Raw genomic sequence first — 72,089 nt, forward strand, 5'->3', positions numbered from 1 at the left:
CCGTGATCTCACTAGAGAGCTCTTGTTAATTTCAAGGGATCTTAATTCGTAAATCAGAACTTGAAAAGACTAGTCAAAGTTATGAGTTTAAAAATAAGCATCTTGAGGATTTTTATGTTTTTTTTCTATGTCTGGACTTTAGGGTTCATGTTTTCACAGCTTTTTCCTCAAGTTGGAATTCTTATGTCCTTTTAAAGCTACACGAACCTGAGATTTGTACCCAGTAAGAACACTGGTCCTCAAGAGAAATACCAAAGCACATAATGAAATCACAAGTTTTTAACAAACTTGCTAGTTACACAGTTTAAATCAATCAAGGACCTCTGCACTCCATGCCCAGAAATGTTACTGATGACTGTAACAGTATCATGGTTCCAGTACCAACATCTTCCCACAAGTGAAACTCCAGTGGAGCTGAACCCTCCCACTGCGCTTCAGACTTTCCCCAGAAGTCCTGAACTCACTATCTCATGGCTAAGGTGAGTTCACTACCTAGGGTGACCATCTTTGACATACTATGACATAAAGCAGCTCTGCCAGCAGCCCTTCAGTCAGTGTAAAACCAGTCAGACCATTTAGCAACAACGGCTCTAATCACCAACACATTAAATGAAAGGCGGACACCACCAGTCCACATGTTAATAGAAAGCAGCTTCACTATTTGCTGAGAATACTGTTAATATATTTTTGGTAAACCCCAAGCATGTCTGCAAGATTCCTTGTGGAATTCTGGTTGAGGAACATCCCTCCAAGCTCCAGCAGGCTAAAAGCTAAACAAGATTGGCCAAGGAGCTTGCCTGGGAAATGCCTGCAGATGAAGCTGCTGAGTGGACATCCAAATGACTCAGAAGCAACAAAGCCACTGCAAAGAACAAGCAGAAGAAGCACACAGGCACCAGTAACGTAGCCAAGCCTGGATTTGTTTTGGCAGGGTGCTGGCTGGCTGCAGGCTCAGATTTCTGAAGAAGGGAACTGCCTTCTGTTGTCCCTGGGACTGTGCCCTCATTTTGTTTTTAAACAAATTGGATGGCATGCAGTAAATATTTGGCTCCTGCTAGCAAAATTGTCTCACAAGACCCTAAATACCAATTATGTCTTGAGCCAAAAAGAACATGATTTGTTTATTTATTACTTGTTTACCTTGCTGTGGTAACTGGAACATAGGGTCAAGATCCCATTGTGCCAGACAGTATTCAGATGCAGAATGTAACACGTTTTTCTCTTTGTGTGCTGATCTCCCCCACCCAACTCCACAGTAAATCATATCTGAGATGCACAATCTTAGGGATGTAGCCTAGCTAGGCAGCTTGGGGTTTTTTTTTCTTGTAAGGGACAGGAAAACTCAGCACCAAAATACACCTCTGCCTGGAAAACAACTTTTCAAAATCTTCCTATTTTGAACACTGACCATTTGCTAAAAACTCTATTTTTAAATGACAAAACAATTATGGAAATAACTTTTTCTTTCATTTGGCTTGGTGAAGGTATAACCGGTTTTGTATGACAAATGGCCTATTAGGCTGTGCACCTGAACCCCTATGGCACCTCCTGCCTCTGCTGTGGCAGCTTTGTACAGAACTCATTACAGGAACTTTTCAGAATAAATTGGGTCAAAATCACCTGAGTGTGAATGTGGAAATCACAGAATCACAGAATTTCTTAGATTGGAAAAGTCCTTCAAGATCATTGAGTCCAATCATTAGTTTCACATTGACAAGTCTTTGACTAAACCAAATCCCTCAGCACAACATCCAATCACTATGAATCGCTGTGGTTGGAAAGGACCACCAGGATCATCCAGTCCAACCTTCATCCCAGCATCCTTCATCACTAGACCATAGCCTCAAGAGCCACAGCCACTCTTTTTTTAAACATCTCCAAGGATGGCAACTCCACCACCTCCCTGGGCAGCCTGTTCCAGTGCCTGACCACCCACTCAGTAAAGAACTTCCTCCAAACATCCAGAAATAAGAATCATCACCAGGAATAAGATATACTTCTTTGCAATCATCAACGAAGCATCTGTGAACTAACTCACCTAGTAAAAAACCTCAATAATACCTACAAAATTGGTTTGGGGTTTTTTTTTTGACATGGAGAGCAAGAGCCTCAGTTCTCTATAAACAGTTAAAATAGAGTTTCTGGATATTAAGTATGTACACATGCTGAATATAAAATTTACTCTGCAACATACTGTTTTTAGCTAAAGTTAATTTTAAAGTGCAAAGCCATTTTAAATGAGAAAAATATCAGACTATTTGCAAGTAAATTGAAGTCTTCTGTTTTCTTCTGAATAGAGTCAGTGTGAAAGAACAGAGTCAGAACAGAGAGCACTGTGAGAGTCTGTCCTAAAGAACAAAACCTAGTCCCACTTAACATTTACTTTCTTTAGAAAACTTAAATCACATATTTACATTTTAATATTTATCTAGCATTTATGTCAAAGTTTAATTTTGTTATGCCCAGGAAAAATTCAAAAGAGAAGCAATTGCAACAGACTCTGTTTCTAAGGGTGTGGGAGGACATTTTATTGAAGCTGTGAAATGTAATAAATTCCTTTCGGAGATCTTTCATGTCAGCAGTGCAAGACTTGTAAAAAACCATAAGCATTAGACCTTAAACATATGCTGGTTTAACAAAATTTGCAAGCTATTTTCATATTGCCAATAATTTTCTACAGTTATTATCACACTGTTAATTCATTCAGGATAGTCCTTTCAGTTAGTAAGGCTAGGTTTTAAGCAGAGCCCATGGTTTTCATGGGTTACATGTGTTTGCTTCACAGGCTTCATAGGTTTGGCCCAGCGAAATAGTCATAACCCTTTCTAGTTCTTACTCCAGGCATGTTCCCTCTTTCTCCTCCTTTAAGGAGAAGGAAAAACTGGCAGCAGAGGGATCTCTGTCATCCTTCTAACAAGAGAAAACTCTGAAAACCAACAGAACGATCTCCTGCCCATTCCTTAGCACTTGATTCAGACCTATTACAGTTAGATTTTTTTTTCTGTGTTTTTCTATTGTTTCTAAAATATGTTACTGTTTTAATATAATTAACAGTCAATATAATTAATGTAGTTTACAACAGTCCAATAAAAGACTTTCCTCTAGTCCAAAAAAAAAAAAGTTATTGCAGTGGATTTGTTGTCACTAGAATTCAGCTCTTTCCATTTATGTTTGCTCAGAGCTGCTATTCTCTCACAAGTTTCTGTGTAGTTGTCTATTTTGTCTATACCCCAAACCCTGTAGTCCTCTCCAGACAGGGGAAGGGCTATCACTGCCCTTTGCTTGATTCTTAATGTAAAAGAAAGAATAAATCTGATGTCTTGACTGTTTCTCTTCAAACAAACACCCAAAACCAAACCGAAACCAATCAACCAACCCCAACCCAGAGCACTATTTTTACATGGTCTGATGCTTAGCCTGGAGAAAAGAAGGCTCAGGGGTGACTTCATTGATGTCTACAGCTACCTGAAAGGAGGCTGGAGCCAGGCAGGGAACTCCAGCGGTATGGACAGAGCCATTAAGTGCACCCTCAGAAAGTTTGCTGATGACACCAAGCTGTGTGGTGCAGCAGGCATGCTGGAGGGAAAGGATCCATCCAGAGAGACCTGGACAGGCTGGAGAGGTAGGCACAAGCCAACCTCATGAGGTTCAACAAGATCAAGTGCAAGGTCCTGCAGCTGGATCGAGGCAATCCTAAGCACAAATGCAGGCTGGGCAGTGACTGTCTTGAGAGCCACCCTGAGGAGAGGGACTTGGGAGTGCTGGTGGGCAAGAAGCTCAACAAGATCCAGCAGAGGGTATACCAGAGCCTGGGCTGCATCAGGAGAAGTGTGACCAACAGGGCCAGGGAGGTGATTCTCTCCCTCTACTCCGCTCTGCTGAGACCCCACCTGGAGTACTGCATCCAGTTCTGGAGCCCTCATTACAAGAAGGATGTGGAGATGCTGGAGTGTGTCCAGAGAAGGGCCACGAGGATGCTCAGAGGCTGCAGCAGCTCTGCTGTGAGGACAGACTGAAAGAGTTGGGGCTGTGCAGTCTGAAGAAGAGGAGGCTCCAGGTGACCTTCTTGTGGCTTTCCAGTATCTGAAAGGGGCTACAAAAAAGATGGGGAAGGACTTTTCAGGCTCTCAGGGAGTGACAGGACTAGGGGGAATGGAGCAAAGATGGAGGTGGGGAGATTCAGACTGGACGTGAGGATCAAGTTCTTTACCAGGAGAGTGGTGAGAGGCTGGAATGGGTTGCCCAGGGAGGTGGTTTAGGGTAGGGTGTCCCTGCCCATGGCAGAGGGGTTGGAACCAGATGATCCTTGTGGTCCCTTCCAACCCTGACTGATTCTATGAGACTCAGCTATTGGGCACTGGGAATAATGATTTGTTCACGATGGCACTGATTTGCTGAGAGTTTGCATTCTTCACCTGGACAGTTGAGGCTGTAGAAAACATTAGATACCTTTCAGCTCCTCCCACAGTGCAATTTTCTCATTTCTCCAACTATCAGATTCTTTTTTCCCTCTATTTACTGAACGTACACACTGCAACATGCTCCTAAATATATTCAAAAGACATCTGCATACATTTCAAAGGGACATCACAACACACTGGCAGCCTGTGTTTAACTGATGCCTTAAGACCCCCATGGCCTAAACACATGGAATGGGCTGCCCGGGGAGGTGGTGGAGTCGCCGTCCCTGGGGCACTTCAAGGCAAGGTTGGACGTGGCACTTGGTGCCATGGTCTAGCCTTGAGCTCTGTGGTAAAGGGTTGGACTTGATGATCTGTGAGGTCTCTTCCAATCCTAATAATACTGTGATACTGTGATCTACATAGGAAAATAGTAGTCAGGACAGTAATCTGGACAGAAACACAAGCACAGCACGCTCTTCATATTACACATACACACGCACTGATGTTTCATCTACTTAACCCACGGGTCCTTCTGAAGGCAATAATATGCTACCTCAAGAGGCTAAGGTTTCATTGCATTTTTAAGGGCTAACAGGTGTGCCCCTGTGGCTTGCCAAAAATACTTCATGATGAACTGCAAAGCTAATCTGTAAACTGGCTGCTCACCCCCCGGCTCGCACCGCACCTGGCCAGTGAAATGGCAATTGCAGGCTTCAGGTCCGGGCATCCTTATTCCACCATAAAGCACCAAGGCAAGGGGTGGACACAGCACTGAGGGGGGAAAAAAAAATGTCATATGCCCTTGAATATGTTACCTAAAAGCACACAATAAAACTCTTTATCCCCCGGAGCAGCTCAGCAGCAGCTATGAAGCGCAATAGAGCGGCTGTGCTCAGACACGGGTGAAGGTCAGACAAGCTTCCAAGCGGCCATTGGACCCCTCTTATATTGGCCCCTGCAGGCCCTTCACTGTCTGATATGCCTCGAAGGTGCCATCAGAGCCCCCTGCCACCTGCCTGCTCTCAGTTCTCTTGCCAGCCTTTAATCTTGAAACATGCACCTGGCGAGGCTGAAGCCTAATCCCCTTTACGAACACATATGACGACATGAAAGGGGTGGCCCAAGTCTTTCCTGCTCACCCCTGCTTTGCCTGCCATATGGCATTTCTAAACCTGGGGCCTGTAAATGCACTTTGCTAACGACCAACGGCGTTAGAAGCGACAGCTTTTCCGGCGCAGGGAACGGAAGGCTGCTCCTAAAGCGCAGCAGCTGCGACCCGGGGCGCTGGAAAGGAGCCCGCAGCGCTCTTCCGGCCCGGCGCTGCGGCCGAGGGGCTGCGTCTGCGCCGGCGCGGTAGCCGCTCAGCGGCAGAGCCGGCCCGGGCGGAGCAGGGTACGGCATGGCGGCGCCCGCAGCGCTGCAGAGGAGCGTGGTGTCCCCCGCGGGCAGGCACAGCGCCTCCCTCATCTTCCTGCACGGCTCAGGTGGCTGTTTCCTCCCCTCTTCCCCCCTCCATTCTCTCTCCTGCTGCCCCGCGGTGGGGTCTGTGCACGGGGCTCGGCGGGAGTTGCTTCCCGTTGCAGAAGGGTGTAATGGTGCCGAGGAGGCTGCGCTCGGAGCGCCGGGCCGGAGAGGTTGTCACCGCCTCTGTCGTGCGCGGCGGGGCTCTGCCCGGAGCAGGGGCAGCCCCCTGTTTCCGTGATGCCCCGCTGCTGTGTGAGGGAGTCGGCAGCACGGGTTCACTGTCACGGCAGCCGCCAGGCTCCGTGCGGCTGGGAAGAGAACGGAATCGGTGCAAGGTGCCCTTGCCTCTGCCGCTGTAGCCTTTCCTGGTGCGGTGCGGCGCCGGCCGGGAAGCGTCCGTGGTCAGAGCGGTGTGCCCTGTGCCTGGGCTGGCTTCAGCCTTCCGCCTTCCCCCGGCCGCCTCCCTGGGCTATGTTTTTGGGGCAGCAGTCTGGCTCTCTTAGCCATGAGAACAAACCTGTTCCAGAACATACTCGAAGGGCGCCACAGGAGGATTTTAATAATTAAAGTGGCTCTTGGAGTGGTTAGCATCAGACTGAGTATTGGGGGGCCCTTTCAGAAGCCAGTGTGACTTCTGTTTGTTCAGAAGGTCCCAGCCCTGTCCAGATGATCCTCATGACCACCATCTGCAGAGGATAGTTTGCTGCACGGATCAGTCTGAGGGCAGTATGTTCTTGGTGATGGTGATTTAGGGGTTGGTTGGTTGGTTTAAATTACTGGTTCTGGCGTTTGTTTGAATTTTTGATGTCTGTTTTCTTAAAGTTCATTTCTAATCTGCTAAATAACAACAGCAAAGTCCATTTCGCTCGTAAAAATCCCCAACCAAACAAAAACCCAGCAACCAAAACCCAGCCTCAAAACCTAGCAGTCATAGCTCTTGGAAACCAATTCTGTTGAGCTGTCCATGTGCCTGTGGCAATGTGCTCAGCTCTTTCAATGGCTTTGTCTTAGTTTTCCTTTTCCCTGATGCTTCTATTTGCTTTAACAAAGCTGCACATACAATTACATTGGTTTAATTTTTATGAACCACTTTGATTTGGCTTTTCTCAAATGCCATGATTGAAAGAATGAAAGAGAGTTCGTAAGATGTGTCCAGCTCTTCTGTTAGTACTAATGCTTTAATGCCTGGAGGAAATCATTTTCTGTCATGTTGGAGGAGTAAGGGAAGATTATGGTTAGAGGTTGATTCCACGTGTGGTTAAAGTACTCTACAATTTTTTCATTTTGGGTATGATTTCATTCATAATGTTTGCAGTGGGGAAATAGAAGGGTATTTTTATTTGATTCTCTGTGGCAGTGCAACAGAATAGGGTTTAAAACAGAAGTAGCTGCAGTGCTGCAGCTGTAGGCTGGCCTATAAACCTGAGTTGTGAACCTTCCATGCAATGCTTGTGATGGAGAAGTGGCACGGGAACGACTTGAATCCATTTGGGTTTGTGCCACAGACAAATTATAAGTGGAGAATGTAAATACATAATGGTATAGAAAAATAATAGAAAATTCCCAGTGCTGTCTTTCAGATACTGTGTTCAGTTCTGGGCCCCCCAGTTTAGGAAGGACATTGAGATGCTTGAGCGTGTCCAGAGAAGGGCGACGAGGCTGGTGAGAGGCCTTGAGCACAGCCCTACGAGGAGAGGCTGAGGGAGCTGGGATTGGTTAGCCTGGAGAAGAGGAGGCTCAGGGGAGACCTTATTGCTGTCTACAACTACCTGAGGGGAGGTTGTGGCCAGGAGGAGGTTGCTCTCTTCTCTCAGGTGGCCAGCACCAGAACAAGAGGACACAGCCTCAAGCTGTGCCAGGGGAAATTTAGGCTTGAGGTGAGGAGAAAGTTCTTCCCTGAGAGAGTCATTGGACACTGGAATGGGCTGCCCGGGGAGGTGGTGGAGTTGCCGTCCCTGGAGCTGTTCAAGGCAGGATTGGACGTGGCACTTGGTGCCATGGTCTGGCCTTGAGCTCTGTGGTAAAGGGTTGGACTTGATGATCTGTGAGGTCTCTTCCAACCTTGGTGATACTGTGATACTGTGATACAGGCAGAGGGTCAAAATTTGGTAGCCAAGCAGCAAAAGCAGATGAACATAACAAATGTACAGTAATTATTTAGACCTAGGTTTATGACTTCACATGTAGGAACGTGCATAGAATTGTTTAAGTGAGAAGAGACCTTTAAGATTGTAGAGTCCAATCATTAACCTAACACTGCCCCAATTCCACTCACTGGACAATGGCCTTGAGCAGCACAGTTATTCATCTACTACATCTTTTAAGTACCTCCAGAGACAATGACTCAGCCACTTCCCTGGCAGGCCTGCTCCAGTGCTTGACAGCTCTTTTCAGTGAAGGGATTTTTTTCCTGATATCCAGTCTACAGGTGACCTCTCGTGAAGTTCATAAACTTTGCACAGAAAGATAATTTGTAAATTCAAACTGTATTTGAAAGGAAAACATTTTGATTGAGGGAGGGGGGAAATATTACACTTCAGGTTTTTGAACAGGCTGAAAGCAGAATTGTCTGTGCACTATTTATCTTTTTGGGTTTTTGGTAGTGTTCATATATGTAGCATACCACTGTCAAGGTCCAGAGAACAGAGATTAACAATAGCTCTGTCCAGAGCAGCAAGATCTGTTCTTATGGATTTCTGTGTTGTGAAATTAAGGTGCAACGAGACCAGATGGCACCACGAAACTATTTATTAAGGAATAAAGTTGGACAAAACAGAAGGAGAGAGTTAAAGAGAACAACGGAGAAGATGCGAAGTGGGGAAGGAAAAGAGCTGGGATCATATTACCCTCAGTCGCAGATGAGGGGGGGAGAGAAAGATGGGTGGGTGGCCCAGGGATGATCTTCTGTGGAGTTTGTCAGGGGTTCTTCTGGTGGAGGACAGCTCTGGTAGTCTGCTGGAGGTGCACCCTTGGTAGTCTGCTGGAGGTGCACCCCTTGGTGGTCTGCTGGAGGTGCACCCCTTGGTGGTCTGCTGGAGGTGCACCCTTGGTGGTCTGCTGGAGGTGCACCCTTGGTGGTCTGCTGGAGGTACAACCCTTGGTGGTCTGCTGGAGGTGCACCCTTGGTGGTCTGCTGGAGGTGCACCCTTGGTGGTCTGCTGGAGGTGCACCCTTGGTGGTCTGCTGGAGGTGCACCCTTGGTGGTCTGCTGGAGGTGCACACATTTGGCTGGCATTGCTCCTGTGTTTTAGACAGTTTGTTAGTTCGGTGCCCAGGTGCAGTAACCCAGGGGATCTCCCTGTGTATCCTCATGCATTCGCAGGGGTCTGGCGCCGCCGGGGGGGGAGGGCCTCCACCCTCTCCCTGGCTGTACCTGTCCATACCCTAAATACACAGAAGCCTTTTCTCTTCGAGGTAGCTGGCATAAGATGCATGCATCCTGGGCATTCCAGCCAAGCTGAGGTCCGGGAATTTCCAAGGCGTTGTCCATTGATTTGTATCCCTGAGCTTCCGGCCAAGCACCGAGTCTGAGTCTGAAGGTTAACAAAGGCAATCTTTATCTTTGTTGATGAACAAGAGAGAGGATTTAGGCTCTCACAATAATGCAAATATCTAAAAACAGCCTGAAAGACAAACCTTTCACAAGGTTGTTGGGGGCTTCTTTAGTGTCACAATCTCCTCTCTTCCTTCCTTCCCTACAAATTTTATTCTTAACCAGATCAAAATGCGTTACCTCTGCATGCAGGTGCTCACAGTGGTTGCAGAGCATTTACCTCTGCGTGCAGATGCTCACAGCGGTTGCAGAGCATTTACCCCTGCAAAGCATTTACCTCTGCGTGCAGGTGCTCACAGCGGTTGCAGAGCATTTACCCCTGCAGAGCATTTACCTCTGCGTGCAGGTGCTCACAGCGGTTGCAGAGCATTTACCCCTGCAGAGCATTTACCTCTGCGTGCAGGTGCTCACAGTGGTTGCAGAGCATTTACCCCTGCAGAGCATTTACCTCTGCGTGCAGGTGCTCACAGCGGTTGCAGAGCATTTACCTCTGCGTGCAGGTGCTCACAGCAGTTGCAGAGCATTTACCTCTGCGTGCAGGTGCTCACAGCCCTTGCAGAGCATCTGTACCATGGGGACTCTCGACATGTAGAAGATCACAGTTAATTTTTTTCTTAATGAATTTTCTATGAACTTCTCATGGGCAAACTAATTCCACTAACAGTAAATATTTCTCCTGATCTTGGCAAAGCGTAAGACAAAAAAATAAGTAATAAAAGATAGGTCCTGCACCATTAAGGAGTCCATAAAGATGTAAGTCCCAATTCTGTGAACTTTTCATGTAGTTGATTAGGTTGACCTACCTGATAGTTTTCCTATGCAAGTATTTGCAAAGCTTAGAGTTTTGCTTTCTAGCTGGAAAAATAATAAAGAAAAAAAGAGGACTGTATAGGAAAAAAAAAAAGTTTATTCATGAGTCTTTAAGATGCATTGTTCAGAAATTGTCAGCAACCATGAGGAAACCGTTGCATGTCAGGAGTGCCTATGTGCTAGTTTGAAGCTAGCTATAATGTTTTGGTGAGAAGAACTAGATTACAGGCTGTGAAAAGGAAACAATGGTGATGTCTGCTTCCCTCATAGGCTTGCTGAGATGTGTAAGAATAAGAATCAAAACACAGATATGGCACTTGTGCTGGGGAACTGGCTGAGCTGCATTTGGCTCTAGCCTCTCTCTGCCATTTTCTCTGATTAATCCACTTTGCTTCCTAACCCTCTGGCTGAACCTCCATTCTTCCTTGGGACTGGGGTAAGGTTGAGAGATGGGGGGAGAGAAGGTGGAGAGGTGGTTGAGAGCCTCTCCTGGGGACTCAGGTTTCCGGGAGGGCTGTTGTGTTTCTGTATTACCTTTTACCTTGTATATTTCTGTCTATGACTGTATATACTGTAAGTATTTGCTTGTATATTGAGCTAAGCTGCAAATAATAAGCTTCATTCAAATTTCCAGAGCTGGCTGAGTCTAGTCTGGGTGATTTCCAAAGTGTGGGGGGGCAGGGAACACCCAAACCATCACAGCCTAGTAATAAACAGAAGTGTGTTTGGACTTCAGACCATGCAACTCACAAAGGCAAAATGGTTGTTGGAGATACGACTATGATTATGCTGCTTAAAGTAGCACAGAATAAGATTTTTGTCAACTTTGCGTCCCTGTGGCTTGTCACTGGGATTACTTAGGGCAGAGAACTTAATGGTTGTACTCAATAGAAAAAAAATTAAGCTGGGTTTGGATCATTCATGCTTTCTGTTTTAATTTTGAAGGTGCATTAGAATAGAATCATAGAATCAACCAGGTTGGAAGAGACCTCCAAGATCATCCAGTCCAGCCTAGCACCCAGCCCTATCCAATCAACTGGACCATGGCACTAAGTGCCTCATCCAGGCTTTTCTTGAACACCTCTGGGGATGGTGACTCCACCACCTCCCTGGACAGCCCATTCCAATGCCAGTCACTCTATCTGGGAAGAACTTCCTCCTAACACACAGCCTAGACCTCTCCTGGCACAACTTGAGACTGTGTCCCCTTGTTCTGTTGCTGGCTGCCTGGGAGAAGAAACCAACCCCCACCTGGCTACAGCCTCCCTTCAGGTAGTTGTAGACAGCAACTACAATGTTAGTTGTATGTGTAAACTAAGATTTTGTTTGATAGAGCAAGAACAAATCTGCATGGAGAATTATAATCATTTAAAAAATAAATTGGCATATTTGTGTGATGTTCAGATGCTGCCACATTACATGGGTTTAAGCCTGGCTTAGGGCAGTAATATTTTTTTTTCTTGTGGCTCAAACATTTTACATTAAAAAAGAAAAAAAAAAAAAATCTGAAGTCTTTTCCAAGGGGGGCAGAGGGCTGTGGGCATGATTTGGGGACTGGAGCAGTACCTTGAGAGGAGAGGTTGAGGGACCTGGGGCTTTTTAGTCTGGAGACTGAGTGGGAGGTGTCCCTGCCTATGTTGGGGGCTTGGAACTGGATGATATTTGAGGTCCCTTCTGGCCTAAACCATTCTATAATTTAATGCATGTTTGTAAATATCTGAGGGCTGGAGGTCAGGAGGAGGGGGTAAGTCTCTGCTCACTGCTCCCTGGGATAGGAAAAGGAGCAGTGGATGTAAGCTGAAGCACAGGAGGTTCCACCTCAACACAAGGGAGAACTTCTTTACTGTAAGGGTCACAGAGCACTAGGGCAGGCTCCCCAGAGAGGTTGTGGAGTCTCCTTCTCTGGAGCCTTTCAAGGCCCGTCTGAGTGTGTTCCTCTGTGACCTGAGCTAGATAGTATTGTCCTGCTCTGGCAGGGTGTTTGATCTCCTTTGGTCCCTTCCAAACCCTGACATCCTGTAAACCTATAAGCCTGTATTTTTTTCTTACTTCTTGAGATGGTGATCAGTATTTTATTTATTACTGTTACCAGCAAGGTAAATTGCAAGTAAAAGGTAACTGATTAGAAGATACTTATGGTATTGAATGTAATGAAGGATTTATTGAACTTGAGTGTTGTGGAACCTTTTAAATAGTCTATTTCTAAGAAGTTTTGTGTCTGTCTTTGCTGCAACAGGAATTAAGGTTATTCTACAGATATCTATTTTTAATAGTTTGGAGGATTAACTTTGTGATTTAGAAATTTACATCAGTCTGAGATACATATTTAGCAAAAAAACCAAGATAGGAATATAAGGTTGGCTGGATGCTAGGTTGGACTGTATGATCTTGGAGGTCTCTTCCAAGCTGGTTGATTCTGTGATTCTTTGATTCTATGACATTTTGTAGTTTTTCTTTCTAAATACATGAAATAATCCTTCTTGTGCTCTCTGTGATACAGGTGATACTGGCCAAGGAGCAAGAACATGGATAAAACAAATTTTGAATCAAGACATGGCTTTCCAACATATAAAAGTAATTTACCCAACAGCTCCTGCCAGGTATTGTTTAATATATTTTAACTGTAGGATTAAATGACTCTATTTCAGTACTGTAAAATGTGCTTGTGAATATTGGTGCAGACTGGCATAACACTTCCTCCTTCTTTCTTATCTATATGCTTTTTGGCGTAATTGGAGCTCAACAGTGCATCAGTGTGGAAGAACTATAATTAGAATTGGTTAAGACTCTGAATGTTTAAGACTTTGCAGAAATTTCAGTCTCTGATTCAAATCCATCTTCTTGATATAAATAGAGGATTCTCAAATGAGTGTTGTAATGGTATTACAGAGCCATGTGCAGAAGCATAGTCCTACTTGTATTAGCTTCCATAAATTAGCCACTAAAATACTCTATTATATTTAATGCCAAGTGTCAGTTATGAAGGTGGTCAGTCTTCCTGGCAAGTAGGGTGTGAAAGGTCTTCATCTGCTAGAGAAAGGACTGGACTTTAAAATTACACATTTCTCCTGTGAACCCTCAGCCAGCTGTTCCAAAGAGAAATGAGTTTGACATTCACTGAGGCAAAAATCTCCTTATTAAGTCACACTGTGTGACCAGTTCTGGGGCTCCCAGCATAAGAAGGGTGTTGAACTGTTGAAGGCAGGTCCACGAGAGGGCCATGAAGATGATCAGAAGGCTGGAGCACCTCCCATATGGGGATAGGCTGCAAGATTTGGGGCCCTTCAGCTTGGAGAAGTGCCCCAGACAGACCTTATAAGCATCCTTTCTGTACCTCAAGGTGCATATAAGAAAGCGAGGGAGGGACTTTTTACAAGGGCTTGTAGAGATTAGGGGGGAATGTAGAGAGGGGGAATGAATTTAAGCTTGAAGAAGGTAGATTTAGACTGGATATTGTGAAGAAATTCTTTACAGTGAGGGTGGTGAGACACTGGAACAGATTCTATGATTACTCAAGGGAATTGTGAGTGTCCTCTCCCTGGAAGTGTTCAAGGCTAGACTGAGTAGGGCCAAGGTGTCCTTGCCTGTGGCAGAAGGGTTGGAACTATATGATCTTTAGGGTCCCTTCCAATTCAAGCCATTCTGTTTCTAAACTGGAAATAGAGATAAAAGTATTTACTTCTGAGAATTTGAAAGTTAATGAGGTCAAAGCTAAAGGCTAAAAGTTGGACACCTACCTCCACAGAAAGATGTAGCCTTTTATTTCAGAGATGTTTCATTTTTCATATTTATTTTTGAGATGTCTGTGCTTCTTGAGTTAGAGAAAAGCTTCCTTTCTTTCTGAATTTGCATGCAAGTGTGGATGAATGCTGAAAGGGAATTGTGACATTGTACACAGACTTTTGAGGCACAGAGGTTTGCAAGTCAGAAAAAAGATCTCATGGAGGGTATAAACAAGTATTATAGCACATTTTGTCTGGCAGTCACTAGTATGTGAAAAAAACCCCAACCTTTCCTCAACCATCTATTTTTATGATCTACTTAGGCAGGAAAAGCAATTGAGAGATTGTGGTGTGAATGTGCTCACTGTATTACAGAAAAACCAGGCTCTAAGTGGAAGTCTTTTGAAGCAGTGTGTTTTGGGTTAGTATGCAGTGAATATGATTTTTGGTAAATAATGTGTTCATTACTTCACTGATGACAGGCTAAAGTGGTGTTGGAGCTATCAGTGGCACGCTGCACACACTGACTGCCTCTATTCCTTCTCTGTCAACACAGGAGGTTTTGCTGCCCTGTGAAACGACCTTTCTTTGCATGTTACATGCAACCAGAGCACCTCAGCCCATATCTGTTAGGCCAGTGCTTCACTTTTCTGTCCCATTGCACTTCTGGAGTCCAAGCCCTTTTTTCATTCATTTTGGTGCCCTTGGATAATTAGAGATGTAGAAGCTATTAACCAGCTAGCTCTGACTCAAATGTGTGGCACTGATGGGGAATTTATTTTTATCTTGAGTCTTTGGATTTCAGTGTTTGGTAAACAGATATGAAGAAAGATACTGTTCCTAATTAAAAGATACAAATAAACAGCTAATCCCACTCTCTTTTAAGTTGAGGTGACACTTGTTCACTAGAGCAGAGAGGTCATGCATGAGTTGATTCAGAAATATTTCTTAGCAAAACCGTAGAAAGATGTATATTCCAAAGTATAAAAAGTGTCTACCTTCTTTATCTTTGGCAATATGAAGTACACTTGGGAATATCAGTGTGCAGCAATCTGTTGCTGATAAGCATCATTAGCTGACATAGTGAAATAAACCAGATGCCCCTAACTATGAAAATGTTTGCCACTGTTTGCAGCAAAATTTGTGAAGATAGATGTTGGTTGAAACTGAAATAACATTAGCCTTTACAGACCCATTTCACATTGTTTTGATATTCATGGCCAAAACATACCATGCTTTTGAAACATTTGTAGTAGTTGCTCTCCATTCTTCCACAGAAAAGAAAAACAAAGCCTAAAACTTCCAGACGTGGATGGCAGACATTGAAGTAATTAATCTGCATTAGGAACCTCAGTATGTGGTTTGATTTTATGTATGTGTGTGTATGTATGTTTTGATTTCCCAAGTAACCAGTGATAGGACAAGAGGAAATGAGCTTGTGCCAGGGGAGGTTTAGACTGGGAAAAAGAATTCTTTCCTGCAAGAGTGGTCAGGCATTGGAACAGGCTGCCCAGGAAGGCAGTGAAGTCACCATCCCTGGAGGTATTCACGAAACTTGTAGCTATGGCTCTTTGGGGTATAGTTCAGTGGGTCATGGTAGTTGGCTTATGGCTGGACTCAAATCTTAAAAGTCTTTTCCAACCTTAATGATCCTATGATTCTGTAAGAATTCCAGATGCTTCTGGCACAAATAGTAGAATTTGCCATCCTCGATAATGAGGCTTAGAAGTTGTGTGTGTGCAGATGCTGGGAACAGAACCTACTTCACTCTATTTGGTCATACAGAGACAGGGCAACATGCAGGTGGAAAGCTACGTTGATGTGAGAATCTCTGTGAGTGACTCAATTCGCCGCTGCCTTGTCAGTTCCAGGAGCAAAGTGCTAAGCCTACCAGTAGGATTTTACACTGATGATGAAATCAAAGAGAAGCCTGAAGCTAGGCAAGACCATACTAGAATTGCTTGGTTAATAGGCTCTTCTGGCAAAATACTGTTAACCTGGATGTAGTTCATACTCCTGTCTATTCCAACATTGTTTACCACATAGACATTGAACCCTCTTCATCAAAGCAGTCATGCCAGTAAAAGCAGGTTTGATGATATAACTGCAGTGCCAAAGGTTTTAGCAGGATAAATTGCAGGTCAGGAATACCTGTTCAAGTTTTTGCTGGCTGTAATTTCCACAGACAGATCTTTAGACTTGGTGTGAGACATTCTTCACCTTTATTAAATAAGAGTTCTAAAAAAAAAAAAAGCAGCAGAATTCACATTTTTCAACAAAGCCTTGAAAATTCCATGTTTTCTTTGTGGAGGATGGATGGACTTTATGTTTAGTTAAGATTTTTTATCCCAGGCACTCAAACACTTTGCATTTACTAGAACATGAGACATGTTTTGATTCAAGAGTCAGTACACTTGAAAATTTTGGGGAAATAACATGTCTTATACTCTAGAAGAGCTGTAAAATGTGTTCTCTGGCTTCATCAGCATTGATTTCAGCAAACACGAGAGGGGATACTTCCATTCTGTGAGTAAAAACAATAGAACATTGCTGAACTACATCTTACAAAATTGTGGTTTACTGTTCACTCTAGGCCTCTGTAAAAACTTACACTTTTTATAAAGAGATTTACTTTCCTTGAAGTATTTTTTATGATGTGAAGGATCTGTATGGAGAATGATTACTGGGTAAAGCGCTGGCAGTATGTTGTCTCGCTCATCCCCCCATCACTTTGGGAAGTCCCATGGGTTTGTTTCCTGAGTGAGAAGCTAGGAGCAGGTGTTGATCTATTGGAAGGTAGGAGAGCCCTGCAGAGGGATGTAGACAGGCTGGGTGGGCAGAGGCCAATGGGATGAGATTTAACAAGGCCAAGTGCAGGATTCTGTACTTTGGACACAACAACCCCAAGCAGCACTACAGGCTGGAGACAGAGTGGCTGAGAGCAGCCAGGAAGAAAGGGACCTGAGGGTGTTGGTAGATAGTAAGCTGAAGATGAGCCAGCAGTGTGCCCAGGTGGGCAGGAGAGCCAATGGCATCCTGGCCTGGATCAGGAACAGTGTGGCCAGCAGGACAAGGGAGGTTATTCTTTCCCCGTACTCAACACTGGTCAGGCCACACCTTGAGTCTGAGCTCCTCAATTCAAGAGAGATGTTGAGGTGCTGGAACATGTCCAGAGAAGGGCAACAAAGCTGGTGAGGGGCCTGGAACACAAACCCTATGAGGAGAGGCTGAGGGAGCTGGGGGTGTGCAGCCTGGAGAAGAGGAGGCTCAGGGCTGACCTCATTGCTGTCTACAACTACCTGAAGGGAGGCTGTAGCCAGGTGGGGTTGGTCTCTTCTGCCAGGCAACCAGCAACAGAACAAGGGGACACAGTCTCAAGTTGTGCTGGGGGAGGTCTAGGCTGGATGTTAGGAGGAAGTTGTTGGCAGAAAGAGTGATTGGCATTGGAATGGGCTGCCCAGGGAGGTGGTGGAGTCACCATCCCTGGAGATGTTCAAGGAAAGCCTGGATGAGGCACTTAGTGCCATGGTCTAGTTCGCTGGCTAGGGCTGGGTGCTAGGTTGGACTGGATGACCTTGGAATTCTCTTCCAACCTGGTTGATTCTGTGATTCTATGAATATTAAAAAATCAGTCCTTGCAACTTTTGTATTCAAATGATGATGTTAAAAAGCAAGATTAAATAAAAAAGGGAGAAATAATGTGGATTTGAAGCCTGGCTGCTTAATATGATGTAGCGAGAGGAAGAGGCACCTGAATTTGGTGTGTTTCGAAATTAGGTGCATTCATCTGGTGCATGAGAATTTTACTTCACAAGTAAACATTTTTAGCCATGGCTTAGAGAGATTTTGGAGGTCTGTGTGTAACGAAGGCAACTTAGAAATGGATGGAGTGCTTGGTTTACTAAGTTGCTCATTTAACTTCATTTAGCTTTCTTTTAGGATCAGTGCTGCCGTGCACGGATTAAACTTGTTACATGCTACAGAATTCCATTTCCCGTGCCTTGTAATTCTAATGTAGCTTGTTAATTAAAAGAAAGGCAGCTCAAATCATAGTTGAAGCAGCTGATGCAATCCCTACAGCCACGTCTACAGTAATAAAGGAAAGGATTTCCTTTTTTTTTTCCCCCTTTTCATTTGGGTCAGGATGGCTACAGTTTAAATACTGTTTCAGCTGCTACAACTGTGACTTAAACATTCGGTTTCTATTGAGTTTCTAAATCAGAACTGAATACTACCCAATTTAACCTTCTTTTTTTTTTTTTTTAATAGAAAGTGATAGTTTAAATTGGCATTGCAGGAGCTAACGTGGTAAAGTTAAAACCATTTAGGCTTTACTTGTTTTAATAAGTATACCTTACCTTCTATAATTCCCTTTAAAAATCTAGGTCAAAGATTCTTTGCGTTGTCTAGCATTCCATTCTGACAGTCCTTCTGTTTTGCAAGTTAGAAAGTAAACTATAAATACTTCTTGTGCTGTTTTGTAGATCTTTTTGACATTCATTCAACATACCTTTCTGTGGCCAATAAGTCTTAATGCAATCTGGTTGTTTTTTTTCCTCTGAATTTATTCTAATTTCCCTTGTCTCTGAGTATGTGTAAGAACTCTTCAGCAATATATGGCCTGGTACTCCATCCTTTCACCTAAGTTCACATCTTTGCTCAGCTCATGGGTGGAAATGAGTTTCATCTCATCGTAGTCCCTGTTTGGCTATATCACAAAACCACCAGACAGTTTGGCACCATTCAGCTACACTGGCAGTCTCTACTTGTGAGAGGCCTCAGACTGGAAAAGCAGCAGGGGTACTGCAGGTCAGACTTGAGATAGATTGGCAGAACTGTGTAGGGGAGCATGCACAGTGCCTATCATACTATTTTTGGCTCAAGTAAATGTTATTAATCCTTCATTTTTGTAAGTCCTAACCTCATTCATAAATTTAACACAAAGAAGTCTTTTTAGAAGTGGAAGTTTGAGGGACAAATGAGAAGGGTTTTCACTGATATCATGGGGTGGTTCTTTCATCTCCTATAAGTAGATATGTAACATTCTGCATAATAATAATGGAAGCATGCTTGAATAAACTTCCTGTTTCCTTCTTTTTCCTCCTCTTCCATTGGATGAAGCAAACACGTGTATGCATACATGTGATGCTTACATCATATGCTAACTACCACGTGGAATGCAAGAAATGCTTGTCAGAGATGCTTTAGACATGCTTGGGGAAAACAAAGTAGAACATGACAATAATAATTTTGGATTTCTATTCCCTTTAACTACATTGCTCTCTTAAGACATCCTTCCTCTTGCTTTGCTTTTCTCAACCATGTTCCGATGTAGAAGAATTTGAGACAATGGATTTTATATGCCCCCCTCCCAGCAAGCAGTTGTGGGGTTCTAAGCTATGTGTCATTCTGTGCTTAGCTAGTGTTATTCATCTGTCTTCAATGTTACTTGCCACCAGCTTGTGAAAGATACCCCTCTGAATCCCAGAGCATCTTTCGAACTACATAATGGAGAACTGATTAAATTTGGACCCTGGTTTGTCTCTTGCCTCTTCTTTTAGTGGATTCCTAAAGCAGCCACTATTATCTGGTTGCTAAGTGTGTATAAAAGGTCATACATGGTTTTGTCAACTGTAATTTTATGACTTTTTTCTCTGATTAAAGAATCACAGGGTGTTAGGGGTTGGAAGGCACCTCTGGAGATCTTCAAGTCCTTGCCAGAGCAGGACTATATAATCTAGTGCAGGCTGCACAGGAATGCATTCCATCACAGAGCTGGAAAGTCTCCAGAGGAGCCTGCACAATCTCCCAGGGGAGCCTATTCCAGTGCACTATGACCCTTACAGTAAAGAAGTTCTTCTCTTCCTCATGTTGAGGTAGAACTTCCTGTGCTGTGGTTTACATCCATTACCCCTTGTTCTGTCATAGGGCACAAGTGAGAAGAAGCTGTCCCTTCCTTCTTGACACCCATCCCTCAGATATTTATATCCATTTATTAGATCCCCTCTTAATCTTCTCTCCAGACTAAAAAGCCCCAGGTTTCACAGCCTTTTCTCATAAAGCAGTGCTCCAGTCCCTTAATCATCCTTGTAGCCCTCTGTTGGACTCTCTCAAGTAGATGCCTGCCCCTCTTGAACTGAGGAGCCCAGAACTGGGTGAGGTATTCTATGTGGGGCCTCACTAGGGCAGAGTAGATGGGGAGGAGTATCTCCCTCAATTACTCTTCTAAATGCATCCCAGGATACCATTTGCCTTCCTGGCTGCAAGGGCACATTGCTGTCCCATAGACAACTTGTTGTTCACAAGGACTCTCAGGTCCTTTTCCACAGGGCTGCTACCTAGCAGGTTGCCTCTTAGCCTGTGCTGGTGCAGGACTCTGCACTTACCTTTGTTGAACTTCATTAGGTTCCTCTTTGCCCAGCTTTCCAGTCTGTCCAAGCCTCACTGAATGGCTACACAGCCTTCAGGTGTATCAGCCAAGCCTTCCAGCTTCATATTGTCAGCAAATTTGCTGATGTTGGACAGAACTGGACTCAGCACTGATCCCTGGGGGATTCCAGTAGTTACAGGTTTCCAGCTGGACTTGGCAGCATCGATCACCACTCTTTACACTCTATTGTGCAACCAGTTCCTAATCCATCTCACTGTCTGTTCTTCTCTCCCAGACTTCCTGAGCTTGCTCACTAGAGTGTTATGGCAGTTCAAATCTCTGCAATTTACACACACACCCCCCCCCCCAAAAAAAAAAAAATATCAATCCAACCAAGCATTAACAAAGAAATAGAAACAAACTCAGAATTTATTCTGCTGAGTTTTCTGTCAGTTTCTCTTGTGGCTTCCTTTATTTAGGACAAATCTTTTTAATTCAAGATCTAAAAAAAAAAGCTGTCATCATCTTCAGGTAACCATTCCATACTGGCTCAGTTAGCTCCCCAGCAATATGCATCCAGAACAACCTCACCAAAAGCATTTGCATGTGGTTGAGTGAACAGGCACAACCTTGTCGGAGGAACAGATGAAATTATTCCTCATGGAGATAATCTTGCCATTCTTTTCTTAAAGTTTTCTTTAGACTCTAAACTTATTGAATTCCTGACACATCTTCTGCTCTTAGTGCTGCAAAGCTTCCTTGTTAAGATATATTGAACCTCAGTTTTGATGTAAGACATACCTTGGACTAGAGCTTTGAATTACACTTCTCATGTGGGTAGGTGGATTCGCTACCTTCCCTCCTTGCTTCAAGCAGACAGTGGGAATTAAAAAGCAGAATTCTGAACTAGGTTTTCTGTTGCAGTGTGCTAATACCAGCAGTGAGGTCATGCTAGGAGAGAATTAGGGACTGGCAAGTAACTTGGATTTCATTGGAAAGACCTTCCATCAGCTTTAAGACAGTCAAGACTTGCTTCTAGAATCATAGCATAGTTTGGTTTGGAAGGAAACTTTAAGGGTCATGTAGTCCAGCTGCCCTGCAGTGAGCAGGAACATCTTTAACAGGATCAGGTTGCTCAGAGCTGTGTTGAACGTGACCTTTAATGGTTTCTGGGGATGGGGTATCTACCACTTCTGTGTTTCACCACTCATGGTTCAAAATGTCATCCTTGTATCTAATCTAAATCTCCCACTCTTTTAGTCTGAAACCATTACCCTGGTCATGTTGCAAATAGGCCATGCTAAAAAAGACTGTCCCCATCTTTCTTACAGATGCACCTTAAGGCCACAGTAAGGTCTGCCATGAGCCTTCTGGCCCCAGCTCTCTCAACATCTCTTCATATGAGAGATGTTGCAGCTCCTATGGTCATTTTTGTGACACTCCTCTGGACCTGATCCAACAGGTCCATGTCTTTCTTGTGCTGAGGGCTCCAGAGCTGGATGTACTACTCTTGGTGGGATCTCACTAGATCAGAGTAAAGTAGAACTTAAGCAGTCTAGCAGCATGCTCTCTAGATTTTTCTCCAAGTGTTGCACAGTCTTCCAAAAGACATTTTGATGTCTTGTGTGACTCCAGGCCTCCTAACCAGGGGGAGGTGGGTTTGGCAATGAAGTGAAAATGAGGATTCAAGTGTTGATCTTTCTCTTTCTTCATTTAAATCATAAGTCTGTGTTGACTATAAATTCACAATTCTGTCTGACATCTGAGGAAGTTCTGTCTGGAACTGAAAAAAGAAAGCTGTAAGCTGGCGCTAGTGTTCTGGGGCTTATGTCACTGTTAGCAGGGTGATCATAGCACACAGTGTGAGGACAGTGATAAAATCACATCAGAAGAAACATTTGAGGGAAGGAGGTTTACTGTGCATCAGTGTGGTGTTGGCTGCTCTTACTTAAAGCAGCTTGCTTTGCTCACTTGTCTTTTAAAGTCTTGCACAGGAACAGGGATTTATTGGATAACAAATGATAACACCTGTGGTTTTATGCAGGTGTGCCAGCAGCATTGTTGTGGAGACAGAATTTGACAGGTTTGCAGGTGACACCAAGCTGTGTGGCACAGTCAACTTGCTAGAGGGCAGGGATGCCATCCAGAGGGACCTGGACAGGGTGGAGAGTTGGGCCCAGGCCAACCTCTTGACATACAACAAGGCCAAGTGTAAGGTCCTGCAGCTGGGTCAGTGCAATCCCAAGCACAAATCCAGGCTGAGTGGTGAATGGCTGAGAGCAGCCCTGAGGGAAAGGACCTGGGGGTCTGGAGTGATGGAAAGCTCAACATGAGCCTGCAGTGTGAGTGCAGCCCAGACAGCAACTGTGTGCTGGCCTGCAGCAAGAGCAGTGTGGGCAGCAGGGCAAGGGAGGGGATTCTGCCCCTTTGCTCTGCTCTTCTGAGACCACACCTGGAGTCCTGTGTGCAGTTCTGGAGCCCCCAGCACAAGGACGTGGAACTGTTGGAGACAGTCCAGAGGAGGGCCATGAAAATGCTCAGAGGGCTGCAGCAGCTCTGCTATGAGGACAGGCTACAAGATTTGGGAATCTTCAGCCTGCAGAAGAGAAGGCTTCAAGGAGACCTTATAGTGGCCTTCCAGCATCTGAAGGGGATCTACAGAAAGTCTGGGGAGGGACTATTGACAAGGTCTTGTAATGACAGGATGAGGAGTAATGGGTTTAAACTGGCAGAGGGGAGACTGAAACTAGATTTTAGGAAAGGGTTCTTTGCAGTGAGGGTGGTGAGACACTGGCACAGGTTGCCCAGGGACGTTGTGGATGTTCCGTCTCTTGAGGCGTTCAAGACCAGGTTGGGTGAGGCCTGTTCTAGTGGGAGGTGTCCCTCTCTATGGCAGGGGGTTAGACCTGGATGATCCTTGAGGTCCCTTCCAACCTGAACCATTCTATGATCTGAATTTGACCCTTCTGTAGCATCTTTTGTTAAGGTAATACCAAACTACTTAACACAATTCTAAATGGGATTAAGAAGCTTTAGTGTCTATAATCCATGCTCCATCGAGGTGGAAAAAAATCTGTTATTGCTTCCTGCTTTCATTATGTTTTCCTCATTAGGATATAACTCAAATTAGGAGAAGCTAACCTATCTGGAGTTTGTGAAAATTTGAATGATCTACATTGCTTTGAAACTTTGCAGTGAAATCAATGCAAATGACTTCTCTCTGAAGACATTTAAAAGATTAAATAGGAGATAAATAAATAATACAGTAATTATTTTTCCTTTTAAGACATGCAAATATTAGGTGTGTAGAGAGTGTTCTTGAAACTGCTGTCTCATGCAAGGAGTGTATGCATGAGAAAATTGTAGACTAATGCACACTATTACAAGAGTAATTAATCAGAAAATATGTTATAGCATGATCTGAGGATGTTGGGAAGCACTTCAAGGATTCTGTTTCTCAGGGTACCTTCAATTTCATAAATGCTTTAGGCTCAAGGTGAGGAGAAAGTTCTTCACAGAGAGAGTGATTGGATACTGGAATGGGCTGCCCAGGGAGGTGGTGGAGTCGCTGTCCCTGGGTCTGTTCAAGGCAAAATTGGACGTGGCACTTGGTGCCATGGTCTAGCCTTGAGCTCTGTGGTAAAGGGTTGGACTTGATGATCTGTGAGGTCTCTTCCAACCTTGGTGATACTGTGATACTGTGATCTCAGAATCAGAGATTACATTGAGTTGGAAGAGGCCATCAAAAGGTCGTCTTGCCCACACCCCCTGCAGTGAGCAGGCACATCTCCAATTAGATCTGTTTGCTCAAGGCTGCATCAAATTTGACCTTGAATGTTTCCCGGTGTGGGGCCTCCAGCACATCTCTAGGCAACCTATTTCAGCATTTTACCACTCTTATTGTGAAGAACTTCCTTCTTGTGTCCAACCCAAATCCATTACATCCCTTTTTTTTCTTCATTTTTAAAAGTTAGTTGAATTGGTAGGAAATTCTCTTTCAAATGTGCCTTAACAATTGGTAAAAATGTGGAATTTGGCTGTAGCCAGAGAGAGGGACTACCTTTAAGTTTTAATTAAACTTGTGAAAGCAAAAAATCCAGACTTGGTGTTAATCATTTAGTCTACACTGTCCTTAAATGACCATGCCAATCTTAATGGATGGAGTTTTCACTCCATATGTCTTTGCTTTTGTGTATTTCAGACTAGCCTCTCATGTCACTGTAACACAGGATTTTTTTTAATTCTTCTTCTTTTGTGGTTTAATTGTATGAAAAAATTTTGTGCTGTATTCTTGGACCTGTACAGATGGTTCCGTGCCAAACATATTTGTTTACCGTGGTAATGTCTGAGCTGTAGTGTGCCAGCTAATAAAGGGATTTATTTAAGGAACAAGGTGAATGACTAAAACAGATGTGCCAGTTGGGTGAACCATTAAAGAATCTTACTTCTGAGCTTTATGTAAAGGTTATTTTTAATGCATTTCTGAGAAATCAAGAGCTGTTGCAAGAACGTTTTTGAGACAGCTGAAAGTATCTTCTCCATTTCCTTGGGAGTCTTTTCCTGTGAGCATAGGGTAGTCTTTCATTTATCTTATTGAGGAATTGGCAAAGGCAGCACATAAAAGTTCTGAGTTTTGACACCTAATCAAGTCACAAAATCTCATCGTGGAGTTTGTCCTGTTCAGAAATTGTATGAGTCAGTTGTGGGGAAACCTGTTTTAATATTTCTATAATGTAAGTGTACATTTCTGCAATGTAATACAAACATATATCTTTGTTCCATGCAATTCCTGGGTCAATCTGCTGTAATAACACTGAAACCTTACCTATCTGTTGTCACACAAGTATAAGATACTCTGATTTTACTTAAAAATTAAGCACTCTGGCTGCTAAGTGTTTTCATAGAATCATAGAGTGGTCTGGGTTGGAAGGGACCTCCAAAGGTCATCTAGTCACAGTATCACACAGTATCATCAGGGTTGGAAGAGACCTCACAGATCATCAAGTCCAACCCTTTACCACAGAGCTCAAGGCTAGACCATGGCACCAAGTGCCACGTCCAATCCTTGCCTTGAATAGCTCCAGGGACGGCGACTCCACCACCTCCCCGGGCAGCCCATTCCAGTGTCCAATGACTCTCTCAGTGAAGAACTTTCTCCTCACCTCGAGTGAGGAGTCCAACCCCTCCTGTAATCAGCAAGAGAATCCTCAAATAGATCAGGGTGCCCAGAGCCCTGTTGAGCTTCACCTTGAATATCTCCAAGAATGGGACCCCAGCCACCTACCTAGTCAATCTGTTCCAGTGTTACTGGCAGGTTGCTCTTGGGTCTCCCCGGAGCCACCTCTTCTCCAAACAGAACACCTCCAGCTCCCTCAGTCTCTCATCATAGCAGAGATGTTCCAACTCCCTGTGGTCATTTTTATGGCCCTCCTCTGGACCCACTGCATCAGGTTCATGTCCTTTCCATACTGATGTCTCCAGACCTGGACATGGTACTCCAGGTGCAGTCTCACTACAGCAGAGCAGTGGCAGAATCACCTCTCTTGATCTGCTGGCAGCACATCTTTTGATTCAGCCCAGGATGTGATTTGCCTTCTGGGCTGCAAGCTCACACTGTCTGCTTGAGTCTCCAACTTCTTTTGTCCATCATCACCCAAGTCTTTTTCCACAGGGCTACTTTCTATCATCTCCTCCCCAAGTCTGCATTGATAGTGAGGATTGTTCCTGCCCAGATGCAGAACCTTGTTGAGCCTCATGAGGTTCACCTGGGCTCATCTCTTCAGCTTGTCCAGGTCCCTCTGGATGACATTCCATCCCTCTGGCATATCGATAGCACCATTCAGGTTGGTGTCATCTGCAAGCTTATTGATAGTGCACTCAATCCTGCTGTCTGTATTGCTGATAAAAACATTAAACAGCAAAGGTCCCAGTATGGACCCCAGGGGACACCACTCGTCACTGTTCTCCTTATGGACTTCAAGCTATTGAATCATAGAATCATAGAATCAGCCAGGTTGGAAGAGACTTCCAAGATCATCCAGTCCAACCTAGCACCCAGCACACGCTGTGCTAAACTGTATGCTTATATACCATTTTTAATAGCAGAAGATTTTGGGTGCTTGTTCCTGAATCTGTGGCTCAGAAAAACTACACCATTTCATCTGTCGTTACACATCTGTTGCCTTTTGCTACCTATTTCTTCATATTTGGCTCCCTAGCTTTTAAGTCTTGGACTTTTATTTCATGTTCATGGCACTGGGCAAAAGAAAAATCTGTGTTCTTTCACTTTTTTGCTTCTGAGTAATGGAAATATTACACTACCTCTTATATGCCTATACTAGTGGTAGTATTTCTGGATTAGAAATAGATATTTACATCTCTGAAACTTCTCTGGTATTAATAAAGGCAGAATTTGTTAATTCATTAAGAATAATTGAACCAGTGGAATTTTTAGGTTAGTTGTGGTTTTATTTAATCGTAGTACTGAAAAAAAAAAAAGCCCAGAAAGAGCACAGAAGTCAGTTTTAGTATTTTCAGTGGGTTCACATCCAGCCAAATTTATCAAAGGCTGTCTGTATGCAATGATTGTAAGCTGATCTGAGCTTAAGTAAAAATGAAAAATGGGCTCCCTGATTAAATACTGCAATTAAGGATTTTAGGGAGACTTGAGTTTGAGATGAAGCATTGATCTCGTAACAGTACCTTTGGTATTAAATGGTAGAGCCATTGCAAGGTAATTAGATCACCTTTCTTGGGATTTCAGACTTCTATTCATCTTTTTTCTTTAAAAGCAAAGAAAAGGCTGCTTTGAATTGGAACTTCCTTGGTTATCTGAGGTTTGGGCAGCATGTTAAAGCACTTGAAGTAAAAACCTGACAACACAGTATTATGGTAGAGAGGGAGTATCATGTCTTGCAATCTGGCAAGTGCATGGCATTTTTTTCATTTATTTTGATGAGATACCTGCTCCATTAAGGTGAGGATGGCTGTGTTTATTAAAAACTGTCAGAAGGAAGAAGTTTTTCTGAATACCTAGAGGTTTTTTAGTTATCTTCTCTCAATTTTGATAGAAATAAGACAACTGACTCCCATAAAATTAGCTCTCATACAATAAGCTTTCTTGTTTAACAGTTACTTCTGTTTGTACTATTCCAAGGTGGATTTCAGACTTTGTTTAGGATTAAGAACCTCTTGACAGAGTTGATTTAAAATGTTTAGGTAACTTAATCAACTTTGACATTAAGCTGACTGAAACTTGCATTTTAACCTAGCTTCCAAGTGCTGTCCTTAGTCTCAAATTTCCCCAATCAGTGCTACATGCTGGGGACAGAGTGGCTGGAGAGCAGCCAGGAAGAAAGGAATCTGAGGGTGCTGGTAGATGGTAGCTGAACATGAGCCAGCAGTGTGCCCAGGTGGCCAAGAGAGCCAATGGCATCCTGGCCTGGATCAGGAACAGTGTGGCCAGTAGGACGAGGGAGGTTATTCTTCCCCCGTACTCAACACTGGTCAGGCCACACCTTGAGTGCTGTGTCCAGTTCTGGGCTCCTCAATTCAAGAGAGATGTTGAGGTGCTGGAATGTGTCCAGAGAAGGGCAACGAAGCTGGTGAGGGGCCTGGAACACAAACCCTATGAGGAGAGGCTGAGGGAGCTGGGGGTGTTTATCTTGGAGAAGAGGAGGCTCAGGGCTGACCTCATTGCTGTCTACAACTACCTGAAGGGAGGCTGTAGCCAGCTGGGGTTGGTCTCTTCTGCCAGGCAACCAGCAACAGAACAAGGGGACACAGTCTCAAGTTGTGCCAGGGGAGGTTGAGGCTGGATGTTAGGAGGAAGTTGTTGGCAGAGAGAGTGATTGGCATTGGAATGGGCTGCTCAGGGAGGTGGTGGAGTCACCATCCCTGAAGGTGTTTAGGAAAAGCCTGGCTGGGGCACTTAGTGCCATGGTCTGGTTGACTGGCTAGGGCTGGGTGCTAGGTTGGACTGGATGATCTTGGAGGTCTCTTCCAACCTTGCTGATTCTATGAATGAAGGAAAATGTAGTGTTTTTGGAATGCAGTGTGTTTGGAATGCAGGGAAATGCAGTGTGACTGGAGTTAGAGCCTAAAGAGGTTCCTATTCTCCTTTGCTGGGGAGATGCTGAATCGGTTTTATTCATCGTGTATGCTGAAGACTTTGACACTTCTGCTTGGGTCATCACTCATTTTCTTTCCTTCCACCACTCCAGGCCATATACACCTATGAGAGGAGCCCTTTCCACTGTATGGTTTGACAGATACAAGATCTCCAATGATGTTCCAGAACACATTGAAAGTATTGATTCCATGTGCCAGGGACTTACAGCCTTGATCAATGATGAGATTAAAAGCGGCATTGCGAAGAATCGGATACTAATAGGTAAGAGAGACTTATTTTTTGCTTTTATGGGGTTTAATTTGTAAGAGATCATCCTGGAAAGCTCATGAGCTCAGCTGCATGCCTTGAAACTGCTGAGCCACCTCTTTAGCAAGCAGTTTTCAAGAACTTTCAAGATCTTTCCATTACTGTTTTAATAATTTGTTAATTCATGGGGAACAAGTAGTGTTACACATTACTAAGGACTAACATTTGATAACGAGTGAAGTTGTCATAATTCATGTCTGTCAATCTTCTTGTCCTTCTTAATTCCCATGAACTTTCACAGTGCTACTGTAAATCAGTGGGATATTGGGTCACAGGAATTGAGGGCAATGGGGTAGCCTGTGTTAGAAGGGGAATGAGAATTCACGAGTCCTTCGCTCCCTGTCCCATCCCTAGACCAAAAACTATTTCAGGTTGGGGAAAAATCTCTTCATGTGGGAACTTATAATTTATGGCCACCAGAGTCATGCCATCAAAATCCTGCATGGTGGAACCACTGCCATTCAGCCTCCATGTTTTCTTGATCCATCTCCATGCTGCTCTTTGAAGGCCTCTGTTTGCTTTCCCTTTCTGGCTCATTGCCCAGGCTGCAGAATGAATTTTTGGGTGGTTGTAAGCACAGTCTTTTTGTTCTGTATTTCCTGTATTATACCTGTTGGCTTGGAAACAGCTGAAGAAGTGCAGGTGCTTTTCTGTAGAGTGAGCTGGGAGATGTTCTGTGTACAGATCCAACTTGTTACTATGCTGTTTGCCTTTCTCTGTAGCCTTCAAAGTTAGAACTAGTGAAATTGTGTGTTATGGAAGTTGTTTAACACGTCATGTTCAGAGTTAGGAAGTTGGTACGTGCTGATTGTTTCAGCCTATAGATTTTTTGGAAGTCCCCACCTCAGTGTGTTTGTATTCCTCATCTGTGCCTCAGAGCAGTTACATTTACTTTGTCTTGAAAGCATTGATTTCAGGCTCCTTGAGTAAGGCATGATTTTCTTGCCTCTCTGACAGAGACTACATGCATGCATCTTCACACTTGAATGTTCACGGAACAAGCAAAGTGAGGCAACCCTGCATTAGCATAGAATCATAGACTGGTTTAGGTTGGAAGGGACCTCAGAGATCATCCATAGGCAGGGACACCTCCCACTAGAACAAGTTGCTCAAGGCCTCATCCAACCTGGCCTTGAACACCTCTAGGGAGGGAGCAGCCACAACCTCCCTGGGCAACCTGTGCCAGTGTCTCACCACCCTCACTCCAAAGAACCCTTTCCTAACATCTACTTTGAATCTCCCCTCTGCCAGTTTGAACCCATTACCTCTTGTCCTGTCATTACCAGACCTTGCCAATAGTCCCTCCCCAGCCTTCCTGTAGGTCCCCTTCAGATACTGGAAGGCCACTACAAGGTCTCCTTGTATCCCTAGTGAAAAAGGAAACTCATGTGGATGTGTAAGAAATTTTCAAATGGAAAATGAATGGTGGCTGTACAAGATTAAATGTTTTTCCATGAGAACTGTGTGCCTTCTCTGTGCTGGTTTTGATGATTAACCAGTATGTGATGGCAGTGGAGAATGAGGCTTAAAGGTCCTGTAAGGTTTCTGTGCATAAAGGCTGGGTTTATTGTTAGTTTCAGTCATCTTAATGTGACATTCTTAGTTGGTTTAGATGGGACTTTGTGGAAATAATTGCCCAGCTTCTGGAATAGGTTATTACAGGAAGTTAGGAATTCTATAAAGGCACCTGGCAGCTTTATAACATTTTTGGTCAAAAAAGAATATGAGGCCAAGGTTTGGTAATGAAGATATAGTCAGTATGTCTGCAGTAAGCTGTAACATTCACTGGAAAAGCTGAAATGAGTGGCCTGAAGTTTTTCCTGAGTTTGGGAAAGATTGATGTACAGGAGTTAATGGTCACTTAGAATGTCAGACACCTGAGTCCTGTGAGATCTCTTCTGATTTCTCTTTGAAAAGGTCAGGAATATCCATCCGGTACAAGAAGGGGAGGCTTGAGGTAATGATGAGCAGACAGTGGATTTGTGATTGTTAGTGCTATGGAGTTGGAGCAGCAACCTTCTTGAGGTGAAGAATAAAACAACTGTAGCAGAGGAAATGAGGGGAAATTTTGCTCTATTTTCTCAGTACCTTTGATGATGTCGAATTGTGCTGGAGATCCATAATGGGAATACTGGTACATATTTTATTATGTAAAGTAGAGACAGAATAGTTGAGAGAGGATGCTGGAGGACTAGGGCATCTGAAGCCTTTTCAGATAGGTCACAGAAGCCAAGAGAGCAGAACAGATGCATGAAGAGGTAGTTACAGGGAATGAGATGGATGATAAAGAGTTAAAGAGAACTGGGTTGTAGGACTGTCTGTTTTGTAGTGAGTGGGAGTTTTAATGAGTGGAAAGAAAACAAAATGAGTATGAGGAGGGTAACAAGATTGAAGGTTATAGTTTTATATGGAATAACAGACTAGAAATTAGAGACTGAGGATGAGTGTCAGATATTGTTAGATGAGGGTGAGTGAGGTGTTAGGCAAGCAGGAAGGTGGGTAGCTGCTGACAGCTCAGAGGTGTGGGCTTAAGGCAAGATCTGAGGGAGCACTGTGCAAAGGAGAGTGAGTGGGAGGAGGGGAGAAGCAGGAGCTGACTCTCAAGCAGTGGAAAATAAGAAGCCCAACACCTGGTGTTCTGGGGGATGATTCTCCTCCTAGAACCATTCAAACTTTCCACAAGGCTCGAGATGGTGGGTACAGTAAGATCATTTGTTCTGAAAGAAATTATAACCTGTGCTGTTTGTTTTGGTGGCAGAGTTAGCACTAAAATCACAAGATGAGGATGGAGTTCAGGTTTTCTGATGCCACTCTTTTTCCATATCTCCCTGACCTTGGAGGAGGAGGGAAGAGAGACTGACTAATATATAATTACTTTTGGAAAATTCTGTCCTCTCTAGAATTTGATAATGAAAGTCACTTTTTAGCAAACTGTCTTGTTGAATTGCTAGTTTGCCTGGCTAAAGCACTTCTTGCAAGTAATCCTGTAAGAAGGTTTATAATGCCTTTGGAGATAAAAGAGGATGATAAAATCAGTTAAACTCTTCAGACTTAGAGCTTTGGTAGTATCCTTTCTTCATAAATGCCTGGGTTCATGGCTAAATTGCTTAAACAAGTAACCACCTTTTGAAATGTGGAAGAATCATTTCTATTTTGATTGAAAACTGAGCTATTTTTTTCAAGTATTGATTGTTTTGCTTTGTTTTGTTTGCTTGTTTTGTAGGAGTGTTTGTAGTGCATAGTTTATAGAGTATGGAAGCAGGTAAAATAACTCTACTTAGGTGGAAATAGTCAAAAATTTCAACAGTCTTGTCCAAGAATATGTTAGAGACTCTTGAAAGAAAGTGCAGCCTGAGATTTAGAGTGTTCTGATAATGCTCACTTCAGTCATTTCACTTCAGTGAAATGCAATCTGTTAGTTCTCTTCTTTTTGTTCTTAATTTAGTGTTATTTGCCTCCTTTTACAGGTCACTTTTCGTGTAGTGTAGAAATGCTGATCCAAGCATGTTTGTCTCTGCCACCTGTAGTCATTTGTGTATGCAGCCAGTGAAAATAAGCTTTCCATAGCAGTCCTGTAGATTTGACTGCCTGCCAGAGAACACATGCATGATTCCTGACCCCTTGTACTGTAACAATAACACAAGACACACAACCACTTTTTTGTTTATTGCTAGGCTTTTTACATGCTGAACTTCTTACATAGCTACTGAACCATGGTGGAAGTCACATAAAAGCTCCATGCTTCTTGTAAATATTAACATTTTCATCTCTCTCAGTGTGTGTGAGGATGAGATGGGGAGGAAATATTTTGGCTCCAATATCGCAGAAGGATGGATGCAGAGGGAAACATAATGACTGAGGATGAGGAGAAGGTTGAGGTGCTTAATGTCTACTTTCCCTCAGCCTTTCACACTGAATCCAGCAGTTCTCTGGACACCCAGCCTCATGGAGTCAGGGGGGAGAACCAGAATGAGGTCATCACAATAAATGAGGCATCAATCAGTGATCTGCTAAGCTAATTAGACCTGCACAAGTCTGCAGGGCCAGATGGACTACACCCAAGGGTGCTGCAGCAGCTGCAGATGTGCTCACCAAGCCATTCTCCATTAAGTACCTGCAGTCCTGGTAACTGGGGAGGTGCCAGTGGACTGGAGGGTAGCAAATGTGACACCTACCTACAAGAAAGGAAAAAAGGAGGATCTGGGAAACTATAGACCTGTCAGTCTGACCTCAATACCAGGGAATGTGATGGAGCAGGGCATCTCAAGGGCTATTACATGCCATGCAGAGAACAACCGGGGATCAGACCCGGTCAGCATGGGTTCAGGAAGGGCAGGTCCTGCCTGTCAAACCTGATCTCTTTCTAAAACAAGATGACCTGGCTACCGAATGAGAGAAAGACTCTGGGTATTGCCTACTTGGACTTCTAAAAAGCCTTTGACACTGTTCCCCTCAGGATTCTCAGGGCCAAGCTGACTGCTCATGGCTTGGACGAGCACAACTCTGCTTGATAAAGCCCTGGCTGGGCGAAAGGACCCAAGGAGTGGTGGTCAATGAAGTTCAATCCACTTGGCAGCTGGTCACAAGTAGTGCCCCCAGTGCTCAGTGTTGGGACCACTTCTCTTTGACATTTTTATTGATTACCTTGATGAAGACATAGAGAAGGATCTGGGGGTTGTAGTAGACAACTCAGTAAGAGCAAGCAGTGTGCCCAAGTGGCAAAGATAGCCAATGGCATCCTGGCTTGTATCAGAAATGCTGTGTCCAGCAGGAGCAGGGAGGTGATTGTCCTCTTGTACTCGGTTCTGGTGAGGCCTCACCTTGAGTATTCTGTTCAGTTTTGGGCACCTCATTACAAGAGGGATGTGGAGGTGCTGGAGTGAGTGCAGAGAAGGTCAACAAAGCTGGGGAAGGGCCTGTTTATTTACATCTAAACTGGCTATTTGGTTTTATTTTAGATCTCTATTATTCCTTTTACTTCTTAATTCCTAAGCAAGACATACGTAGAATAGTTTGGATTGAAAGGGACCTCCCAAGGTCATCTAGTCTTCCAAAGGTCATGTAGTCTCCTGCTTACCCCTCTGCAGTAAGCAGGACATCCTCAGCTAGATCAGGTTTCCCAGAACCTTGAGTAGCCTCCTCAACCACCTCCCTGGGAAACCCATTCCAGTGTTCCACCACCCTCATGGTAAGGAACATTAACAAATGTTTCTGTTGCCTTCATCAGTCATTTAGGAGGAGGATACATCACTTGTTACTTTATTTTCCAGCTGTTCACAGAATCAGAGAATGTTAGGGGTTGGCAGCAACCTTAAAAGATCATCTAGTCCACCTGTTGAGCCTTGTGCTGTCATTGGAGCTTGTTTAGAAGAGCCTGGCTCCATCGTCCTGACACTTATCCTTTATGTATTTGTAAACACCACTGAGATCAGTCTCCTCTTCTCTGAGCTAAAGAGACCCAGCTCCCTCAGCCTTTCTTCATAAGAGAGATGTTCCACTCCCTGAATCATATTGGTGGCTCTGTGATGGACTCTTTCACACAATTCCCTTGCTTCTTGAACCGAGGGGCCCTGAATTAGACACAATATTCTAGATTCTCTAATGTGCTAACCACACTTCTAATTACACCCCAGAATGGCATTGACCTTCTTGGCCACAAGGACACATTGCTGGCTCATGGTCATCCTTTTGTTCACCAGGACCTCTGGTCCCTTTCCCCTACATTGCTATCCAGCAGATCAGTCCTCAACATATACATGGGTTTGTTGTGCTTTCCCAGATGCAAGACTCTGGGATTCCAGCATTCCAGACTGTCCAGGTTTTACTGAATGGCAGCACAGCTTGACGGGATGTCAGCCACTTCTCCCAGGTCTGTGTTGTTAACAAACTTGCTGACAGTACACCCTGTTCCCTCATCCAAGCCATGGTGTCTTGATGGTGTCCTTATTAATATATCTAGAGTCTTTGAAAAGAGGCACATTGTCAGTTTCCATTTGTGTGGTAAATGACAGGCTTAGCAAAATGACAGTGTATGAGAAATAGATAAGGCTCACAGCACTTAAACCAAAAAGCAATTCAACCATAATCTTATCAGCACATGATCATCAGATGGGAAGAAAAGAATTGCAAAGTAAATCAACTTCAGGTCTTTTCAGCCTCAGTAGAAATATTGCAAACATATGCTTACTCATCTTTAATCAATGCCTGTGTTCAGTGCAAAATTAAGCGGATGGATGGGCTTCCAGAATGCTTGAGGATTGTGTGTAGGCATGCCACAGGGTGCACATTAACCTGTACTTTCTTCACACTCTTGCCTAAAGGAATGATTCATAGAAGAGTGAGGCTTAAAAATATTTTCTAATCCTTCTTCATGTGTCAGCTCTATTTAGGCAAATCCTTCCTATTGCCTTTCTGTTGCCTTCTGAAAGACCTCTGTTAATGGAAGGTTCACAGCTTTCCAAGGAGGTCTGTCCCCAGTGGCATCCTGGCCTGCATCAGGAATGGTGTGGTCAGCAGGAGCAGGGAGGTCATTCTGCCCCTGGACTCTGCACTGGTTAGACCACCCCTTGAGTACTGTGTTCAGTCCTGGGCCCACCAGTTTAGGAAGGACATTGAGATGCTTGAGCATGTCCAGAGAAGGGTGACGAGGCTGGGGAGAGGCCTTGAGCACAGCCCTACGAGGAGAGGCTGAGGCAGCTGGGATTGGTTAGCCTGGAGAAGAGGAGGCTCAGGGGAGACCTTATTGCTGTCTACAACTACCTGAGGGGTGGCTGTGGCCAGGAGGTGGTTGCTCTCTTCTCTCAGGTGGCCAGCACCAGAACAAGAGGACACAGCCTCAAGCTGTGCCAGGGGAAATTTAGGCTGGAGGTGAGGAGAAAGTTCTTCCCTGAGAGAGTCATTGGACACTGGAATGGGCTGCCCGGGGAGGTGGTGGAGTCGCTGTCCCTGGAGCTGTTCAAGGCAGGATTAGACGTGGCACTTGGTGCCATGGTCTGGCCTTGAGCTCTGTGGTAAAGGGTTGGACTTGATGATCTGTGAGGTCTCTTCCAACCTTGGTGATACTGTGATATGCTTCACCATTCTCCATCTTAGATCCTAGAGGTCTTTTGCAGCCTGATTCATTCTGTGATTCTGTGATTTCTGGTTTCTTTTTGTGATTCAGTTTAAAAGAATGAATACCCTGAACATAAACAACAGGTTGTTCTCTTTCTTCTTCTGTGCTGTGCAGTTATACAGACAGGTAGGCATTGCAGCAGGGCTGTGCTGTCATCCTCCAAAACAACCAAGAAAACACACTAGGTAAATAAAACAACCCATAGATTTGATAGAGTAACATCTCAGTTAGAATTGGCTTAAGTCTATTCATTAATTCTATTTTCCTTCTTGTGTTCAAAATTATGATTCCTTAGGTACACCTGTTGGGTTCCCTGCTATTACCCACATCAGTGAAGAAAAAAACCCAAATCAACCCAAAACTCAGGCAAAAAAACCATAACCAGTTCTGGTTTTACTGCAGGTTGATACATTAGAAACTATTGTATACTTATTTTTACAAGGAAGTGGTAAAACTTGTACCACTTAAATACACATTTCAGAAAGTGTTCTGGAGGGTGAGAAGGTTGGATAGCAAACTGATTCATGTTCCTAACAAGAGGAGGTTGCTGAGCCAGGGAAGGAAAGTTGCCTGTGTTCTTGTAGAGATACTTCATTACTGAGTAATGGAATAAAAAGCCCATCAGAGGTGGAAACCAGTCATTGCAGTTCTGCTAGTGCCTGGGGAGAGTGTAAGTGAAGTTTCATGAGTAGGTTAAAAGAGGACAACCACTGCTGAGAGGAAACCTACTTGAAACAAAATCCATGTTTGAGCACTTGACACAGGAGCAGTGTTCAGGGAGTTCTGTAGTGAAGGGAATTCACTGTTCTGCTGGCATTTGTGCTCTTTGCTGATACTCATGTGAATGCTGTTGAATATATACAATATTTCCATTCATGGATGTAAAAGGAAGGTAAAAACTAAGTTAGCTTCTTTGCAGATGATGTGTAGAACAATGGTTTGCTGTTACCATTAATAGAAGGTAAATCACAGAAAGTCCCTAAGAAGAGTGGAAAGTAAATGAAATAGAGCCTTAGGGGAAAATTCCTGATAACAAACTGATTAAAGTAACTCTTAGCTTGAAATGTTTAAATAAAGGAGAAATTGAGAATGCAACATGCTTGGAGGATGGGAAGAAAGTGAGGTAAGAGTATGTAGTGTGTTTTGATGATGTCAGAAGGGACAAAGACAATTTATCACTGTGCTGGTGTAGCCTTGTGCAGCAGAAGAGCATTGGTGTTTCCTTGCTCTGCTGGCACAGGTGCTGTATGCAGTAGCATTCATTTCTTGCTACTTTGTACTGACAAATTCGAAGAAATATTGTTAAGATGAAGAGCAACTGCTAGAGAGAAACTAGTGAAGAAGTATTGCTTAAAATAAACACCCCAGAACCCCAGTCTGAGTCCTTATCTCATCAAAGTCTGGTGCACAGCTTCTCTTCTTCTGGTTCTGTGCTGTAATGGAGCAGTTTCTACTCTCTGACACTCGAATCCGTGAAAGAGTAGTTCAAGATCTGTTTCTGCAAGGAGCAGAGGATCTATACTCAAAGCAGAATTACTGCACTAAATGTGATTAATAACAAAATAAATCATTTCCTACAGCTGTGATTCCTAGCGTGGAAAACAATTTTGATCATGTTTTAAAGTTATACAGTAATGACTAAAAAAGTGACCTGGTTTGTTGTTTTCTAAGCCCATAATCATTGTAACAAGCTAAGGTATTTTACAGTTAGATCTGTATGACTCAGGAAGCAATTGGCAATGTGAAATCTCTGCTTGTTAGGATTGGTTTGTTTGTTTTGTTCTCTGTAATGAAGAATGAAAAAGAGCTTTCTGAACTCAGGGTCATTGCAGGCACTGAAGGAGGGCATTGGAGCGAAGGCAGAGTTACTAGCATTGTCATGTATCACACAGTATCACAGTGTCACCAAGGTTGGAAGAGACCTCATAGATCATCAAGTCCAACCCTTTACCACAGAGCTCAAGGCCAGACCATGGCACCAAGTGCCACGTCCAGTCCTGCCTTGAACAGCTCCAGGGACAGCGACTGCACCACCTCCCCGGGCAGCCCATTCCAGTGTCCAATGACTCTCTCAGGGAAGAACTTTCTCCTCACCTCCAGCCTAAATTTCCCCTGGCACAGCTTGAGGCTGTGTCCTCTTGTTCTGGTGCTGGCCACCTGAGAGAAGAGAGCAACCTCCTCCTGGCCACAACCTCCCCTCAGGTAGTTGTAGACAGCAATAAGGTCTCCCCTGAGCCTCCTCTTCTCCAGGCTAACCAATCCCAGCTGCCTCAGCCTCTCCTCGTAGGGCTATGCTCAAGGCCTCTCCCCAGCCTCATCGCCCTTCTCTGGACACGCTCAAGCATCTCAATGTCCTTCCTAAACTGGGGGGCCCAGGACTGAACACAGGACTCAAGGTGTGGTCTAACCAGTGCAGAGTCCAGGGGCAGAATGACCTCCCTGCTCCTGCTGACCACACCATTCCTGATGCAGGCCAGGATGCCACTGGCTCTCTTGGCCACCTGGGCACACTGCTGGCTCATGTTCAGGCAGGTATCAATCAGCACCCCCAGATCCCTCTCTGTCTGGCTGCTCTCCAGCCACTCCAACCCCAGCCTGTATCTCTGCATGGGGTTGCTGTGGCCAAAGTGCAGCACCCTGCACTTGGAGCTATTGAACCCCATCCCATTGGACTCTGCCCATCTGTCCAGGCAGTCAAGGTCCCGCTGCAGAGCCCTTCTGCCCTCCAACCCAGCCACATCTGCCCCCAGCTTGGTGTCATCTGCAAGCTTGCTGATGACTGACTCCATGCCCTCATCCAGATCATCTATGAAGACGTTAAAGAGGATGGGGCCCAGCACTGATCCCTGAGGGACACCACTAGTGACAGCTGCCAGCTGGATGTGACACCATTCACCACCACTCTCTGGGCTCGGCCCTCCAGCCAGTTCCTAACCCAGCACAGAATGTTGCCATCCAAGCCATGGGTTGACAGCTTAGCCAGCAGTTTGCTGTGGGGGACAGTGTATGTGGAACATGAGAGAGAGACTAAGAAACCATTGTGGTAGTAAAATTAGTCACTTTTGGAGATACAAATGCAAATATTGTTAGACCAAATACAAAGAAATTAATGAAACTGAAGTTTGACAGTAGGTAAATATTTGGTTTGCGTAGCTTACCATAGTGTTGAAGTGTCATCATGGACCAGATTATCATTCTGGACAGATACAAATGAGGAGTGAGTTAATATAAATCAAGATCTTTAGCAGAAGTGAGCTCAAGGTTTTATACAAACACTTGGATGTTTAAAAGGCTCTTAAGGCCAGTTACAGGCTCTGGACAGAAGGTTTTATCACCAAAAAATGGCAGTTGTGATGAAACTTTCTGTTTTATTCAAGCTGGAATAAATTACATAGGAGAAATCCAGTCCCTATTTACTCTCGTTACATCATTATATGGCTGGGGTTACCTTAACATACTTAGTGATGATATTCCAGAAACTATATTTTGGCTTTAGTAAAGTATTGAATGTGAGTTTCCTTCCAATTCAGATTCCTTAATTTGAATATATGGTGATCCTGTGTCTTAAGTAGGTCTTTCTCAAGTAGCAAAGCAAGTTACAAGCAACTTTCTTCTCACTGCATAGGGGTGTTGCCTAAAAATCAGAACTACACAGAAGCAGATTCAAGGTCATAAATGGGTACTTAAGTGAAGTTTCTTTCAACTTAAAGAAAAGTTCTTTACTTCACTGAGTCTGTTTTGTATGTGCTGACCTTTTAGCCTACACTTAAACCTTCTTTGTAAGGCAGGAAAGTTAATGCAAATAGTTAGAGCTTTCCTGAACTGGTAACTACTGAGCATTTTAGAACCATAGGTTTTTAACTCTTTTGAAGCAGTAACTAGAAATAGATATAAGAGGAAAAATGGAAAACAAATATACTTTTTTATGTGAAACCTTCTGGCAGATTCTGAATGTCTGTGCATGCTCTTTGTACTTCTTGGAAGTAGATTGCTTTCGAATGAAGAGTTTGCTATGTTCTGCCTATTTGAGGTTGAAATGTTGCCATGCTGGTTTTGATCTTGATTAACACTTAATGAAGCAATCTGCTTAGCAGTGCTGTGAGGTTTGCATATCCTTTATGCTGAGATGTATGTGTACTTCTGTGTTTTGCTTACATTGTGGCTGTAACTCCAAACACAGAATCATAGAACAGCTTAGGTTGGAAGGGACCTTAGACATGATGTACTCCAACCTCCCTGCCTCTCAACTAGACTTGATTGCCCCAGGCCTCATCCAGCACACCTCTAGACTGGGGGCATCCACAGCCACTCTGGGCAACCTATTCCAGTGTCTCACCACCCTTGCACTGAAGAACTGTAATATTTGTACCTGCCTCTAAATTTCCTTTCATGCAAAATTCAAATTCTTATAGAAGTTCTGGACTTGAAGATGTCTTCTATGTTATGTCAAATTTGGCTTGCACTGAATACTTCTTGCAATGAGAAAAACCAAAGCTGTCTCCAGCTCCAAATGCTTATTCCCATTGTTGTTTCTGAAGCATTTACTGTATCTCATTTACTCAGAGATTGTATCAAGTGATAACCTTCAGGTTTTCCCCTGGAAAACCCGATTCATAGAGCTAGTCCTTTGTATTACATTTTCTAATAGTAGTATGAGCCACATAAAAGAACCATTACCTAATATTCTTCTAAACAGAAGGTGACTGCATTGTCAAAGACTGCTGGTGAGTAATTGCAGATACTGTTGCCAGAATGTGACTAACTGGGTACAAAATTCTAGATTAAATCATTTACAAACTAGTAATGAGTTTTCAATGCAGCTTATTCCCCCCCCCCCCCCCACCTCTGCATTCTGTAATACTTACAATGGACTTAATTTTATATGTAGACAGAGTCTATCTGTATTTATTTGTAAGCAAATGCAAAATGATGTCTTGCAATACAAATGCTACTTTTTGGGGTTTGGGGATGACAGCATCATTGAGAATGATCAAAGGGAAATGAGGAAACAAATTATCAGACTTCACAGAAGAGAGTAAAAGAAACTTCAGCACGAGATGATGTTATTTACATAGGAACTTTAGGTAGCTGTTCTATTTTATATATTCTCTCAGAAGGCTGTGTTTTTCTCCCTGTGAATGTGTGGGGTGGGTGGTGTTTTGGAGATTACTATGGCACTTGTGCAATATGTGTTATTTTCTTTGTAGAATTCTTTCACAAGTGGTAAGAGGACATGCCTGGTAGGGAGTAGTGGTGCAGATGAAAGGTTTGCAGTAACATTTTCAACAGTTTTATTTTTGTGATGAGTTTGTTTGAAATTTCAGGTGATGTGAATTGTGTGAACCTTCAAGGAATGCTCTAAACTTGTTCACCCACCTTTATTCCTACTTGTCCTCAGCTACCTTTGTTTCTGGAGTGCCATTGGGCAATTAAACATACTACACTTGTCTTTGGACTGGCTAAAGATTGATTTGGGAAGTTAATAGCAGGTCCTGGCTCTATTTACCAAAGATAAATTGGGGTATTATCAACCCCTTGGGTGCATAGCATGGGAATCCCAGGTATATCTCCTAATTTGAGGATACAGCTCTCTTAATTCAATTAATGACTGTGTTTGAAGAAGCAAAGCAAGACTTCAGTCTTGCACACTGTGTGGTCTTGCTTCTTCACTGTAAGATCTAAGTCAGGAACTTGCAGTTACCACTTTTGGCCATAGTTGTGTCTTAAGACTACGTGGAAAAAAAATTTCACATAAAAGTAGTCAGACATTGGAATAGGCTGCCCAGGGTGGTGGTTGAGTCATTGTCCCTGGATGTGTTTAAAGGTCGCTTAGATGTGGTGCTTAGGGATATGGTTCAGGGGTGAACTTTGTAGAATAGGGTCAATGGTTGGACTTGATCCCATGGGTCTTTTCCAGTCTGAATGGTTCTATGAATTTCTATGAATAAGGTAGCAATAAGTAGAAAGAATAATGAACTCATTAGAAATTCTGATCAGAAAGTTAACAGAAATCAAAAGATAATGTTGTGTGGGAAGAAAAAAAGAGGCTATTTCATGTCTGGATTAGTCTTAGTGTTTTCAGGAAAATTTTCTGTGCAAATCCAGCCAAATCTTCTAGTCATAACATTGGGATGGCCTGTGAGATAGAAGGGCTTCACACGTGCTGGGGCTTGTAGATAGACATGCTGGAAGAGGATTCCCCATTAGGAATAGTCCCTATGGCCCAACTCCTATTTCTGACGTACAGTGTTTTCTGCCTCTGAGCTCCTGTGCACCATACATTTCCTCTGCCAAGTACCAAAGGTGAAGAGTACCACTGGGCTTAGTTTAGACAACCACCGACAGAACAAGGGGACATAGTCTCAAGTTGTGCCAGGGGAGGTATAGGCTGGATATTAGGATGAAGTTCTTGACAGAGAGAGTGATTTGCCATTGGAATGGGCTGCCCAGGGAGGTGGTGGAGATGCTGTCCCTGGAAGTGTTCAGAAAAAGCCTGGCTGAGGCACTTAGTGCCATGGTCTAGTTGATTGTCTAGGGCTGGATGTTAGGTTGGACTGGATGATCTTGGAGGTCTCTTCCAACCTGGCTGATTCTGTGCTGCAGTGGCACTGCTTCCTGGCAGGGATTTGTTTAGCATCCGCATCAACCTTCTGCACAGCATGGGGTCAAACCCAGAGGGCTTACATAGCCCTTGCAACTGAGCTCTCCCCATTCTAGAGCCTCATTTTAATCACTTTCAAAAGATAACAAGCTGAAATGGTTTGTCTACTGTTTGTGCATTTCTTGTTAAATTCCTAATTTCATGCCTCTTCTGTAAAAAATCAGGGCACAGAATTTTGCAAGTAATTAACACCAGTTAGGTACTGGGCACAAACCAGTTGTGTCACCAGTACTCTGGATGCTAATACCTGATTAAACAGAGCTGTCAGTCCTAACCTTTCTGTTGGTTACCATCTCTGTGCTAGAAGAGATTTCAGCAGCCGTTCTTCACTCTAGGCATTATGCTTTGGAGAGACCTCATCACCTGGAGTACTGTGTCCAGCTCTGGGGCCTCCAACATAAGAGAGACATGGACCTGCTGGAATGGGGCCAGAGGAGGGATGCGAAGAGGGTCATGGGCCTGGAGCACCTCTGTTTTGAAGACAGGCTGAAAGAATTGGGGCTGTTCATCCTGGAGAGCAGAAGGCTGAATAGTAATTCAGTGTCTGAAGGGTGTCCTGCAGGAAGGTTGAGGAAGAACTGTTTAGAAGAGCTTGTATCAATAGAAAGAGGGGCACTGGTTTTAAATGGAGCAGGATAGACAGGCATAAGAAGGAAGTTCTTTACAATGAGACTGGGAAAATACTGGAACAGGCTGCCCAGGGATGTGGTTCAGGCCCTAATCCTGGAGTTGTTCGAGATCAGAATGTGGTCCTGGACAGCCTGATCCAATTGGAGGTGTCCCTGCTCAGCACAAAGGACTTAGGATGACCTCTGAGGGTCCCTTCCAACTCGATGCCATCTGTGAGTCTGCCTGTGTACTATGTCCATGTGAGGTAATGCAGGATTTCTTTCTTGACATCCTGTTAGAGCTCAGGTGGACTGCATTGCAGTTTTTCCTTGTTTGTTATGTATCCTAAGGTGTTCACAACAGAAATGGAGCACTGGAACAGTCTGCCCACAGGGATTGTGGAGGCTCCTTCTCCAGAGACTTCTAAGACTTGGATGCATTCCTGTGCGACCTGAGCTAGATTTTGTGGTCCTGTTCTGGCAGAGGAGTTGGACTCAATGATCTATGGAGACCCCTTCCAACCCTTAACATCCTGTGAACCCCACAACCCCTGTGTACTAGTCTAAATCACTGATTATGTACACTAGTGACACAGATCTTTGATATGTGCATGCTGCTAGCCTAGGTGGAAAATATGTTGAATAAAAAAGCAATGAGAATTGTCTGTTCATAGAGTACTGCTGTGTACTTTGGAGAACATCAGGCCAAGTGCTCCAACTGCATGGGACCATACACAAACATCTTTTAAAGTAATGGCATTTTGGCTGATTTATTTTATCCCCCCCCCCTTATCAGGAATGAATCTTCAGCAGTACTTTAGCTCTCCATTTTCTATATTTAATCATGAGTTAAAATCATTGTAACCTTATGTCAGGATGGGTTTTGGTTGCCTTGTCTATAAAACAAACAAATCTGAAGATAAAAATAAATCAGATGCTGGGTTACTAAGCCATAGAGCAACATCTAATCTTTGTTTCTTTGGTTTTGTCCTAGGAGGCTTTTCAATGGGAGGTGGAATGGCGATGCATTTAGCATATAGGTTTCATCAAGATGTGGCTGGAGTCTTTGCATTGTCTAGCTTTCTCAATAAGGACTCTGCTGTTTACCAGGTGAGTGTATGATAGGCTTTACAGAACTGCTTACATAAAAGAAAAGTGAGAGGTAAATTTGAGTCGAGTGTCTTTATTCATGTGAGACAACTGGTTCGTATTTGAAACTGATTATATTACCTGAAGATAGATAAACTGAGTGTTATCATTTAATGATTTGGGTTGGAAGGGACCTGAAAGATCATCTAGTTCCAACACCCCTGCTATGGACAGGGATACCTTCCACTACACCAGATTGCTGAAGTCCTCATCCCTCCTGACCTTGCACACTTCCAGGGAGGGGACATCCACAACTTCTGTGGGCAACCTGTCCCAGTGTCTCACCACCCTCACTGTAAAGAATTTCTACCTAATATCCAGTTCAACTCTACCCCCTTCCAGCTTAAAGCTGTTACCCCTCATCCTATCACTACAAGCCATTATTAAAAGTCCTTTCTCAGCTCTCTTGTAGGTCTCCTTCAGGTACTAGAAGGCCCTATAAGGTCTCCCCAGAGCCTTCTCTTCTCCAGGCTAAACAGCCCCAACTCTTGCAGGCTGTGACTACAGGGGAGGTGCTCCAGTGCTCTGATCATCTTTGTGGCCCTCCTCTGGGCCCATTCCATCAGTTCGATGTTCTTCTTACGTTGAAGGGCCCAGAGCTGAGTGACCTTCACCGAACTGTCACACATGGACAGCTTTCAAGTCACTTCTTCTTATTTTGTTGCTTTTTTGCACAGACAACACAGTAATTTAATTCAAAGTAATTACAAGTAGAAGGCAGATTAACAAATTAAATGCTTTGCAAGTTGTCCTTAGTCGTTAGAGTCCATGTAAATACAACTCTTACTTGAAAACTTGTGATGAATTACAATACTCTTGGGCTCCATCTGCTGTCTATTTTTTTTCTATTTCTCTTAGTTGGAGAGAGATACAGATCTCACAGTATACCCTATCACTTGTCAAGATTTGGCTTTGAAGTGCATTTTCCCAATACTTTCTTATCTGATTTTGTAGAAATAATACAACACGACCACTAAAACGCTGGGCAGTAAATTCAATGCTATACAGATTGTCATTGTGCAATTGTAACTATTCTTTTGAGAGCAACGATGTGTCTCACAGTGGTTCTTCTCTACCTAGGCTTTGAAAAAAAATCAAAATGTTCTTCCAGAATTATTTCAATGTCATGGAACTGCTGATGAACTAGTTCTCTACTCGTGGGGTGAAGAGACCAACAAGATGTTAAAGTCACTGGGAGTGTCAACATCACTTCATACTTTCCCTAATCTTAATCATGAGTTAAACAGAACTGAAATAGAACAACTGAAAACCTGGATTGTAAAGAAATTACCTGTTGAAGTGGCAGACTAATGAACAAAAGATACAACTTCAGTATACTTTGATTTTTGTGCACTGGGTGTGTCAACATCACTTCATGCTTTCCCAAATCTTAATCATGAGTTAAACAGAACTGAAATAGAAGAACTAAAAGCCTGGATTGTAAAGAAATTACCTGTTGAATTGGCAGACTAATGAATAAAAGAAGATACAGCTTCAGTATACTTTCTGATTATTGTGCACTGGGTGTGTCAACATCACTTCATCCTTTCCCAAATCTTGGTCGTGAAGGTTGGAAGGGACCTGAAACATCATCTAGTTCCAACACCCCTGCCATGAACAGGGATACCTTCCACTACACCAGATTGCTGAAGTCCTCATCCCTCCTGACCTTGCACACTTCCAGGGAGGGGATGTTAACAGCTTCTGTGGGCAACTTGTCCCAGTGTCTCGCCACTCTCACTGTAAAGAATTTCTACCTAGTATCCAGTTCAAATCTACACTCTTCCATCTTAAAGCCATTACCTCTCATCCTATCATTTCAAGCCATTATTAAAAGTCCCTTCTCAGCTCTCTTGTAGGTCTCTTTCAGGTACTGGAAGGCCCATATAAGGTCTCCCCAGAGCTTTCTCTTCTCCAGGCTAAACAGAACTGAAATACAACAACCAAAAACCTGGATTGTAAAGAAATTACCTGTTGAAGTGGCAGACTAATGAACAAAAGATACAACTTCAGTATACTTTGATTTTTGTGCACTGGGTGTGTCAACATCACTTCATGCTTTCCCAGATCTTAATCATGAGTTGAACAGAACTGAAATAGAAGAACTAAAAGCCTGGATTGTAAAGAAATCACCTGTTGAAGTGGCAGACTGACAAATAAAAGAAGATACAAGTTCAGTATACTTTGATTTTTGTGCACTGGATGTGTCAACATCACTTCATGCTTTCCCAATCTTAATCATGAGTTAAACAGAACTGAAATAAATAGAACAACTAAAAATCTGGATTGCAAAGAAATTCCCTGTTGAAGCAGCAGACTGACAAATAAAAGAAGATACAAGTTCAGTATACTTTCTGGGTTTTGTGGGTTTAAGGTCACATATGACATATGTATGGGTGTCCTATATATGCTATATAAGCATGGCTGCAGGTAAACAGTGCTATATTTCATCAAGGTCACTTAGGTTTATTGTTTTTTAATTCACATCCATGTCAGTCTATGGAAAATAATGACTGATATTGAAAACATTCTTAAATAATGAAAACTTTACTCAGGAATTACTTCCTTGAATTTCCCAGGTATCTTTGTGTGTGTGTTCTATGGTGGGAAAATAAACAAGTTGTCTCTCTAATGGCATTACAGCAGGAAAAGGTTAATTATTAAGAGAATGGACTTGTAGAAATACAGGCATATATATTCACATGAGCTCACTGAAAGGAACCACATTGCCTTCAGATGGATTCTCAGCGTGTGGGAATGAACCCGCAGCAAAGCAGAGTTGTGTTTCCCCTTAAAATTGTAACTGAGGTTTGTTGTTGTATTTCTGTAAGTCAGAAGTAGCTGTCTCTTGCTATACCACACACTCTCATTATTACCTGTTCTTACTATTTTTTCACTTAGAGATCTGGCTTTACATGAGTTGCTTGAGCCCCATGAGGTTTATAGCAGGGGGTAAACAACACAAGACAAAAAAGTGCCATCGTGATTGTTAAGACCTGCCCTGCTTTTTGAAGAAGTTCTTTGGGCACTGTTCCTGTAGAAACTTGATTTTTGCCAACAGCTTTATTTTGGCCTACAAGATCCCATTTTAAATTAAAGGACAAAGATTCAAGAGTTGTAAGTAATGATTCTGATGTAAGGAAAACTTGAATGCCTTTAATTTTACCGGTGGGTGATTCAGCTCTGTGTCACTTTGATAAACTAATTTGGAGTATAAATATCTGTTCTTATGCTATTTTAATGCTCCTTTTATTTTCTCCCCTCTGCCCCATTTTCTTCTTCCCCAATTCAGTGATTTTATTAGCGTGACAAGGTATTCAGCCTTTTGCCAAAGTCAATAGATCCAAGTCTCTTGCTTAATCTTCTCCTTCCTCCTTTTCTGAAGAGTGGATCTAGGACACTGTTGTTTGCTCTGTCATAGCAGATTGCTGCCAGTATTGGCTCCAGCTCTACTACTGTCGGCCAGCTCCAGGGGACTGAGTTTTGTTCACATCCTCATGCACCAAGACCTAAGCCAGCTTTTACCTATCTTGAAGAATAAGCAAAGGGGAAAAAATGTCACTGTTCAAGTACAAGGCTTGTAATTGGCAGTAGCAAGTAACAACTTCCTGCTGCTAAAAATACTTTGCTTTATTTCACTTTGCTAGCATTAGCAAGTCAGCAGTCTGTTCTGAAAAACAGGATTTTATATGGCACATGAAAGCTCAGCTATTTGAAAGAGTAACTGAACAACACTTTTTTTTTTTTCTTGGTGCCCTAGGCTCCCTAATTACTACAAATTAAATTGAAACAGGTGTGCTCAGAGGCAGCTGAGCTAACATTGCCATAGCCCAATTCTAATTACAGTCCTTGACAAGTGATGGTGTAGCATTTTAGTAATAATACATCATGTTGAGTTTTGCACCATGTTCTGGCCTTCCTGTAGTTCCTATCAGGAGGCCATTTGAACCACTAATGCAAGGTGGTGATTAATTTTGATGACAAGTGCATTCAGATGGGAAAGTGGTGGGCTCCTGGCGAGGTGGCTCTTAATAAGGTCAGAGAACAGCGCAAAACAGTTGAAATAAGATCATGGAGAGAACAGAAATTATTACCAAGCCAAAACCAATTCTCTTGATTATTTTTGCAGTCTCAAGAACTGCAAGTACAGTGGATACAGAGTTTGGTTTCGTTCCCTTGATGTAGGCTGAGAAGCAATTTACAAGGTCTACATTTCACAACGGTCTTAGAAAACTGAAGTCCTCAGCTTGCATCTGCTTTCTTCAGTCTTCCTTGGCCTTGTGAGTGAAATGCCAACTAATCAGGAGATGCACTGTGACACGAGATTGGAAACCTGTTAAATATATGCTGTAAAGAGGTCCCATATCTCAAGTTCTGAGGTCACTTTTGAGGCTACCAGACTTCTCAGTAGAGGTTTCCTTCAGTCTACAGAGGTAGCTGCCCTGAGGACAGTGTGATTCGCCTAACTGGTTGGCTTAGTATGCTGTGGATCTGTGTCCCAGATGGTGCCTAGCTCAGGCTGGACAAACAGATTGAAGTTTATGCTAGGAAAAGTTGGACTGCTGGCTGGTATTGAGAAGCAGCCAGAGGCAATATTAGTCCTTGAATACAGTGGGCCTGCTGTTAGAACTCTAATCAAATAAAAACTTTAATGGTCAAAATTAGCCCAGCTGCTTGACAGCATGTTTCACAAGTAATCTAGGTAGGGGTTTTGACTAATTTGCCTTGGTGGTTTTTTTTTTACCTGGACTCTTTTTAATACACTTCAAAAATTTAATTTTTAAGTTGATAGCAGAGGACAGGGCAGGAGTTCATTTGCCAAAAGGGTAACTCAGTAATGCTTATAGCACTGCAGCTCCAGGATCTACTTGTTGATTGCTCAGCAGTGCTTGAAATGCTTTGCAGCATCTTTAAGGATCAAAACTAATTCCCTTTTTGACTAACTTTTCATATGGTGTTGGGACAATTACAGTAGCAGGTGGCAGGGTTCACAGGATCGGAGGATATTAGGGGTTGGAAGGGACCCAAGGAGATCAAGTCAATTGGCAAACAGAGGCAGTTGTATCTAGATTTAGATGAAGAGAATGGAAAAGAAGGCAGCTCTTCATTCATCCTGATAGAATAATCATAGAATCAACCAGGTTGGAAGAGACCTCCAAGATCATCCAGTCCAACCTAGCACCCAGCCCTAACCAATCAACTAGACCATGGCACTAAGTGCCTCATCCAGGCTTTTCTGGAAGACCCCCAGGGACGGTGCCTCCACCACCTCCCTGGGCAGCCCATTCCAATGGGAAATCACTCTCTCTGTGAAGAACTTCTTCCTAACATCCAGCCTATACCTACCCTGGCACAACTTGAGGCTGTGTCCCCTTGTTCTATTGCTGGTTGCCTGGGAGAAGAGGCCACCCCCCACCTGGCTACAATGCCCCTTCAGGTAGTTGTAGACAGTAATAAGATCACCCCTGAGCCTCCTCTTCTCCAGGCTAAACAGGCCCAGCTCCCTCAACCTCTCCTCATAGGATTTAGCTCATGCCTAATATCTTTAGGGATGTTTGTATAGCCTATGAAGATGTTTAGGTGATGGATGCCATGTACTCTTACGAGCAGTAAGCACAGGGTCTCTCTGTCTTGTTTCCCCCACTTTGCTCCTGTGCATGGGCTGTCTATTTTTCTCATATTACACTGAAGAAGAAAATATGTTTAAAGATCCTGTGCTTTGTTTTGAGGAATAAATTGTAACATTTCAGAGCCAAGCACGGATGTGTTTCACTTGAGCTACCAAAGATATGAGAACATAAACTAAGGCGGCAGCAACACTGGGTTGTGCCGATCTAGAGGAGGCAGGAGCATCTAGGTGACCCTGCTTATATTCCTACATTCCTACTCTAACTCTTTCAAGGCCTTTCCTTTTTTCTTTCAAACTTAGAAAATAGTTTGGCATTTAAGTAGAAAATGTTAATACCACCTAAAAATATGACCAAAAGAATTGAGCAAATAAATCCATTCAGATTGGTGTTGGGGGGAGCTTAGATACTGTTTTGGTGAAAATCACAATTCAGTTTAATTTAAACTTTAGTCTCTTGGGCTCAGTTAGTGTGTACCATGCTGCTTCAGAAGCAAAGCAGCAATGGTTGGATTATTTTCTGTCTTTTTGTCTGTCTTATGACATTACACATTTGTATTTCAGATGTTTGAAAATTGAGACTAGACTGTTGCTGCAAATTCAGGTGCCTCCTGAGTAATTAATGTGCCAGTGCAGACATACAGACCCAGAGAACAAAAGTGAGTAAGGCAGAAATCAGTTGATCAATGTGGGAAGCCAGAAATCATTGGTAATGTAATTTTGTCATTAAAGTAAGAAGTTCTCCACTTAAATTAATCTCTTCTCATGTTAAATCTTTAACTCTAGCTTTTTTAGTGAGTCGTCTTTAAAGCCATTTAACAAGTCTTTACAGATGAAGTGAGCCAAGTGGGTAAATGTAACTTGTGTTTATAAAGATCAGATCCAGATGGCAAAGCATGGAAATGGGAACCTAGTGGACAATGTTGGAATGAAATCTGTTAAGATATAGATGGAAGCAAGCGATAGGAATTTGCTTTTCAGCTGACACACATTCTTGGGCAGCTGACAAGGTTGGTTGAGAGATCTTAGAAGAGCCTATTCTAAGATCTTTTTCAACTTGAATCAACCTTCAGTTGTGATGCAGCTGAATAAACTCCTTCCACTGTGGGAACCTGGTAGCATTACTCAGAAGAGACATCAGTTGGCAGTCCTGTTTCCAGTAGCACACTGTCTATTCAAATCTTTCTCTGTACACTATGGTGGGACTTAACAGCATCCTGTTCATGTCTTAGTTACCGAGTGATCAGTAGCACTCACTCAGCATGTGGGAGACAAGTACTTTTCCTGTACAGAGCTGTGAGTGAGAATATTTGTCTTTACAAATGACAGCCAGAAGGAAAAAGCAGTGGTTTCCCCACCCCACATTCTGTACTTCAGTGGCTAGCATTAGCTCAAGACATGAGACACCTGGTTTTAATTCCTCTGCCTGTCTGAGCATGTTCATTTGTGTGGCAAGCCTTAAAATGATCCCTATATAGTCAATTTATCTTACCTCTTTTAGCATAGACTGCATCAACATTCACTAGAACAGAGAAGGTAGTCCAGATATCCCTCTGCTTAGGTGAGGGCCTGCAAAGGAGTTATGCCTGTTCTCCATCTCTTTTAAGGAGTCTTAAACTATTGCAGTTGAGAAGACAGGACATCTTCAATCAGTCTACTGATCACTACCTGGAGCAATTTCCTGCAAGTGTGCAGTAGTGACCTGCACCCTTTCAGCCAGAGGTGAGAATTTAGTTTGTCCTTTATGTCTTGGGTGGACACTGGATTTACTGGACAGTTAGAATTGAAAAACCAAAACCAACCAAACAATAACAACAACAACAAAACAACAACACCCAAACCCACCAACTGTTGTGGATCAGAGTGAGGGCACTTATTCCCCAGGACACAGTGGTGAGCCTGACTACCTTAGCTAATCTGCCATAACTGAGGTAGGTTTTGTGAGTTGTGTTAGAAGTAGAGAAATTCCATGCTTTCGTTAAGCATGTGAGGGCTGTGGACACTACTTTGGTAAGAACTGTGTAAATCTCTAAGTTGCTTCAAAAATACAAACAAGAATTGGTTGCTCCTTGTTAACTTCTCTAAAAGAGTTGTGTCATGAGTTCTAAATATTATTGTTGGATCATTAATTGCTACTGACAAGGAAGTGAGATTCCTGAGAAGAAAACCAATCAGGCTGCTAAGCCTGTGCCTTAAAACACAGTGAAGACAGTCAAAATAGATAGGGCTGGGTGCTAGGTTGGACTGGATGATCTTGGAGGTCTCTTCCAACCTGGTTGATTCTATGATTCTTCCAAAGTTTTCACTACTTCACAGGGCCAGTGTTTGGTGGGTATGTTACACAGGATTCTTGAAAGTGCTTACTGTTCTAAAGTAAATGACACATGAAGAAGTAATAAGCTAATTCTCTGCAGCTCAAAATATTGCTTGTGCTCTCTTGCTGTAATTAGTAGTGTTTGTTGGAGTGTATACTGGTAGACGTTGGGCACACCAGGTTGTAGTCTGCATTTAAAAAGCCATCAAGAGATGTTACTTCATATATACAGTAGAGAATTCATAAAAGAGATGACTTCTGCTTTTTTGCCTTTAAAATATGCAGAGCCAAATCAGAATGCAAGGCTTACCTGCTGTAAAATACCCTTTCTGGAGTGAATTTCAGCCAAATATTGCTGCCTTAGAGTCTATGGTTGACTTAAGCTGTGATTCTGCACCTTCTAGCAAGTGGAATGTTTCTCAGTATTTGTGCAGAAGAAGCACTGCTTAGTAAAGGCCCAGTGAGGAGCTCAGTGTTTCAAAAGGACATCAACCCCTTTTGGTGGTTTTTATTATGCATCAGAGTATTTTCCAGTTCCTGCCACTTTTCTTTCCCCATTGGTTTGGGAAGGGAGAGAAACCTTGTTTAAAAATAAGATTAGGGGGGTTGGACTCCATGATCTCCTTGTGTCCCATCCAACCTCTGACATCCTGTGATCCTGTGACTCAGTGATCTCCTTGGGTCCCTTCCAACCCCTAACATCCTGTGATGCTGTGACTCGATGATGTCCTTGGGTCCCTTCCAAACCCTAACATCCTGTGATCCTGTGACTAAGTGATCACCTTGGGTCCCTTCCAAACCCAAACATCCTGTGATGCTGTGACTCGATGATGTCCTTGGGTCCCTTCCAAACCCTAACATCCTGTGATCCTGTGACTAAGTGATCACCTTGGGTCCCTTCCAAACCCAAACATCCTGTGATGCTGTGACTCGATGATGTCCTTGGGTCCCTTCCAAACCCTAACATCCTGTGATCCTGTGACTCAGTGATCTCCTTGGGTCCCTTCCAACCCCTAACATCCTGTGATGCTGTGACTCAGTGATCTCCTTGGGTCCCTTCCAAACCCTAACATCCTGTGATCCTGTGACTCAATGATCTCCTTGGGTCCCTTCCAACCCCTAACGTCCTGTAATCCTAAAGATCCCTCTCATGTTGGGCAATAGGCCTGTGGAGGAATCATAGAATCAACCAGGTTGGAAGAGACCTCCAAGATCATCCAGGCCAACCTAGCACCCAGCCCTAGCCAGTCAACCAGACCATGGCACTAAGTGCTTCATCCAGTCTTTTCTTGAACACCTCCAGGGACGGTGACTCCACCACCTCCCTGGGCAGCCCATTCCGATGGCAAATCTCTCTCTCTGGGAAGAACTTCCTCCTAACATCCAGCCTAGACCTCCCCCAGCACAACTTGAGACTGTGTCCCACGGCAGATCATGTTAGGTTCGCACTTAGAACAACGCAGATTGGTCTTTACAAGATGAGATTATTTTTTTCTTTACCATGGACACCTGCAGCACATACAAAAGTACAGTTCCATGTGTTCATTTAGAGTAATTTCCTTGGTAATGAACTGGATCTGAAATGAGGGATGGTGCTGTCAGCATTTTAAATAACAGATGGACATATTTTTTTGGAAGCAACGTGGCCCCTGCTTCCGTTTGTATTTATAATTTAGCATGACTCATAATCAGAAGTCAGAACTGTCCTGGTGAAGAGAAAAGCATGGATATTAAGATTACAAGTGCCAAGGCAGGCTTTGTATATCGAAAGCTGACAGGAGAAAAAAAGACAATTTGCAGAGGTTTCAGTAAGTGCATCGTTAAATCATCCTTGGCTCCTTCTCAGATTGGTTTGGTTTTGTTTTTGAATGCTGCTTCTCTAAGCACAAATATAAACATGTGAAACACTTAAGGTGACTTTCTTGGAAGAGGGATTTTTTTTTTCCCCCACTAAGGAAATAGATTTTTTTTTTTCTGAAGATGTCCATTTGATTAATGCCAGACCTCATGGAACTGCAAAGTGAAATCCTCAAGATGTTCTCTTGTTTTTATAGCACAACTCAGTCGCCAGTGTTTTGCTGTATGTGAAAATATTTGGCAGCTTTGTTGACTGGATAGGCAATGCTGTGTGAATTTCACATTTCTTTTACTGAGGCACTTGGTCTTACTTCTAAAATGTAGGGGGTTGGCATTCAGCTAAAACAGTGGGTTAGTGATTGCCTCTGTAGTTGCCATAGAACTGTTCTGAGAAAGGAGAGCATCTTGTCATGTTCTTCTCCACCAGGATTGTATGTATGTTTTCCTGTGTAGCTGCCATAGAATTGTTCTGAGGAAGGAGAGCATCTTGTCATGTTCTTCTCCACCAGGATTGTATGTATGTTTTCCTGTGTAGTTGCCATAGAATTGTTCTGAGGAAGGAGAGCATCTTGTCATGTTCTTCTCCACCAGGATTGTGTGTATGTTTTCCTTTGTAATTGCCATAGAACTGTTCTGAGGAAGGAGAGCATCTTGTCATGTTCTTCTCCACCAGGATTGTGTGTATGTTTTCCTGGAGTGGTGTCCCTCAGGGGTCAGTGCAGGCACCAGTGCTGTTGAACATTTTTGTCAGTGATATGGACAGAGGAATCGAGTGCACCCTCAACAAGTTTGCAGATGGCACCAAGCTGTGTGGCACAGTCGACTTGCTAGAGGGCAGGGATCCATCCAGAGGGACCTGAAAGGGCTGGAGAGGAGGGCCTAGGCCAACCTCATGACATTCAACAAGGCCAAGTGTAAGGTCCTGCACCTGGGTCGGTGCAATCCTGAGCACAACTCCAGGCTGGGTGGGGAATGGCTGAGAGCAGCCCTGAAGAAAAGGACCTGGGGGTCTGGGTTGATGAAAAGCTCAACAGGAGCCTGCAGTGTGAGTGCAGCCCAGACAGCAGCTGTGTGCTGGGCTGCAGCAAGAGCAGTGTGGGCAGGAGGGCAAAGGAGGGGATTCTGCCCCTTGGCTCTGCTCTCCTCAGACCCCACCCGGAGTACTGTGTGCAGTTCTGGAGCCCCCAACACAAGGATATCAAACTGTTGGAGTGAGTTCAGAGGAGGGCCACAAAAATTGTCAGAGGGCTGTAGAACCTCTGCTACGAGTACAGGATACAAGAGTTGGGGCTCTTCAGCCTGCAGAAGAGAGGGTTTCAAGGAGACCTTATAGTGGCCTTCCAGTATCTAAAGGGGGCCTACAGGAAGGCTGAGGAGGGACTATTGACAAGGTCTGGTAATGACAGGACAAGGGACAATGGGTTCAAACTGGCAGAGGGGAGATTCAAAGTAGATGTTAGGGAAGGGTTCTTTGCAGTGAGGGTGGTGAGACACTGGCACAGGTTGCCCAGGGAAGCTGTGGCTGCTCCCTCCCTGGAGGTGTTCAAGGCCAGGTTGGATGAGGTCTTGGGCAGCCTGTTCTAGTAGGAGGTGTCCCTGCCTATGGCAGGGCATTGGAACTTGGTGATCCTTGAGGTCCCTTCTAACCCAAACCATTCTAGATGTTTGAACACAGTAAACATTCAAGCCTGGAGTTGTGTGTAATTCTCCTCACCTCAGCATCTCTCCCCATGGCCTCCATGGAAACTTAGACCTGCTCTCTCAGTGCTATGAGCAAGTTCCATCTTCCTAGCAGGACCCCCTTGCTGTGTTTGGTATGAGCAGCACTGAGACACACACGTATTGTATAACTCCCCTTCTTGAAGCACTACCAGTCCTTTGGTTAAGCCACTGTAAAACTACTGGTATGCATTTGTTCCTCGTTTGGAAAACACTGTTTTCATTACAGTAAACCAATATAAACATCAGCAATATTCCTATCAAACAATTTAGTTCTCATGTGAAACCTACGCTAAGTAAATTTGTTGTGCAGCAGAAAACAGTGTTATTTAATGGAGTTTGACTTGGTGCCAACCAAACATATGGATCTTTAAATGCATTCCTCTTGTGGCTGTGCTGAAATCATCCACCAGTAACATGTGCTGAATTCCCTTCCAGGCTTTCAGGCTGGCTGCCCTTGCTCTATGAGGTTTTGAAATGCAACAAATAGTATTGGTGAGTGTGTGTGTGGAGGGGGGGAGTGGTGGAATCCATGCCACAATCTCTATTGTTAGTTATTTTTCAAAACACTTTTGCTTATTTTTTTCTTTTCCCCTGGTGGTTTGACCCAGGTCCCTGTAGCAAAGCCATAGAGTTCTGCAGGAGGACCAGACAGGTCTATGCAATGGACCCCAGATATTGTAATTTTTTGTTATTCAACCCCATAATCCTGCTATCACTTTATAAAGGAGCAGCCAAGCCAAATCTTTCTCTTTTTGCTGCCTTCCTTCAGCTCTCCAGAGGGAGGCTTATCTGGGTAACTGTGGGGAAGTAACCTGACTGTGGCCTCCATGGCTGCAGTGAACTTCTTGCTGCACAGTTCAGGTCTGCTTGGGCTGAATGGGTGACAGTGGCTGGGGAGGATGTGGAGAAAACAAGCACTGGGGCTGTGTGATTTAGCTTTGTTGGGGGGGGAGGTTCTGGGGCAATTTTCCTGTATCCTGTGTTGACTTGAGCATCTCCTCTATGAAGAGAGACTGAGAAACCTGGCACTGCTTAGTCTGGAGAGGCGAAGCCTGAGAGGAGATCTTACCAGTGTGTACAAACGCTAGAGGGGTGGGTGTCAGGTGGATGGAACCCATCTCTTTTTGGAGGTCAGCAGCAGTGGGACAAGGTGCAAAGGCTACAAACTGGGAAACAGGAGATTTCACCTCAACAAGGGGAGAGACTTCTTTGCAGTGGGGGTGCTGGAGCACAGGAACAGACTGCCCAGAGAGGTTGTGGAGTCTCCTTCTCTGGAGACATTCAAAACCTGCCTGGATGTGTTCCTGTGTGAACTACCCTAGGGGATCCTGCCTTGGCAGGGAGGTTGGACTCAATGGTCTCTGGAGGTCCTTTCCAACCTCTAAAGTTCTGTGATATATTAGGTGTTAAGGATTTTATGTATTCCTTATTTTTTCCTGCACATCTTTAAATACACTTTTCTGTACTCCAATTCAGTAAGAGTGGGTTTATTTTACTGCCTTTGAAAGTAAAATAATCGTTTCTGTCCACTCTATGACACCCTCAGTCCTTTCAGCATGGAAAAGAGACTTGGTTCATCTTCAGAAGCCATAGAAATTCACCATTCCTTTGAGGATTTTTGTCTCCATTTCTCTTCATTTTCACCAAGGGAATGGATGAAAAGGGAGATAAGCTTGGTTGGGTTTTTTTGTACTCCTATTTTTACAGTATAAAAAAATATTACTGCAGGAATATACATTTCTGAGGGGAAAAAAATCCAGAAACAACTCTGCCTATTTTATTTATTTCTTAGTTGTGACCATCTGTGTTCTTTGACAGGAAGTTGCATTAGGAAAGCAACTTCAGCCATCCCATTTTTAACCATGGAATTTTAGTGGGCTAGCACAATAGGTTACACTACTCTAGCAGCAGAAGTAATAACACAGATCCTTGTCTATCAAATGCTTCTGTGTGTACTTACATCAACTGCTGTGTCTAGCAGTGTTTGAAGTCAGTGTGGTGTGCTCTGAAAACTACTGTACTGTAATTACCTCAAGTCAGTCAAATTGAACTTGTTTCTTTAAAACCTTCCCTTTGTGCTTAATCAAATGTTGAAGTGGTGCTAAGAAGGATGGGCCTCGTTTCACGTTGCCTGATTCCCTCCAGGGCTATAACCACAAGTGAGTATGTTATAATGATTTACATGGATAACATCTGCATGCACTGATGTCTCTTGTAGTCAAATTGTGTTTTGGCTTACTGAGACAGTAAAGTGGTGCAAATTGTGTTTCCAGATTTGTGCCTGGCATTATATCCAAGCTTCCAATGTATTTAGCTTCTGGCAGCCTGGCCAAACCTGGTAAGGTAACCTGACAGTGGCACACAAAACTTGCAGGCATTCAAAAACAGCTTAACATCCAGCTCCAGGCACTGGATTGAGACCACCTTGGAGGGACTTGGCTTGAGAAAGCAGCAGGAAAAGAAACCGTTCTTTCAATAAATAATTAGGAGGACCTGTTAATGCTATATGGAGTAGAGCAGAGTTGTCTGTGCCAGTTCCTTCTGTAAACTGGTGTAGCTCCTTTGGGACCAAACTGTGCCAATATGCATCATCTGAGGACCTGACATGAGTGGAATTACTGGGGTTTTGACCCTGGGCCAGCTGAGGAGCTGCTTCTCCTGGATAGTATATCAAGTAGAAGAGAATGTCAAAGGGGCAATTCAGCAGTGAGATTCTTTGTTGTTGTTATTATTACCACCTTTTTTTTTTAAAGCCTCAAGAAAATGTAGGTGAGATTGTGGCATGATGCCGACAGCTGTTGAGGGGACATTAGAGCTGCAGTCAATACAGCCACCAGAGGCAAGCTGAAAGATGTTCTTACTCCCTCAAAAACAAAATTAGGGGCTAATTATAGATCTACTGATGTAATGGGAACATTCTGACCCACCATTATTGTCATAATCGTAGTTGTAAGTCTGGGAAATTAAAAGGTCTGTTTTCCTTGCTTTCTGCGTACAAATTCCATTTCATAACATTTTGGGCTATTTCAGGGAGGTTACAGGGTTCTGAAGGTGATTAAACTTAGTCATCAGCAGCTTGACTTGTAACCCACCCAAGGACTGCTTATAGTAGCATTGCTTCATTTTGTTATTTGCTCTTGAAAATTTCTTAGCTGAAGGTGAGATGTGGTCTAGGGAACTTCAAATGCCAGACTGAAAAATGAGAGTTCTGTGCAGCTAATGCAATCTCCTGTCTATTTTGTTAACATCTTGGTATTACAGGTATAATGAAAAAGGGAAGAAATCTGGGGGGACTGAGTCTTGTGTGTTGTCCTGTTACAGTGCAGTGTGGAGCAGCATGTGTATGGTAGCAGTGTGCTCTGTGGGGCACCAGAGAGGACCAGGAATGGAGGAGCCTATGCAGTTACCATGAATTCACTGAGTTAACTCAAGCTCAGCCATCACACATTTGCTGACACAGACTGTGTGCAGTAGTTACCAGGTGAGTGTACAGAGTCTGTCTGTCACTTTGTATTTAAGCTCGTGTTTCTCCAACAAAACTGTGGCCTGTGTCTTAGTCCATCTTTGGTGGCAATTGATTCCTGAACAATTTCAAAGCAAACCCAAACTTCCAGTGTTGTCTGTACTATCACAGATTTGATGGACTTTGCCTTGGAATAGTTCTGAGATGCTCACCCTGTGTTCTTTGTGGTTTTCTCTGGGCAGAGATATCTAGTCCCTTCCCAAGGTATTTTCAATTTGGAGCCCAGCTCTCTCTATGTCTTCTCGGTGTGAGCAATGGTTTGGTCTCAGAGTAGAGCTCTAGAAGGGGCAGGAGGCAAAAGCTGAAGAAGTTTCTTCTGTCTGGTGTATGGATGGCAAGGGTATCATGTATCTAGTCAGCATCAAAGTAAGACAGGCCTGTCAACATGCCATTAGGTTGGTTGACTCTGCATAGGTTATGCTCTTGCCCTTTCAGTCAGCAATAAGCTGGGCAAGGGAGGTCATTCTCCCCCTTTACTCTGCTCTCATCAGACCCCATCTGGAGGACTGTGTACAGTTCTGGAGCCCCCAACACAAGAGGGACATGGAACTGTTGGAGCGGGTCCAGAGGAGGGCCACGACAATGATCAGAAGGCTGGAGCACCTCTGCCAGAAGAACAGGCTATGAAGAGTTGGGGTTCTTCAGTCTGGAGAAGAGAAGAATTCGAGGAGACCTTATAGTGGCCTTCCAATATCTGAATGGGACCTACAAGAAGTCTGGGGAGGGACTATTGACAAGGTCTTGTAATGACAGGATGAGGGGTAATGGCTTTAAACTGGAAGAGGGGAGATTTAGACTAGATGTTAGGAGGAAGTTCTTTGCAATGAGGGTGGTGAGACACTGGCACAGGTTGCCCAGGGAAGTTGTGGGTGCTTCCTTCCTGAAGGTGTTTAGGGCCAGGTTGGATGAGGTCTTGAGCAACCTGCTCTACTGGGAGGTGTCCCTGCCTATGGCAGAGGGTTGGAGATGGATGATCCTTGTGGTTCCTTCCAACCCAAACCATTCTGTGATTCTATGATTGACTTGCACAAGCCAGATCCAGAGGTAAAACAGCTTGGTCTTGAGTGTGTTTGGATCTGATGTTGTAACCTGAGTGTACTGAGTGAGGTGCTGTCATAGCAGTATGCATGGATGAGAAACACCGTCTGTGAAGAAAAACAGCCATGCCTCACTGTTTTGGTTTGTGAGATTTTTGTAGCTACTCTTTTTTTTATACATAAAATGCAGTGTGTAATACTGTGAGCCAGGGTACTGTTTGAAGCTGACAACTTGAGAAGCAAGTTTGAAGTGAAAACTTGAGAAGCTGATATCAAAGGTACGAGCAGGATACAATCCAATGAGATACGCTTGGAGAGGGTGAGGCAGGACACCAGATATGGTGAATAACCCTTAGAGGAAAAACCCTAGGGGCTATAACTTAAAGTCAGAGAATATGTAATACTTACAGGGGCCAAGAAGGGAGTAGAAAATATCAGAAGCCTTTGAGAGGGGCAGCAGGTTATGATCTGTTCCCCAGCCACCACTTGGAGATAAGCTTCTCCTTAGGAAAGAATCAGCAATATTTAAAATTTATGGGATGTGCATAAAATAAAATGCTTTGTCAGCTGATCCCTCAGCCAAGTGTAAAAACAAAGTCAGAATCCTTTCCAAGCTTCATAATCTTTTCAATTATAAATCAGTGTTTTTACACTGTGTTGAAATTACCATAAACTCCCAGCTTTTGTGATAAGCTACCACAGAAAGCACTAGAATCCAGCACATAGTTCTTGCTAATAATTTCAGAAGAAACTCCTAATTCTTTTCCAAATTCGGTCCAAACTGATGTAGATAAATCTGGTGCTTTGCTTATATAAGGAATAACTCTTTAGGTAAAGGTTAGAGGAGCACAGAAAATGTGCTCTCTAGTTGCTGTGTCCCAAAAGAAACATGGAAAGAAAACCAACAGCGTAGTGGAATAAATGCAGAGCTAAAACCTCTTCTCCTTTTGTCACAGATTTAGTGATTTGGTGATGTACTTCTGTTCCAGAGTACTCCAAATTCCTTTCTTCTCCCCACCTCCCCTGTGGGTTTGAATGGGAGAAGAAGAGTGAAAATTGCTTTCCCCCCCTCACCCTGTGCACTTGAGGAGGGAACAGCAAAAGGCTCTTCCCTGCATGTGAGTTGACCTGTGCAGAAGCCCATGCTGGAATCGGGCTGGTGGTTGGCTGGGTTTTTGTGGCCAGAATAATTGGACACTTTGTCTAGAAAGGGATTAACAGAGCAAGGGAGAAGGTGAAAAGGTTCCCCCCTGGAGAGTGCATACCTTGAGTTCCTGCCTTGAAAGAGCTCCTGCCTTGACAGAGTTCCTGACAGGACAGATTCCTGCCAGGACAGAAGACTGGGTGAGGCACTTAGTGCCATGGTCTGGTTGACTGGCTAGGGCTGGGTACTAGGTTGGACTGGCTGATCTTGGAGGTCTCTTCCAACCTGGTTGATTCTATGAATGCTATATTCCACCACCAACTTCAAAATTATTATTCATCCTCAAGAGAAGTATTTGCTAAGTAATATGACCAGATCAGACTGAGGGTGATTCCACTGCATTTCTTCATTGCCATGTGGACTTACAAGACATGTAACTTAAAACCATTATCACAGTGTCACAGTATCACCAAGGTTGGAAGAGACCTCATAGATCATCAAGTCCAACCCTTTACCACAGAGCTCAAGGCCAGACCATGGCACCAAGTGCCACATCCAATCCTGCCTTGAACAGCTCCAGGGACGGTGACTCCACCACCTCCCCGGGCAGCCCATTCCAGTGCCCAATGACTCTCTCAGTGAAGAACTTTCTCCTCACCTCGAGCCTAAATTTCCCCTGGCACAGCTTGAGGCTGTTTTTTTCCTTACTCTTTATGAATTGAACCTGGTCAGCATCTGATCACCATCCTTCTTGCATATTCCTTTTCCATATGGGGAAAGTGTTGCCACCTATTGTTTGATACTCTGTTCCTAGATGACATCTAAGTTCTTCAGTCTTGTGTCATGTTTTGTGGGTCTCTACAGTTTTTATTGTTCTTCTGTGGTTTACTCCTTTTTTAACATGTGATACACAAATGGGGTAGAGTACACTGGATGAGACCTTGCTGTTGCAAGCTTGCACAGAATAGCCACTTGCCTGTCTCTTAGGAGCCATTTTCACAGTTCTTAATGCAAACCAAAAAGACCTTTGCCCTATTGCAGTGTAATAATATTGACATGTGTTGAATTTTTCATCTGCTATAACCCCAGATTCTTCTCAACCTGTATTTGTAAATACACCCAAAATTCCCAAATTCTTTTTTAAACTGAGCTGGCTTAAAATTAGGAAAATTCAATTGAACTATCTTCTTAAAAGAAAACAAACAAACAAAAGAAAGGGTGAGGGGAGGAAGAATTAGGTTTTGGGTGGAGAGCTTTTTATTTCTAGTTTCATCCCAAAGCAAATTTTTATGGCTGGGTTATAAACCCCTGAAAATTGCAGTTCATAATGGAAACATTGGCAGACCCTGAACAGCCTCGCTGTAAAGTTGTGTGAAGCTTTAAGTTTTTCCACTTTTAGACCCGAAATAAAACTAAATTACAGCACTTTCCGTACGAGCATTTGATTTTCCCCCCAGTAATTTCTGCTGGATCTATCCAGTGTTTCCTGACTTCCTATGTTGCCATTGGACTTTTTCCTATTGACTAGGCAGTTTGTTTCATTCAATTGGTAGGTCTACCAATGGAGATACTCAAAGTGTTTCCCAGGGCAAAGGGTGCTAGGAAATGTAATGCTGGCTTCAGGAAAGTTACAATGCGGAGTTAGGGAAGACGTTTACAGCAATGGGGGCTGGAATGACTGTTAGGAGACTCATAAAACACAAAATGATAAGGGTTCCTATAATGTTTTTCTGCAGAATAGAAAGGTTCATAGAATCATAGAATGGTTTAGGTTGGAAGGGACCTCAAGGATCATCCAGTTCCAACCCCCTGCCATAGGTAAGGACACCTCCCCCTAGAGCAGGTTGCTCAAGGCCTCATCTAACTTGGACTTAAACATCTCCAGGGAGGGAGCAGCCACAGCCTCCCTGGGCAACCTGTGCCAGTGTCTCACCACCCTCACTGGAAAGAGCTTCTTCCTAACGTCTAGCTTAAATCTCCCCTCTGCCAGTTGAAGTACATTGCCCCTTGTCCTGTCATTACAAGTCCTTGTAAATAGTCCCTCCCCAGCCTTCTCATAGGTCCCATTCAGATATTGGAAGGCCATTATAAGGGCTCCTTGAATCCTTCTCCAGGCTGAAGAGTCCCAACTCTCATAGCCTGTCCGCATAGCAGAGCTGCTCCAGCCCTCTGATCATCTTTGTAGCCCTCTTCTGGACTTGCTCTAACAGTTCAATGTCCTTCTTGCATTGAGGGCTCCAGAACTGCACACAGTACTCCAAGTGGGCTCTGACAAGAGCTGTTCTTCCTGACTCCATCCAAACCCATTGACAAAGTAGATGTTAAGGCACTCTAAGGAGAGAATATCAAGACTGTGTTCCTTCCCAAAGGCCAAAATAGAAATAGAGCAGTAATGTGGTTTTTCAAAGCACTGCAGTATACTAGGATATTCCAACAAGAGCAGTTTTGATTGAAAATTGATGTGAAGGCAAAAGGCAGAATGGAAGTCAACAAGTGGACAGAGATTTTTTTCTGGAGTTATTCCTGAAGTCATCTCTCATAGTGGCAGAGGCTGCAGGAAGCCAAAGGTCAGCATGTGGGTGATTTATAGCCATTTGCTAACTGACTTATGTGCATCTGTTAAGGCCTTAAGGCAAGAGTTGCAATGCCACTCATTTGGCCCCCATGGTATTCCTTTTACAAATTATGAAAGTAGGGCATAAGCAAGTCTTATATCCTTGCTTTTCTAGTTTGGGTCCCTCCCTGAAGATGAATTGTTTTGCTTATTGTTATTATTGGCTTGGTTATTGTATCTCCATGGACCTGTTGTGGTTTGTGCCATGTACAACTGAGGGCTTTGATATATTTGTATCTGGTTTATATATTGTTGCCTTGTCCATGCAGTGTTGTCTTCGGACTTAGGACAAGTGCCCAGTTTGTCAAGGCATCTAGGACAGAGAGAGTGGTTTGCCATTGGAATGGGCTGCCCAGGGAGGTGATGGAGGCACCGTCCCTGGAGGTCTTCAAGAAAAGACTGGATGAGGCACTTAGTGCCATGGTCTGGTTGATTGTCTAGGGCTGGGTGCTAGGTTGGACTGGATGATCTTGGAGGTCTCTTCCAACCTGCTTGATTCTATGATTCTATGATTCTATGGCTTTGACATGTGGATGTGCTTGCTGTTTCTGGAGTTCTCCGTGGGTGGTGGGTAAATTTTTTGGGGGGCCATAATGGGAACGAGTTTAACAAAAGATATGGGAGAAAGGTGCCTGAAAATCAGCCTTAAGATCATAGATAAAATGTGATGTCTACGTCCCTGGGTGACTGAGAATAATTTCTGAATAGTTAATTATTTCAGAATGCCTTAGCATTGCTGCTGAATAATTCATCTATGTACATAGTACCTAGGTACTTGCCTTTTCCTGGATGTAGGAGCAAAGCCTGCAATTCATTGTAATGAAAATCCCAATTGTTCTTTCCCATTCTACTGGAAAACTTTGTGTGTTTATAAGGAAAGTATAGTAATGACACTGAGCAACTAAGAAACTGGGTAGCTGTGCTTTTCCTTATTTTTGTCCTTTCTCTACTGCAGAATCTCCCTCCAGGATTGGATGTGGCACTTGGTGCCATGGTCTAGCCTTGAGCTCTGTGGTAGAGGGTTGGACTTGATGATCTATGAGGTCTCTTCCAACCTTGGTGATACTGTGAAAATAAGTAGATTTCAGCATAAAGCACCTCCAAAACACAGATCCTTCTAAAATGATTATAGATCCAGACAAACTGTGTAGTGTTGAGCTCCCAGTAAAGACAGTGATAAACTGGAGCAAGTCCAGAGAGCCTTGCAAATGATGGTTAGGAAGCTAGAACATGAGAAGTGCTGGGAGATGCTGAGGAAATAGGGTCTGTTTTGTCTGGAGAGGGCTGGGGATGGTTGAGGGCATCCAGTTGCCATCTTCCACTATCCAAAGGGAGCTCTGGGGGGAAACAAGATCAGGACACCATGGCAAAGGGACAATAGGCAATGATCACAAGTTGTAACAAGGCAAATAGCGTTTGGATGTGAGGAATGTATTCCTCATCATGAGAGTGGCTAAGTTATCATGAAAAATTCCCTCTTTGGAGGTTTTCAAACCTTGGCTGGACCTGAACTCTGAATGTTTTCAAGCTGGCACTGCTCTGAGGATGTTGAAGCAGGTGTCCTTCTGAGGTCCTTTCTAACCCACTTTTTTTCCATGGACTTGAATCCATTTTATCAGAGGTAGCATCAATATAGAAGAAAGATTGGTGCTCCATCATGCTTGTTGTGGAGCCTCTCTTGTGCAAGAAGCCAGGAGGCAGATTTGGGAGTAAAAAACAGATCTTCTGTACTCTGGTGTAGTCCAGCTCAGTTTTCTCTGTTCTACTCAGTGTGTTGTTAATACAAGTACCAAAATCAGATAACTTTGTGTTATAGGATTCTGATTGTTTTTAAACACAGATAAGAGCATTTTGTGAGATCAGCTTTTGATCTGTAGTTGTTTACATTTGGAAGAGACTGAGAGATGCTAATGTCCCTTCTGGCATTTGTAGCTATTTTGCTTTCTGAAGATTTGTGGGTTTTACACAGCATAAGATCAAGCAATAACAAAGCTGTGACAGACAGGATTGCAGTTGAGGTACAGAACGAGTCTTTTGGCTCCAAACACATTGCTTACTTTGCAGGTCAGTGTCTGCTGACTCCAGTGACTCCTTTTCCATAAGGGTCAATTACATCAGATGTAAGAGTCTGAAGAAAAAAGGCCATTTGCATTGCATCTGTGAGTGGATTAAAGAAGGATCTGAGCTGGGATTTCTTTTCTGCTCAGGTAAGCTTTTTCCTGTGCCATTGATGTCCTCACAAGACAAGCAAACATAGCCTCTGTTATGAAGCCAAAAGGAGCAGATAAATCTGACAAGTTTTGGTTTTCTGCTGTTTTTCCTTTTATTCTTGGTTTATAAAAGGTCACAGTGTGAACCACTTCAATGCCTTCCACTGTTTTCTTTTCATTTTATAGTGCTTGCATGATCCCAGCGAGGGAGCATATTTATTGTGCATGCCTTTCAGTTTAGATTCAACTGCAGCACATGATTACAGCAACTTAGAGGAAAAAAGCTAGAAAATAAGTCCCTGATGTAAAACTGGTAACTGAGCCAAAACAGTAGTGCCAGTTATTTCAGTGCCTCACACAGTGATTTACGAATTCACTACAAACACAGTTAACAATTTGTTGGGACAACTGTGCATATTAACCATCTCTCTCTTGGATGCAAGCTTCTTTTGATGCTCACTTTTACTCTTTTAAAGAGAGGCACTAAAGGGTGACATTAGGGAAAGCTTGTGTTTGCATCGTGCTTTTCAGTGCCACCCATGAGTTTATCCCTTCAGACTCCACTGTATTATTTTATGTGGGAAAATATATGCAATGTCTCATGGAAGAATTAATACCTACAGGGCTGATCTGGATTCTATAAATCTTTAGTAAGCTGATGTATAACCCACTTTTATTTTCCACACGTGTATAGCACGTGCATGTGCCTGTGTGGCTCTTTAAGCTGCTGAAGAGAGTGAGAAGCAATTTGTAGCTGGCATTGCTGGTTGTCTTCCAGCTTTTGCCTGCACTTTCCTAATCTGCACAGGTTAAACTGGCAGGATTTGCAAGAAAGAACACAGCTGAACGGAGGGTGGGGTGCTGCAAGTAAGGACAAAGTCATTTTTAGGAAACACTTGCCAACTTGCAGACCTTATAACAGCTCACACACAGGTAAGGTCCTTTGATTTTAGGCAGACATTTACTTAGCTTGATAGTATCTCCTGCCACAGGCTTCTTGTCCAAGAGAGATACTTCTAAATCATGGAATGTTGATGGTAAATGCAGCAGCTTTGTCCACCCTTTCAAACCATGTATGAGACACCAAAATACCCTTTTTACTAGGGAATGTGATAGCTGCCATCTTCCTACTAAACCTGCAGTGAAGAAAGACTAACTGCCACCTACAAAAATTCTTAAAGGCCTTATTCTTACTGAATGCTCCAGGTTATTTCTTTATGTTCAGTTTCAAGGCTGAGACATGCAATGGCACATATTTTTTGCATCTAAAATAAGGTCTCATCCCACAAACTTTATCTACTTGATGGTGAGGTAACACAGAACGAAGTGCCAGCACAAAGTACATAGTAAGAGCTATCTAAGAGTTGTAGGAAGGTGGAATATGTGTGTGATGGTTTGGGTGTTCCCCGCCCTCCTACACTTTGGAAATCACCCAGTCTAGACTCAGCCAGCTCTGGAAATATGAATGAAGCTTATATTTACAGCTTAGCACAATAGACAAGCAGAGAATTACAGTATATACAGTTATAGACAGAGATAGACAAGGTAAAAGGTAATACAGAAACACAACAGCCCTCCCAGAAACCTGAGCCCCCAGGAGGGGCTCTCAACCACCCCTTCACCTTCCCCCTACCCCTCTCAACCTTACCCCAGTCCCATGGAAGAATGGGGGTTCAGCCAGGGGGGTTAGGAAGCAAAGTGGATTAGCCCAAAATGGAGGGTGAGGTTAGAGAGATACAGCTCAGCCAGCAGCCCAAGCGAGAGGGATGCCAAGAGTGTTATCTAATGTTTTTATTTCTTGTTCCTATAGTTCTCAGCAAGCCTGTGAGCGAAGAAGACTTCACCATTGTTTTCTTTTTACAGCCTGTAATCTAGTTCTTCTCACCAAAACATTCTAGCCTGCTTCAAACTAGCACAATGTGCTTTTCACATTGTGAAAGCTTGATCTTTATCATCCTATCTGGCTGGTTACCAGTAAATAAGGTAGATACCATTATAAACACTTTGGAAGATACATTTTAATGTCCAGTGAGGGTAGGGTAGTAACCACAGCAAAAAATATCTTCTTACTCTCACTACATTCATACCACATATGTCTAGAGCTCAAGTATCTCAGTCCTGTTGCATATCTGTTTTCAAAAGCTCTCTGTGTGTGTATATATATATAGATATATAAATAATATAGCTTACATACAGAGTCTCCAATGCACATTTATGTGCTGCAATGAGGTCATGTTTCTGGATAATTGGGAAAGTTAAGTAATTGCTTGAAAAAGTAAACATTTCTTTTACCATCGATGAAGCAAGTCTTAGAGCTGTTTGATACCTATACTCTTGAAATTTAACAGTGGTTTATGTCAACATGAAATCCATCTTGAGCTATCCTATGATGTCATGTGGCACTGCCAGGGCATGTGCAGGCTACTTCAATACCCTTCATTCATGATGGGGAGCCTCATTGTGATTTCATTTTTCCCTTAGACAGCGAAAGGCAGTACATAAAATGCAGTATCCATATGGTTTGTGTGTATATCTGTAGCATACTTGTTGACAGCTTAAGACACCAGTGGGATGGATTGGCAGAGTTTTCTATTTTTCATTGCCTTTATGCTCTCCAAAGCATGACCTGGTGGCTTAAAGTGATTTGCCTGTTGGCATACTCATGTGGCAGCAAGATACTTTGAAACAACCCCTCTTTTTTAGTGTGTGTGTGATTGCTCTATTTATCCAGGACCAAATAGTCCAAGGACTCTTGGTCTGCATTGAGGCTTTCTAATTTCACACAGGTTAGGGTCATGATTTCCCATTTCAGTCCCCAGTGGTGATTACAGCTTCTATCCTGATATGCCAGCTTTCTCTGAAGCACTTTTGTACCTTCTACGGTAGAACTTCCCATAAAGGTTTGCTAATTCATTGGTCTCTGGATATGTTTTAACTATAAGATCAAAATTTGTCTTTACACTTCAGAAATGTCACTTCTGGGGTTACTGCTTTTATTGTAGCATTACAGTCTAGTTTCTGCTTTGCTTCCAACTATTCTTTGTAGTTCTTACTACCTCATGTAATTTGCCAAACTCTTAGACTCGTTCTCCATCAGACAAGACTTCTCTTTGTCATCTCACAGTTTGATGACAGCTCTTGGTCAGTACAAGGATGATGGGACTATGGATTAGGCTGCCTAGGGAAGCTATGGATACCTCCTCCCTGGAGGTGTTCAAGACCAGGTTGGATGAGACCTTGAGCAACCAAGTCTGGTTGAGGTGCATCCCTGCCCTTGGTGGGGGAGGTTGGAGTAGATACAGCCTAAGCCATTCTATGATTCTGTGATTCTATGATTATTTCTGCTGTGGTTATTTCCAGTAAACAGTAGTATTTGAGTCACTGAGACAGGAACAAATCTGGGTATCAAAAAGATTAAAAGAATGGAGTAGATTTTAAAGTTTTGTGACAATAAAGATCATCAAGGTTGGAAGAGACCTCATAGATCATCAAGTCCACTGTGTAGGAAAAAGGGAAATAATCTGGTCTCAGAGGCTGAGGTTCTGCATAGTAGAGTAGAAAGTGGAGCTCTGAGTTACAGTATATAGGCTGTAAAAGACATTCTGAGAGTGTGGAAAAATATGAAATCCAGGATGATGTATCACAAAGACCAGTAAAGGGCAACCACAGCAACTAAGCTTGAGTAGTTGTTCTTGACAACAGGGTGCAAGATGCAAGAGAGGAAACAGAACACACGTGCCAAGAGTGGCTCGTCAGCAGAAGTCACTGATCAACCCAGCCCTCTGATGGGTGGTCAGATATGCTGACATGTCCATCTGCTCTTTAATTCTCATTGATCACTTATGAATATTTTTATAGGTCAATATTTGGAATTTTTACTTCATTTGAAGTCTTCTTGAAAAGCCTGGATGTAATAGCCAGTTGTTGGTTTGTGTGCTTGATGTAGCTGCAGTTGCTTTCTCCAAGGGAATCACAACCTTCCAGAATTTCAGCAAGTCTGGGTGGATCTTTTTGCTGGTGTTAGAAGTTTGTCACTGTCATTTTGTGTTTTCTGAACTATCATAAATACCTGCTACAGACTAAATAAGCTTCAGGCTGGACGTGAGGAGGAAGTTGTTCAGCATGAGAGTGGTGAGAGGCTGGAATGGGTTGCCCAGGGAGGTGGTTGAGACCCCATGGCTGGAAGTATTTAAGGCCAGGCTGGATGAGGCTGTGGGCAGCCTGCTCTAGGGTAAGGTGTCCCTGCCCATGGCAGAGGGGTTGGAACTAGCTGATCCTTGTGGTCCCTTCCAACCCTGACTGATTCTATTCTATGATTCTATCTGTTTTATTCTATTGCCCTTGAAACTAGCTTATACCTGTCAGTATTTTCTGTTTCTACACATGTACAAGTCTGTTCACAGTCCATTTGTTCATTCAAACACCAATCAAACCTGACTTACATACAGTTTTCATAAAACCTATGCTCATGAGCACCAGAGAACCAAACTGAAAACTTAATTTTCTCTTTTCATTTTTTTAATCAGGCTGCAGATTTTTATCTTACAGCCCTAATAATAGTGCTAACAAAGTATTTGTTACAGCACTTCCAGGTACATATTTAACTTGAGGACAATTTCCTAGACAAATCACAGAACAAGTTGTCTTCTGGATGATGTTCTAGATAAATTCTAATCAGACCCCTCCAAATACTTTCACACTTCAGTTAAAGACCCAGAATTAATCAAATCTTGATACAAACTGTGTCTCAAGTTTGCTCATTAACAATTATGGGCTTTGGGGCTTTGAAGAACAGCCATGCTCCAACTCAGCGGTCAGTTCACCTCCCAGACGTGTAGGCTGTCTGCAGAAGCAGCTGCCTCAGGTGCTTTGCAAACATCTTTGTCTTGCAGAGGAAGGAAGTGCCTGAAGTCAAGTGCAGAATTCCAGTCACTGCCTTGGAGTTTGGTTGCTTTGCTTTGCCCTCATTATAGGTGAGCAATTGGTTTGGGTTTTGGTGTGTTTAGTTTTGTTCTGGAAGGGATGGGGTTTATTGTTTTGTTGGGTTTGGTTGATTGGGGTTTTTTTTTGCTTGCCTGGGAGTTTGGGGGGTGTGGTGTGTGTCTTTCTTTTGTTTTTTTTTTTCACACACACTTTTCATCTCAGAGAGTAGAAATGATATAGAAAACATCCAAGTACTTCACTATGAGCATTTTTAAATGCAGGATTTCCTTTCTGAAAAGCCTTTGGTTTTACTTCCTTTTTATTTTTGTTTGTTTTGAAGTGCAGATTATTTTTCCATCCCTTTTTAAAGTGGCTAGCTACTTTTCAGGACTAACTCATTATCAAGGTTCAGTTATAATTTACCTCAGCTCTAAGAGAAAAACAATGTCTCAAAACTTAGCCAAAAAATGAATCAATGCACCTTGATGTTTATTTTCGTGTGAACAAAATGTTCTCAGTTGAGCTTGGGTTAGTTTGTATGAATTTTGTATTTTATTTAAACAAATTTAAGAATAATATGAATGTTTTTCTCAGAAGCTCTTTGCCTTTTAACTCATGTTTTTGTTAAGTTCAGCTGCTGACAGAAGAAGAGAGCTGGATGTAGCATGGGTTCTTGACTATTGTGCAACTGTCTTAACTCAGATGAGCTCTGAACTTGTTGCAAACAATGCTGCTGTTGAAGTGTTGCAGAATCACTCAGCAAAACTTGCCTTGCAACTCCTGGCCCCAGTCAGATGATGGGTAAAACTAAAAGTAAGTAGTAAATTG

General features: G+C 43.3%; 1 protein-coding gene across 1 annotated transcript; it reads left to right on the top strand.

Moving 5' to 3' along the window:
• The first annotated feature begins 5,628 nt into the window (after positions 1–5,628).
• LYPLAL1 (lysophospholipase like 1) lies at positions 5,629–46,636 on the top strand. The gene is made up of 5 exons (XM_064164532.1): positions 5,629–5,887; positions 12,731–12,830; positions 28,545–28,714; positions 44,137–44,252; positions 45,372–46,636. The coding sequence occupies exons 1-5, from the start codon at positions 5,803–5,805 to the stop codon at positions 45,600–45,602; spliced, it is 702 nt and encodes a 233-aa protein (XP_064020602.1). The 5' UTR covers positions 5,629–5,802; the 3' UTR covers positions 45,603–46,636.
• The last annotated feature ends 25,453 nt before the right edge of the window (positions 46,637–72,089 follow it).

This window comes from Pogoniulus pusillus, chromosome 25 (genome assembly GCF_015220805.1).
Source record: "Pogoniulus pusillus isolate bPogPus1 chromosome 25, bPogPus1.pri, whole genome shotgun sequence".
NCBI classification, from domain to species: domain Eukaryota; kingdom Metazoa; phylum Chordata; class Aves; order Piciformes; family Lybiidae; genus Pogoniulus; species Pogoniulus pusillus.

Coding starts and splice junctions, on each gene's coding strand:
- LYPLAL1 (XM_064164532.1), top strand. CDS start 5,803: ATGGCGGCGCCCGCAGCGCTGCAGAGGAGCGTGGTGTCCCCCGCGGGC. Junction 5,888..12,730: donor CATCTTCCTGCACGGCTCAG/GTGGCTGTTTCC, acceptor TCTGTGATACAG/GTGATACTGGCCAAGGAGCA. Junction 12,831..28,544: donor TACCCAACAGCTCCTGCCAG/GTATTGTTTAAT, acceptor CCACCACTCCAG/GCCATATACACCTATGAGAG.